We start from the raw sequence: 68,702 nt of genomic DNA on the forward strand, positions 1-68,702 counted from the left end.
TCTTAAAAGTGAGATGTGTGTGTGCGCGCGCGCGCGCGCGCAAGCGCTCCGGTGTGGAGGGGAGGTACTGCGGATTGAACCTTGGGGCATTCCACCTCCACGCTACACCCCTAGCCTTTTTTTTTTTTTTTTTAAACAAAGTCTTGCCAGGTTTCTGAAAGACTTGCTCGCTATGTTGCCAAGGCTTCCTCAAGCCTGCGATCCTTCTGTCTCAGCTTCCCAAATACTGAGATAACAGGCGTGTGCGTCACCAAACCCGGCTAAAAATGAGCTTTCGATGAGAAAATACACCCGAGAAAGTGAGGGTGTCTGTATATTTGATTGTGCAATCTCTCTTTTAGGATCCAATCTCTTTGTTAAAAAAAAAAAAAAAAAAAAGCAAAACCAAAAGAAACCCATACAGTCTCAATGTATTGGTTCTACCCAGCTGCTCATAGTTCCTAGATAGGGGCTTTGGAAGGTCCCTTGAAAAAAGCAAAAACCTTTCTAATTCTGGTGAGGTGATTCTTGTGTTTCCTTACAGACATGGCTACTACCAGCGGTACAGGGCACGTGCCGCTGCCCAGAGCCGATGCCATCCGTTCCCGTCTCATTGATACCTTCTCTCTCATCGAGCATTTGCAAGGCTTGAGCCAAGCTGTGCCACGGCATACTCTCCGGGAGATACTTGGTCAGCAGCCCATTTTTTCATTACACTAAATTGCACTAAAGGTTCCGGTCCACATCCTCCTGACTAGGAAGCAGAGAGAAAAGTATACGAGTGGAAAATTCCGCAAACATTGGGCTGGTTGCTCATTTGGAAGTTATACCAAACTTGATAAGTAATCAAGGGTTTTGTAAATAAAACTCATTGAATTCAGGAAGTAGAGGCTCTGACACTCCCTCTTAAAGCTACTAGCCTTTGGCTAGCTAGGGAAAGTTTCCACCAAAGACACTTAAAACTTTGAAGGTAGAATCTGCTGCTTTTACTTGTGGGCATGGTCAGTGTTGATTATAAGCAATGCATTAATTTTCACCTCAAACTAACAAGATTCATAATTGCTGTAAGAAGCAGCTTCAAGGCAAGCCCTTGTATTAGGAGACCCATTTTCTAATCAGCATCCTTGCCCCAAATCGGATTTTTTGTGTGTGTGTATGTGTGTGTGTGCTGCTGGGAAAATCGAACCCAGGGGCATTCTACCTCTGAGCTACACCCCCAGCTCTATTTTATTCTTTATTTTGAAACAGGGTCTCACTGAGTTGCAAAGGGCCTAAGTAGCTGAGGCTGTCCACGAACTGCGATCCTCCAGTCTCGGCCTCCCAAATGCTGGCCAAATCTGATTTTCTTTGTATTTGTCCACTATCCCTCCCCCCACCCTTTCTCTTCCAGATGAAGTCTTGGCCATACTCAGGCTGGCCTTGAACTTCAAGACCTCAGACTCTGCCTGCACCTCCCACTATTCTTTAATTTTTTGTTGCAGATCCTTCACAAATGAAGAAAGTTTTAACAGGAGATCAGCACCAGCTAGTGCGCTTCTCCATAAAGCCTCGGCATCTAGGATCAATTACACACGCCCAGCGAATGCTGAACAGGCTTCGTGTGCGCTGCAGCAAGAAGCCACCGCTTTCCTTGTGGGCTGGATGGGTCCTTGAATGTATCCTTTCAAGTCTTTTTATTCATTTATTATTTATTTATTTATTTATTTATTTATTTATTTATGGTGCTGGGGATTGAGCCAAGGGGCATTCTACCTCTGAGCTACACCCCCAGCTAGATTTTATATCATTTATTTATTTACTTATTTTATTTTTTGTGGGTCTGGGGATGGAACCCAGGGGCATTCTACCTCCGAGCTACACCCCTGCCCTATTTTTTATTATTTATTTTGAAACCGGGTCTCACTGAGTTGCAAAAGGCCTCACTAAGTAGCTGAGGCTGGCTGCGAACCACGATCCTCCTGTCTCAGCCTCCCAAGTGCTAGAGTTTCAACTGGCTTTTTATTCTTATTGTGAAACAAGGTCTCACTAAGTTGCAAAGGGCCTCACTAAGTAGCTGAGGCTGGCCATGAACCTGCCATCCTCTGTCTCAGCCTCCCAAGTACTGGGATTACAAGCGTGCACCACCAGACCTGGCTCATATTTTTATTTTGAAACAGGATCTCGCTAAATTGTGTGGGGCCTCACTAAGTAGCTGAGGCTGGCCATGAACCTGTGATCCTGGGATTACTAGTGTGCGGCCGCTATACCTGGCTTCAAGTCTGTCGTCTTTATCCATGACTATTTATCATCTGCCCAGTGACTTATTTTTTCTTCCCGTATTCCATTTTCGTCACATCTTATTGCATGGGGATGGTGCCAGGGATTGAATTCACATCTTCATGCTACAGTTTATGTTCTTGCCTTTAGTATTTCAGCTGCATAAAAAAGTCAGAACTCCACTCTGTATGTTTCCTTAAGAGAAAACAGGTCCTCTCTTCGTAAATTTCATCATCTCCCTCATCTTTTTGAATACATTTGTACTGATGGTTGAAATTGGTGAGGACTGATACTGAATGAAAGAGGAAGTGGGTAGGCGGGTGGGAGATGTTTCTACCTACCTACCCCCCCCCCCTCTCTACTGGGGTTGGAACCCAGGAGCATTGTACCTCTGAGTTACACACCCAGCCCTACTTTTCAGTCTTTTTAGTTTTTTGAAACAGGTCTCACTGAATTGTAAAGAGCTTCACTAAAAGTAGCTGAGGCTTTTCCTAAACCGCCATCCTCCAGTCTCAGCCTCCCGAATGCATTAAAAGTGTGTGTCACCACGCCCAGCTTTCTCTTTTTTTTTTTTTTTTTTTTTTTTTTTGTGTGTGTGTGTGTGTGTGTGTATGTGTTACTGGAAATTGAATCCAGGGGCATTCTACCTCTAAGTTAAACCCCAAACCCTATTTTGTTCTGTATTTGGAAACAAGGTCTCACTAAGTTGCTGAGGCTGTGATCCTCATGTCTCAGCCTCCCAGTACTGGAATTATAAATGCAAGCCACCACACCAGGCTGGTGTTTCTATTTTAAGTTTACCATTATATGTGTGTGTGGTGGAGGATACTGGGGATTGAACCTAGGGGTATTCTACCTACAAGCTATACCCCACGCCCTTTAAAATTTTTTTGTTGTTGTTTTGAAACAGTCTCATTAGGTTCCTGAAAGTTTCACTATGATTACTGAAGTTGGTTTTGAACCAGCTATTTATTTATTTATTATTATTATTTATTATTATTATTTTTTTTTGCAGTACTGAGGATGGAACCCAGCGGCATTCTACCTCCTAGGGACACCCCCAGCCCTATTTTTTTATTCTTTATTTTGAAACAAGGTCTCTCATAACAGTTGTGCATTGCCATGCCCAGCTTGTTTTATGTCTTTAAAGATTATTTGAAAGCCAGGTGTGGTGGTGCACACTTGTAATCCCAGCATTTGGAAGGCTGAGACAGGAGGATCCTGGTTCAAGGACAGCCTCAGCTACTTGGTGAGGCTCTTTGCAACTCAGTGAGACCCTGTTTCAAAATAAAGAATAAAAAATAGGGCTGGGGGTGTAGCTCGGAGGTCGAATGCCCCTGAGTTCCATCCCCAGTACCACAAAAAATAAAATAAAACAATCAGTGACAGCCTCAGTAACTTAGCAAAGCTCTCCATAATTTAGAGACTCTGTTTCAAAATAAAAAAATTGGAGCTGGGCATGGTGGCTCACACTGAAAATTCCAGTACTTGGGAGGCTGAGTCAGGAGGATTGCAGGTTCAGGCCAGTCTCAGCTACTTAGTGAGGCCCTCTACAACTTAGACTCTTTTTCAAAATAAAGAATAAAACTAGAGCTGGGGGTGTAGCTTAGAGGTAAAATGCTCCTGGGTTCTGGTACACCAAAATAAATAGGTAGGTTAAAAAAATATAGAGCTGGGCGTGGTGGCGCACACTTGTAATCCCTATACTTGGGAGGCTGGCCACGAACTCAGATCCTCCTGTCTCAGACGTTTAAATGCTGGGATTACAAGCATGCACCACCATGCCCAGCTCCCGGCTTTTATTCTTTATTTTGAAACCGGGTCTCACTAAATTCCAGAGGGCCTCACTGGCCATGAACCCAGATCCTCCTGTCTTAGCCTTTTAATTACAAGTGTATGCCATTATGCCTTGCTAAACATTATTCTACCTCTGAGCTATACCCCGAACCCTATTTTCTTATTTTTTATTTTGAAACATGGTATCCCTAAGTTTCTGGGGCCTCACTAGCCTCTGAGATTGGATGTGAATCACAGATGCTCCTGTCTCAGCCTCTCAAATATGGGGATTACAAGTGTACACCACTATGCTAGGCTTATATTAATAATTATTTGTAAGCCAGGTGTGGTGGCACATAGCTGTAATCCTAGTATTTGGGAGGCTGATACGGAAGAATCATGGGTTGAAGGTCACCGTTAGTGATTTAGTGAGGTTCTCAGCAACTTAGAGAGACCTTGTTTCTAAATAAAAAAATAAAATAGGGCTGAAGGTATATCTCAGAGGTAAAATGACCCTGGGCTCAATTCCTGGTATCACATATACACAAAAATTTGTGGTGGTGCACACTTGTAATCCCAGCATTCAGGATGCTGAGACAGGAGGATCGTGGTTTGCAGACAGCCTCAGCTACTTAGTGAGTCCCTCTGCAACTCAGTGAGACCCTGTTTCAAAAATAAAGAATAAGCCAGGCATGGTGGCACAGGCTTGTAACCCCAGCGCTTGGGAGTCTGAGACAGGAGGATTATATAGGTTTGAAGCCAGCTTCGGCTACTTAGTGAGGCTCTCAGCAACTTAGTGAGACCCCGTTTCCAAATAAAATGTAAAAATAGGTCTGAGAATATACCCCAGAGGTAGAAAAGCCCCTAGGTTCCACCCCAAGTACTTAAATAAATAAATAAATTAAATTAAATAAAGAGTAAGCTGGGCATGGTGGTGCATGCTTATAATCCCAGTGCTTGGGAGGCTGAGACAGGAGGATTGCACAGGTTGGAAGCCAGCCTCAGCTACTTAGTGAGGCTCTCAGTAACTTAGTGAGACCCCGTTTCCAAATAAAATGTAAAAATAGGTCTGAGAATATACCCCAGAGGTAGAAAAGCCCCTAGGTTCCACCCCAAGTACTTAAATAAATAAATAAATTAAATTAAATAAAGAGTAAGCTGGGCATGGTGGTGCATGCTTATAATCCCAGTGCTTGGGAGGCTGAGACAGGAGGATTGCACAGGTTGGAAGCCAGCCTCAGCTACTTAGTGAGGCTCTCAGTAACTTAGTGAGGCCCTGTTTCCAAATACAGTACAAAGTAGGTCTGGGAATATAACCCAGAGGTAGAAAAGCCCCTGGGTTCCACCCCCAATACCGCAAAAAAAAAAAAAAATAGGGCTGGGGGTGTAGCTCGGAGGTAGAATGCCCTTGGGTCCTGTCCCTAGTACCGCAAAAGAAAAAAAGGAGCAATTTTCAATTATTTTAGTTTCACTATTTAGCAAGAGATTTGTTTTGCTTTTAAAGAAAGTATACAGCTGGGTATGGCGGCACAAGCCTGTAATCCCTGTGCTTGGGAGGCTGAGACAGGACGATCCACGTTTCAAGATCAGTCCCAGCAATTTAGCGAGACCCTTAGCAACTTACCAGGACTGTACTTCAGAATAAAAAATAAACGAGGGCTGGAGGTATAGCTCAAAGGTAGAATGTCTCTGAGTTCAACCTCAGTACCTCCTCCCCCCCGGAACAAAAGTATATTTGTCTTCAAATGATTTTTTTTTTGGTGGTACTGCAGATAGAACCCAGAGGTATTATATCTCCCATCTACACCCCTAGCCCTTTTTTATTTTTTGCTTTGAAACAGGGTCTTGTTAGGTTGCTAAAAGTCTAGCTGAGTTGCTGATGCTAGTCTTGAACCTGTAATCCTCCTGTTGTAGCCTCCCAAGTACTGAGGTTGCAGGCATGCACCGCATGCTTGGCCTTTGTGTGTGTGTGTATAGTACTAGTGATTGAACCCAGGGGCAATCTACCTCCTAACTCTACCCCAGGCCTAGTGTTTTGTTCTTTATTTTGAAACAGGTTCTCACTAAGTTTCAGAGGGCCTCATTAAGTAGTTGAAGGTGACAGCAAATCTGCGACCCTCCTGTCTCAGCCTCCCAAGAACTGGGATTACAAGCGTGTGCCACCACGCTCAGCTTATTTATTTATTTATTTGTTTGTTTTAAAGCAGAGTCTTGCTAGGTTTCTAAGAGTCTCACTACTTGCTGAGGCCGTCCTCAAACCTGTGATCCTCCTGCCTCACCCTCCCAAGTACTTGGATCAAAGGTGTGTGCCACCACACCTGGCATTAACATTGTTTCTCCTTTAGCTTTTAGGTCTATTTTGATCTCAGTGGGGTTTTTTCGTAGAGTATAACATACGTCCATTAAATGTATAAAAGTGATGCAAAGCCGAGCATAGTGGGCACGCTTGTCATCCCAGCACTCGGGAGGCTGAGACCGGAGGATTGCGGTTCGCCGACAGCCTCAGCTCCTTAGTAAGGCCCTCTGCAACTCAGTGAGACCTTGTTTCAAAATAAAGACTAAAATATAGGGCTAGAGTGTAGGTTGGAGGTCAAATGCCCCTGGCTTCCATCCCCAGACCTGCAGAGTAAATAAATAAATAAATATTTTAAAATGGTGAAAGGTTTTTAAAGATAAAGACAATGAATTGAGGAAGAGCAATTAGCAAATAATAGCAGGTTCTAGAGAGAAAGTATTGTATTAAATTTGCTTTGCAGAACAAAGTCAATTTTTGTCAGAGGAGGAGAAATAAAGCTAACAAGTAAAGGACCAACTGATTTCATATTATAACTGAATTTGCCCCATAAGTCTGGCTTCTTGTTTCTGTAGCCCTCATAAAGTTCTTTTCCTACCTTTTCATTCTTGTGTGTGTGTGTGTGTGTGTGTGTGTGTGTGCGTGTGTGTGTGATACTGGGGATGGAACCTAGGGGCATTCTACCTCCAAGCTACACCCTAGCCCTATTTTATTTTCATTTTGAAACAAGGTCTCTCTAGGTTGATGAGAGTCCCACTACTTGCTGAGACTGTCTTCGAACCTATGATCTTCCTGCTTCAGCCTCCCAAGTACTATAATTACAAGCACGCACCACCACGCCTAGCTTACGTTTCATTTTAGTCTCGAAACCCAATTGCTTTCTTGTGAACTTTGAGACTGATCTAACAGCAATGATGGGTAGAGTTACGAACCTCCTTAGTTGCTGTGTGACCCCAGAGTGGGCAGAAAGTGACTTGCAGCTGTTAGACACATTAGTATTAACAGAAGATGAGTTGTGGCTGTTCTTCACGGTCAGTTCCATCCTCTCCTGTATTTCACAGGTTGAAGCAACAGTATTAAGAGGAGAAACTTGCTGGGCGTGGTGGCGCACGCCTGTAATCCTAGTACTTGGGAGGCTGAGACAGGAGGATCGCAGGTTCACGGCCAGCCTCAGCAACTTAATGAGACCCTGTTTCAAAATAAAAAACAAAAAGGAACCTGGCCACAGTGGTGCACACCTGAATCCTAGTACTTGAGAGACTAAGAAAGGAGGGTAGAGGCTCAAGGGCAGTTTCGGCAACTTAGCAAGACTGTTTTATATAAAAAGGGCTGGGAGTATACCTCGAAGGTAGAATGCTCCTGGGTTCAATTCCCAGCCCCCCCCCCCATAAGAGAAACTCAAAGTCGAGTGGAATCGTAGCGGACACAGGTGTGCCGTATAATGAGCATTCTCCATCACTAAGCTGGACCTCAATTTGTGTTCCTCTTCTGTTTTACCCTTACAGAATTGCTGGACTCCACAAATTCCAGTCTGTTTATAGTGAAGCTGATTTTGGAAGTGGCAGATTGGTTTATCCTGTTTATTTTCGTCTTGGAGATCCTTCTTATGTGGCTGTCCAGCTTTTTTCTTTTCTGGAAGAATGCCTGGAATGTTTTTGACTTTCTTGTTACCTTATTGGTAAGGATAGGTATCCCAATGATTAGTTAATGGAATGAGGAATATGCCTAGGTGAATCAAAATAACCAGAGAACAGAATGAAACACATAGAAATTTACCTCATTTCCTTTTTTGATTTTCCCCCCTAAAACTAAAAGTTAATAATTGCAGAATTGTTTGTATTAGGATCAAAGTATAATCTAACCACAGCATCAGTCCTAACAATAACACCTGCCATTTACTAAGTACTTACACAAAGTGCCAGGCTCACGCCAGGTGTGGTGAGACACACCTGTAATCCCAGTACTTGGGAGGCTGAGACTGGAGGATCGCAGGTTTGTGGCCAGCCTCTGCAGCTTGATGAGACCCCATTTCAAAATAAGAGATGAAATAGAAGCCGGGCATGGTGGTGCATGCTTATAATCCCTGCGCTTGGGAGGCGGAGACAGGAGGATCGCGCAGGTTTGAAGCCAGCCGCACTGGTTTAAGAGACCCTGTTTCCAAATAAAAAAAGGATAAAAATGGGTCTGGGAGTGTAGCCCAGAGGTAGAAGGGTTTCCAGGAACCCCAGTACCACCAAAAAAAAAAAAAAAAAAAAAAAGAGATGAAACAGGGTTGGGGTGTAGCTCAGAGGTTAAATGTACCCGCGTTCAATCCCCAGTACCACAAACCAAAACAAAACAAAGTGCCACACACTGTTTTCATGTTTTACATAGATTATCTCATTTTTGCTCCTAAACGCCTCAGTGAGATAAGCACTAATATTTATCCATGTATTTATTTGTTTATTTATTTTTTGGTGGTACTGGGGTTCCTGGAAGCCCTTCTACCTCTAGGCTACACTCCCAGACCTATTTTTTACATTTTTATTTGGAAACAGGGTCTCCTAAGCCAGCGCGCGCGGCTGGCTTCGAACCTGCGTGATCCTCCTGTCTCTGCCTCCCAAGCGCGGGGATTACAAGCGTGCGCCACCACGCCCGGCTATTTATTTATTTTGATACTAGAGATTGAACCAGGGGCATTCTACCTCTGAGCTACACCCCAGCCCTTTTTATTTTTATTCTGAAAGAGAGTCTCACTAAGTTGCTGAGACTGGTGTTGAACCTGCAATCCTTCTGTCTCAGCCTCCCAAGTACTAGAATTACAGGCATGATCCCCCACACCCTACTTTATCCCATTTATTTATTTGCGGGTCTGGGGATGGAACCCAGGGGCATTCGAGCTCCGAGCTACAGCCCCTGCCCTGTTTTTTATTCTTTATTTTGAAACCAGGTCTCACTGAGTTGCAGAGGGCCTCACTGAGTAGCTGAGGCTGTCTGCGAACCTCGATCCTCTGGTCTCAGCCTCCCGAATGCTGGGTTTATAAGCATGCACCACTGCTACAGCATCTCGTGCAGGTCTTAAGCAAAAGCTCGACCAGGGGACTCGCAAAAGCCTAAGTCCCCTATGAGTATGAGCATCTCCTTGTTCAAAAAATTATTTTAAGATTATTTAAATTAATATGTATAATTAGAATTTTATGGATAAACATTATAAATAATGGGCAGTGGCATATGAAAGACTGAGTCAACAAAGATCTTTTTTTTTTTCCCCAAGGATAAAATTTGGGTCAACATATAAGATTAAGTTCAAGCTGACCTTGTGATACGAGGCAAAGCATACATTCTATGATTTATTAACTGTCTGGCACCCTGCCCTGAAGTCTGTTAAAGACTTTTTCTGTCCTTGAAGTTTTCTGCTTGCATGACTGTGGTTTTGTCTATCCTGCCAAAAAAGAAAAGTATAAAGATTGTAACAAATCCTAAATAAAGTGGGAGAAGCTTGCATCTGGTCTCCTGTGTCAGAGTCTTCCCTCATTCTCGACCCCCAACTCTTCTCTCACCAACAGACGACCCCCAACTCCTGCTAGGGCTGGACCCCTGCACACCACCACGCCCGGCTATGTATTTATTTATTTATTTATTTATAGTACTTGGGGATTGAACTCAGGGGCATTCTACCCCTGACCTACACCCCCACCCTCAGTCCTGTTTTATTTTATTTTTGATGCAGGATCTCACTAGGCTGATGGGTCTCAGTGCTTCCTGAGGCTGTCCTCAAATCTGTGATCCTCTTGTCTCAGGCTCCCATGTACTGGTATTAAAAATACATGCCACCTTCTATCTTTTTTTTTTTAATAACTAAAAGAGTTGAGTGCCGAGTTTAATTTAGTGCGGAAAGGCTGAACAGGAAACGACACCCCCCCACCCCGGGAATGCTATTCAAGGGACAATGGCCGGGGAGCTGTGCCGAGGCTGGGTGAGGAGGGAGCCACTGTGTGCTGTCGGGTGTATCTGATGCGTCCTCTCTTCCCCACAGTCTGTCCTTCCTGAAATTGTGGCGTTGGGCGGGGTAGCACACCAGGCTGTGTGGCTCCGGCTGCTGAGGATCTGCCGGGTCCTGAGGTCTCTCAAACTCTTCAAACGGTTTCCTCAAATCCGAGTTATTATTTTGGCCCTGGCCAGGGCCCTCAAGGTGAGTGACTGTTGCAGCTAAAGTGGGTGGGGGAGGTGAATAAGCATGGAGATTCATGGTTACGGTGGAACAGGAGGTCCTGTGAGTGGTGGAGTGGGCTGGGGTAGGCTGCGGGGGGGGGGGGGGGACGGCTGCTGGTGGAGGCCGGCCTCGCCTGCCCGCCTCTGACTTGAGATCATGGTCCTAGAGCATGACCTTCCTCCTGATGCTGCTGCTCATCTTCTTCTACATCTTTGCCATGACTGGGATCTACTTCTTTAAGGAGTACACGCGTTCCACCCGCCAGGACCTGCAGTTCAACATGTTCTTCTCGTAGGCGGGGCTGGGGACGCCTGGGCCAGGGGAGAGGAGAATTTGGGGTTGATACTGGAAAGGTCATCCAAAGGATGGCGATACAGAAAGAATAGTATGTTTTGAGAAATTGGAATGGAACACAATTAAAAATTAGGGCAGAGGGTGTAGCTTGGAGGTAGAATGCTCCTGGGTTCCACCCCCAGACTCGCAAAAAAACAAGTCAGAATAGTCCAGTCTCTGAGGCTGGGTCTTTGCCTCTGGCCGCTCACACCCCTTTTCTTCAGGGACATGATGAATTCCTTAGTGACGGTGTTCATCCTCTTCACCTTGGATCACTGGTATGCGCTGCTTCAGGATGTCTGGAAGGTGCCCAAAGTCAGCCACGTCTTCAGCAGTATCTATGTCATCCTTTGGTTACTGCTCGGCTCCATTATCTTCCGAAATATCATAGTAGCCATGATGGGTGAGTATAAAGGAGAGGCCACTTGCTGGGAGGAGGGGTTGCAAAGAAGCTTTAAGATGGGACTGGTGGCGCATGGGGAGAGAGAACGCATCGCAGCAGGAAAGCTTGGATCCTGGACTGGAATTTCTTCTCATCTCTCCCGACTTGAGCCCTTTCCCTAGTCTCCGCTGTCCTCTAAGTCCTGATGGCCCTTTGGGGCAGTTACCAACTTCCAGAATATCCGGAACGAGCTGAGCGAAGAGATGACGCATCTGGAGGTTCAGCAAAAAGCTGACATATTCAGGCAGCATATTATCCAGAGGTCTGCTTCCCATTGTGTGAACCCAACTATGTTTCTGTCTCACTTCATCCTGTTTTCACTCCTTGGCATGGACCTGACTTTCCCCCTTAGGAGACTATTTGTCCCCAGAGTTAAGAATTCCCTAGCTCAGTCGGGCATAATGGTGCACACTTGTAATCCAGCATTCTGGAGGCTAAGACCGAAGGATCGCGGTTCACGGACAGCCTCAGCTACTTAGTGAGGCCCTCTGCAACCCAGTGAGCCCCTGTTTCAAAATAAAGAATCAAAAAGAGGGCAGGGGGTGTAGCTCGAAGGTAGAATGTTCCTGGGTTCCATCCGCAGTACTGCAAAAAAAAATATATATATATATGTATATATATAATTCCCTAGTTCTAGTAGAGCGTCTGATTCTTTAGTCACTGTGAGGGTTCCCCTGTTCTTTTTATCCCTTTGCCACAAGTTTTTATTCCCATTTTTTAAATTAATGGCCTGAATTCTTTTTCTTTTCTCTTACTGCACTTCTGTTTAAGTATAGATTTCTTCACGGCTTTTGCTTATTTTGTTTTGTTTTGTAGGAAGCGTGGCCTGTCCGGTGATGCCCTGAGGTCAAGCCTGAGCAAAATTATGGATGACAGGTCAGGAGGGTGCATGTGAACTGGGATGAAAACATCAAGGAAGACAGGGTGGGGGATCAAAGATCAAAACTGACTTGAGAGAGAACCCACTCACTCAGTAACTGTAATGATTAGTTCAGTGGCGGCCCCCAAAATTATATGCCCATATCCTCATTCTCCAGATCCTTGAGAGTGTGGTTTTATTTGGAAAGAGGGTCTTTGCAGATATGATTAAGGATCTTGAGATGTGATCATTCTGGATTATTCAGGTGGCCCTAAATTCAGTGACAAGAGTCCTTCCTTATAAGAAACAGAAGCCCGGCGTGGTGGTGCACACTAGTAATCCCAGCATTCGGGAGGCTGAGACAGGAGGATCGTGCAGGTTTGAAGCCAGCCTCAGCTACTTAGTGAGGCCCTCTGCAACTCAGTGAGACCCTGTTTCAAAATAAAGAATAAAAAATAGGGCTGGGGGTTTAGCTTGGAGGTAGAATGCCCCAGTACCAAAAAAAAAAAAAACAACAAACCCCCCCACACACATACACAAACAAACAACCCCCCCCTCCAAAAAAAAAAACCCAGAGGACACTTGGACAGAGGTGATGTGAAGCTGGAGATGGAGACTGGAGTGATGCAGCCATAAGCAGGAAGCTGCGGAAGCGCAGCAGTGCCGGACGGAGGATGCCTCTCGGTCCACTCCCCAGTACCAAAAAAGAGTAACACGTGAGCAAAGACTCGCAGGAGGCGAGCAGGTCTGCAGTGGCTGTCGATGGGCAGTGTTGGAGGCTGAGGGCCAGCTGGTGCAAAGGCCCTGAGGTGGAGCATGTCTGCTGTGCTTGGGGGACAGCAAGGAAGCCAGTGTGACGAGCAGAGTGAGCAGGGAGAGGGACCGAGGTGAGGTCACAAGATAATGGGACGGGACTTGAATGCAGGGATGTGAGCAGTCCCTGGAGGAACTTGGACTTCCATTTGGAGGGATGTGGGGAGCAGGGCAGAGGAGCCACACCAAGTGACCTACATTTCAGAGTCCCTCTGTCACTGTGTTGTGACAGACTAAAGGGAAGGAGCAGAGAGAACAGCCACGCGTGGCACTGCTCTCCAGGAAAGAGATGATGATGTCTCAGAGCAGGGCTGGACCAGTGAATTAGCAAGAAAAGTGTGTGTGTGTGTGTGTGTGTGTGTGTGTGTGTGTGTGTGTTTCACTGGGGATGGAACCGAGGACATTCTACCTCTAAGCTACACCCCTGCCCGATTTTATATTTATTTATTTATTTATTCATTTATTTATTTATTTATTTATTTATTTATTTATTTGTGGTACTGGGGTTCCTGGAAGCCCTTCTACCTCTGGGCTACACTCCCAGACCTATTTTTACATTTTTATTTGGAAACAGGGTCTCCTAAGCCAGTGCGCACGGCTGGCTTCGAACCTGAGCGATCCCACTGTCTCTGCCTCCCAAGTGCAGGGATTACAAGCGTGCGCCACCATGCCCAGCTTTTATTTTTATTTTGAAACAGGGTCTTGCTAGGTTGACGAGAGTCTCACTACTTGCTGAGACTGTCCTCAAACCTGTGATCTGTCTGTCTTGGCCTCCCAAGTACTGGGATTATAAGTGTGCACCACCACGCTCAGCTAAGAAAAACATTTCAAAGGCAGAACCAACAGGATTTTGTGTGTGTGTGTGTGTAGTACTAGGGATGGAACCCAGGGGCTTTCTACCTCTGGGCTACACCCCCAGACCTATTTTTAAATACTTTATTTGGAAACAGAGTCTCACTAAGTTGCTGAGAGCCTCACTACGTAGCTGAGGCTGGCTTTGAACCTGTGCGATCCTCCTGTCTCAGCCTCCCAAGTGCTGGGATTACAAGCGTGCGCCACCATGCCTGAGTCTTCCCACAGGATTTCCTGATGAACTAGATCTGAGAAGGAAGAAAGGGTTGAGAATGATGCCATAGGAATGACTGAGATTGGAAATGTCAAAGCTTAGAATTTGGGAGTAGTGTGGATTTTGTAGCCTGAAGTCCCAGCTTTTAGGGGATGGCCAAGGACGGGACCAGAATGACGAGTAATCTAGTGATAGCTCATGAATGTATTTGAAGTAATAAAATATCTCACTTCACATGCAGAAATGCCAGTCAACAGAGGGAATCTTCATACTTGGAAGGTTCTGAAGAAGAGCAAGAGTCCACTGCTGGGGAAGAGGAAGAGGAAGAGGAAGAGGAAGAGGAGACATCTCCATTAGAAACAAAAGAATCCCCGCTCAAGACAGAGGAGCGCCCAGCTTCTCCCTCTGCCTCCTCGACCGCCTCCACCTCTTCCGCAGAATCCAAATATTTGGATACTACTGGTGAGCAGAAGGGTTTCTCCTCTTAAAGTGAGGCTCCTGTTTTCTACGAGACATTTCCATCTTAAAAGGAACTTTCCTACTGTCTCTATATTCCATCTCCTCCACCAGTCTGGTTTTCTGACCTTAATTCATTTCTTTGTACTTCTTAATTTTCTCCGTGATTCTCTTTTACTTTGGATAAGTGCGGCTCACGGTGACAAGCGGCCTTTTAGTGATGTACCTTTACCCGCCCAAGTTTTCTCCATCTCCTGCTTTCTAGCCACAGCATGGGATTTATCAGCTCTTCCCCAACGTCCAGCAACCTAGACATATTTCTAAGGAGCGTTCCTCCCTACAGATAAATTGGACTGGGAGACTCTTATACACCAGAATCTAGCCGGGCTGATGGAGATGGACCCGGATGACCGCGTGGTGTGGCCCAGAGATTCCCTCTTCCGTTATTTCGAGTTGCTAGAAAAGCTTCAGTATAACCTAGAGGAGCGTAAGATGTTGCAGCAGTTCGCAGGTACGGCGTTGGGGAGTCCTTGCGTGTAGTATGAATGACTGGGAGGACAGGGAAGGTGCCCCCTATCTTAGCGCCTCAGTCCCTCAGTTTCTTCCTTGTGCCTATAAAAGGAAAATTCTTGCTTTGCTATGTCACATTCTGGGTATGTATCCTAATTGTCTCTAATTTACAGAGAACCTAGATAATTCTGTTTGTCCAGCAGGGGACGCCCATATCCTGTGAGGTTTGAGAGCTTGTTTCCCAAGAGTCCAATTCCCGTTGCTGGGAATTAATACAAAGTGGGCTTTGCTGGTTTGAACAGCTCACTCTCTTCTCTATACATTCTTTCTCCTTGGAGGTCATCTTATAAAGTGAGCTCAGGCTCACTTCCGAAAACTATGAGGATTAGAGCAAAAAGCCCAGATGGACCCACTGCCATGGTCCCAAAAGAAGTGTTATGAAATAGACTTTTCCTGCCGGGCATGGTGGTGCAGGCTTGTAATCCCAGCATTCAGGAGGCTGAGACAGGAGGATTGGAGTTCGAGGACAGCCTCAGCTACTTAGTGAGGCCCTCTGCAACTCAGTGAGACCCTGTTTCAAAACATAAAGAATAAAAGAAAGGGCTGGAAGTGTTGCTTGGAGGTAGAATGTCTCTGGGTTCAACCATCCCCTGTACTGCAAAAAATAAAAACTTATAAACTTTTCCTCTCAAGCCCTTGCGTCAGTCTAGGTGGAGAGAAATACATGACTTAAATAGCAGAGTTTGATATAAGCTGAGAACTACCTTCTCAGAATTGTTTTCCTGTACTTCACCACTTAGAGATTAATTTGAATTAATGAGATTTCCCTCTGAAATTAAAAAACACACACACAAGGAAGAGTTAGGGACAGGGTGTTTTGGTTTTTTACAATTTAGTGTGGATTAGTGTCATCTCTGTCTTCCTTAAACCTTATGAGAAATGAGAATCAACCTAATGTGAAAATAAAAACTCCTCTCTTAAATTAGAGGTGTGTGTGTGTGTGCGTGCATGCATGTGTGTGTGTGCGTGCATGTGTGTGTGCGTGCGTGCGTGCGTGTGTGCATGCGTGCGCGCGTGTGCGTGCGTGTGCGTGTGTGTGCGTGCGTGCGTGCGTGTGTGTGTGTGTGCGTGTGTTGGGCAAGGAGGGCAACAAGAGGAATTCATAACAGGGAACAAGGAGTTCAAGGTGGGCCATTCAGGCCAGGCTCCACCCACACCGTTGCCTGGAGTTGACCTTGCTCTTCCCAGCCTTCCTCAGCCCCGCCTTCCCACTAGATCTCTGGAGAGAACAGAACGGAAAGGAGAAGGCACAAGGGGGCTTCTTTAATCTTAATTGATTTATCTGTGGCAAAGACAACACAGATTCTTATGGCTTAAAGATTAGTCAAGATTTCTGTGGGAACCTAGAGCTCAGAAAAGCCAGGTCTTCACTAAATATGTCTATGTTCTGAGCGCCCCAGCCTCACATCTGTTTCTTTACAGTGCAAGCACTGATGAGCTTTGAAGACAAGTAAAGCCCTTGACGGATGGCTTCAATATCTTTGGGCCCAGCAAAGGAGGATGAAGCGGATAGTTGGATATAGAGAATTAAAAATATAAATGTCTAATAAATATTACTGATAAATACTGCTGTGGAGTAAGTTAACTAATTGTGGCTTTAAGACGGGGAGGAGATTGAAAGGCGAAAGCTTAGGTAAAAATTTAGTTCAGGCCGGGCGTGGTGGCACACACTTGTCATCCCCGCGGTTGGGAGGCTGAGACAGGAGGATCACACAGGTTCGAAGCCAGCCTCGGCTACTGAGTGAGGCTCTCAGCAACTTAGTGAGACCCTGTTTCCAAATAAAGTATGAAATAGGTCTGGGAGTATATCCTGGAGGTAGAAGAGCCCCTGGGTTCTACCCTCAGGACCACAAAAAAAAAAAAAAAAAAAAAAAGATTCCAATACTGGTTGGGCATTTGTTCAAGGCCGACACAATTTTTGTTATTGGTTCTTATATTCTATAAAGTTGCTACATACAACTGAGTTAGCGAATACTGAACCATTGCTCCCAGGGGAAACTCAGGAGTGGTTCTTGTGAGCCTCACCACATTTTCACCAAATGATCATAAATAACCTTATTTTTTCTGTATTTCTGTTTAAAGACAATTCATTTAAGCTAGGTGTGGTGGCGCACGCTTGTAATTCCCGCGCTTGGGAGGCTGAGACGGGAGGATCGCGCAGGTTCAAAGCCAGCCTCAGCTACTTAGTGAGGCCCTCTGCAACTCAGTGAGACCCTATTTCCAAAAAAAGTATAAAATAGATCTAGGAGTGTGGCCTGGAGGTAGAAAGCCCTGGGTCCCACCCCCAGTACCACAAAAAAAGACACTTCATTAAATATATGATGTTGATTTATCGACACTGAATTTGCGGCTGCCAGCCCTACAGTTCGTGTGTATATGAAGCTTATCTAACACACGCTCCCTGTGAGGCACATGGCAGCCTTCTTGCACTTAGCATAGCACACAACACTCCAGCACTACACTTGAGGACCCTTTAAAACAGCTACGTCACCAAGAAAAAGCACAAAAATGTAAAAAAATTAAAAGAGTGGCAATTAATAAGCTGCAAAAAGACCCTGCTTTATAGCGGAAAAGCTGAAGCAAGAAGACAGCACTGTCTCGCTCGGCTTCCCTTGGGGTGTGCCTGGACGTGTGTGAGAGATGTCAAGAGCGCGGCCAGTGTTGGTTTGAGGGTTACAAATAAACTTAATGGCTAAGCAAATTCACTGCTGCAGGACTCACAGGGGTGGGTCGGCGAGCAGTGCCGTGCGCCAGAGCTTCAGGCTCCTTTCTGTGACGCTGCCATCACAACATGCAATTTTGAGGTTGCCTCAACAGGGAGGAGATTTATAGAGGACGCTCTGCCAGCACTTAAATTCTTTGCTCAGCCACAACCCATTGGATGGAACTAAGCGCCTGGGCTTCTCTAACTACACGGGATCTGGATACTGTGGGGACCACTTAGGTATCGAGTAAGCCATAAAATCCAGTTACAAAAGGCAAACTAACAGGCAGAGAAATAATCATACCTTACAAAGGAGGCAGCGCGGAGCCTGCGGGCGCGGAGCCTGCGGGTGGTTTTGGAAGGAGGATGTTTTCAGAGTTCTCAGCTCCTTTGGCCTTCTCAGTATATTCATCCCAATTGCCAGGAGTATTCCAATTGTTAAGAGCTGGGTGTGGTGGTGCACGCTTGTAATCCCAGTACCTGGGAGGCTGAGACGGGAGGACCACAGGTTCAAGGATAGCCTCAGTAATTTTTTTTTCCCAGGTACTGGGGATGGAAACCAGGGGCATTCTACCTTCAAGCTACACCCACAGCCCTATATTTTAATATGTATGTATGTATGTATGTATGTATGTATTTGTTTGTTTTTGGTGGTACTGGAGTTCCTGGAAGCCCTTCTACCTCTGGGCTACACTCCCAGACCTATTTTTTATATTTTTATTTGGAAACAGGGTCTCTTAAGTCAGCACGGCTGGCTTCCTCCTATCTCTGCCTATCAAGCACAGGGATGACAAGCGTGCGCCACCACGCCCGGCTGTCTCTATTTTGAAACAGGGTTTCACTGAGTTGCAGAGGGCCTCACTAAGTAGCTGAGGCTGTCCACAAACCACCATCCTCCTGTCCCAGCCTCCCGAATGCTGGAATTACAAGGGTGCGCCACCACGCCCGGCTTGTAAGAGGGATTTAGACATTTGCAGATTTGGGTATTCTCGGGGTCTCACAATAGCAAGGCATGCCTGTAATTGTTCTAAGGGTCTCACCCAAGACCCTACCTGTGAGTAATAATGCCTCGGTTAATTAAGACTCTTTTCATCTCACATAAAAGAATTAATCTTGGGCTACTCTAAGAGTAATAGTAACTTTTTTTTTTTTTTTTTTTTGGTGGTACTGGGATGGAACCCAGGGGCCTTCTACACCCAGGCTACACTCCCAGACCTATTCTATATTTTTTATTTGGAAACAGGGTCTCTTAAGCCAGTGGATGCTGGCTTCGAACCTGCGTGATCCTCATGTCTCAGCCTCTCAAGCACGGGGATTACAAGCGTGCGCCACCACGCCTGGCAGTAATAGCAACATTTAATGGATGTTTATTCTGTGCCAGTGCCTGGCACATGACAGGTGTTTAATCTTTGTTGAATAAATGTCAGACATTGCATTAAGGACTCTTCCTTTCTTTTTTTCTGGTGGCGCTAGGGATTTGAACTAATGGCACTCTATCACTGAGCTGTACCCCAACCCTTTTAAAAATAATTTTTAGAGCCGGGCGTGGTGGCACACGCTTGCAATCCCAGCATTTGGGAGGCTGAGACTGGAGGATCACAGTTTGCAGACAGCCTCAGCTGCTTAGTGAGGTGCTCCGCAACATAGCCAGACCCTGTTTCAATATAAGAATAAAAAAATAGGGCAGAGGGTGTAGCTCAGAGGTTGAATGCCTCTGGGTCCCATCCCTAGACCTGCAAAAAAAATTTTTTTAATAATTTTTTTTTGGTGGTACTGGGGTTCCTGGAAGCCCTTCTACCTCCGGGCTACACTCCCAGACCTATTTTTACATTTTTATTTAGAAACAGGGTCTCCTAAGCCAGCGCGCGGCTGGCTTCGAACCTGCGCGATCCTCCTGTCTCTGCCTCCCAAGTGCAGGGATTATAAGTATGCGCCACCACGCCCGGCTAAAAAAATAATTTTTAAAGCCGGGTGTGGTAGAACATGCCTGTAATCACAGTACTTGGGAGGCAGAGACAGGAGGATCGCGCAGGTTCGAGGGTTCTAGATATTCACAAATTGAATATAGCCTCAGAAAGTAGTGAGACGCAGCAAGGCACGGTGGCGCACGCTTGTATTCCCAGAGCTTGGGAGGCTGAGACAGGAGGATCGCACAGGTTCAAAGCCAGCCTCAGCTACTTAGTGAGGCTCTCAGCAGCTTATGAGACACTGTTTCTAAATAAAATATAAAAAATAGGTCTGGGGGAGTATAGCCCAGAAGTAGAAAGCCCCTGGGTTCCATCCCCAGTACCACACACACACAAAGAAAGTAATGACTCATGGACTTAGCAAGATCCTGTTTCAAAATAAAAATAAAATAGGGCTGAGGGTGTAACTTGAAGGTAGAATGCCCCTGGCTTCAATCCCCAGTGCTATAAAATATTTATTTTTTATTTTGAAACAGGATCGTGCTAAGTTGTCAAGATTAGTCTCAAAGTTGGATCATCTTGCCTCAGCCTTCCTGTACTGGAATCTGCGGCATGTGCCGCCACGCCAGCTCCGTCCTCCTCTCTCTTTCTTTCCTTTCGTCCCTCTTTTTTATTTTTACTCTTTCTTTCTTTCTTTCTCTCTCTCTTTCTTTCTTTCTCCTTCCCTCCTTCTTTCCTTTTCCCTTCTTTTTCTCCTTTTCTGCTAGGAATGGAATCTAGGGCCTCATGAATGCTAAGCAGATACCCTCCCATTGACCTACACCCCAGTCCTTGCACCAAATATTTGCGTGTGTGTGTGTGTGTGTGTGTGTGTGTGTGTGTGTGTGTTACTGAGGATTGAACCTAGAGGCATTCTACCTTCGAGCTACACCCCAGCTCAGTTTTATTTCATATTTGGAAACAGGGTCTCGCTAGGTTGTTAAGAGTCTCACTACTTGCTAAGGCTGTCCTTGAACCTACAATCCTTCTGTCTCAGTCTCCTACATACAGGGATTACAAGTGGGCACGGCCACACCCAGCTCTACCAAATAAATAAGTGCATTTTCTAATTTAATCCTTTCACAACTCTATACTAACAATTTTCTCCTCTTTCCTTCCTCCTTCCCTTCCAAAGTCTTGGGACATATAACTAATAAATGTTGGAATTAGAATTTGGAAAAAAGAGGAGAACTTACTATAAGCGGGTTGTAATAGATCCAAGGGCATAAATTCAGGTGAATTTCTGGATGAGCTGGAACTAGGAAGCCTTTGGTAACCCAGGTTATCTTTTTCCTCTGATTCTCTTCTCTACATGTCAGACTAGATGTGGTACCTCCCCCCACCCCCACTGTGGTGCTAGGGATTGAACCCAGGGGCATTCTACCTCCGAGCCACACCCCCAGCCCTCTTTTATTTTTTTTATTAGGAAATAGGGTCTCGACAAGTTGCTGACACCCTCACTAAATTGCTGAGGCTCGCTTTAACCTACGATCCTCCTGCCTAAGCCCTTAAGTACTGGGATTACAGTCATGCACCACCAAAACCAGCTTAGACGTGGTACATGGGAAAATATTGGCAAAATTATGCAATAGTTCACTTCACTGGTCCCACCTTTTGATTGATTATGGAAAATCCCAGTATTATCCAACTCTTTTGGTGGTCTGGACCAAATCATTCTATTTCTTTAGACCTCAATTTTTTTTGTAGTACTGGGGTTCAAACCCAGGGGCTTTCTACCTCCAAGCTTATCCCCTAAGCCCTATTTTATTCTTTATTTTTAAACAGGGCCTCACCAAGTTGCAGAGGGCCTCACAAGTTGCTGAGGCTGGCTTTAAATCTGCGATTCTGCTGGGCGTGGTGGCGCACGCTTGTAATCCCAGCATTTGGGAGGCTGAGACCGGAGGATCAAGGTTCGCGGACAGCCTCAGCTACTTAGTGAGGCCCTTCACAACTCAGTGAGACCCTGTTTCAAAATAAAAAATTGGGCAGGGGTTGTAGCTCGGAGGTCAAATGCCTCTGGGTTCCAGCCCCAGCCCCACAAAAACAAAAACAAAAAAAACCTGCGATCCTCCTGTCTCAGCCTCCCAAGTCCTGGGATTACAAGCATGCACCTCAATCTTAGTGTGTGTGTGTGTGTGTGTGTGTGTGTGTGTGTGTGTGTGTGTGTGTATTTTTTTTTTTTTTGTTTTGCAGGTCTGGGGATGGAACCCAGGGGCATTTGACCTCCGAGCTACAGCCCCTGCCCTATTTTTTAGTCTTTATTTGGAAACAGGGTCTCACTGAGTTGCAGAGGGCCTCACTAAGTAGCTGAGGCTGTCCACGAACCACGATCCTCGGGTCTCAGCCTCCCAAATGCTGGGATTACAAGCGTGCGCCACCACGCCCGGCTTATTGTCTATAAAATAAGAAGTATTTACTAGAAAATTCTTTATGTCCCTTTTACCTCTAGAATCCTGTGATCCTCAGTGAATGTTCTAGGGCAGACAATGAAATGGAATGTGTGGGGTGGAAGGAGAGATTGGGGAGGAGTTCTAAGAAAAGAGGCGCAGAAAAAAGACGTGGGTGGAGCCTCAGTGTCAATTACTGTTTAGTGCTGCAATAAGTAAAGGCTTTAGGAAAGATGGAAAAGACTTCTAACCCTGACCACACCAGGTTATTTAGAATGGGATCCTTCTAATCTATGGGCAATTCTGTATGTACTGGGAATAGCTTCTGTTTTGTTTGTTTGTTTTTTAATGGTACTGAGGATGAAACTCAGGGGCATTCTACTTCTGAGTTATACCTCCTCCTATTTTATTTTTGTTTTGAAACAGTCTCACAAAGTTGCCGAGGTTGACCTCAAACCTGCAATCCTCCTGTCTCAGCCTCCCAAGAACTGGGATTAAGAATTCATGCCACCGGAGCCGGGTGTGGTGGTGCACGCTTGTAATCCCAGGGCTTGGGAGGCTGAGACAGGAGGATCGCAAAGGTTCAAAGCCAGCCTCAGCTACTTAGTGAGGCTCTCAGTAACTTAGTGAGACTCTGTTTCCAAATAAAGTATAAAATCAGTCTGGGAGTGTAGCCTGGAGGTAGAAAAGCCCCTGGGTTCCATCTCCAGTACCATAAAAAAAAATTTCATTCCTGTCTCAGCCTCCCAAGCACGGGGATTACAAGTGTGCGCCACCATGTCCGGTGAGATATTGCAGTTTTTATATTCATTCACTATTGAAGAACACCTTATTTACTTGTTTACTTCCAAATTTTGGGAATTATGAATAAAGCTGCTTTAAAAAAATTTCATGCCACCATTCCCAGTTTGACATTTTTAGTTTTTTTTTGTTGTTGTTTTTGTTTTTTTTTGCAGTTCTGAGAATTTAACCAAGAGGCAGTCTACCTCCAAGCTACACCCTAGCCCTATCCTTCCCTCCCTTCCTTCCTTCCTTCCTTCCTTCCTCTCTCTCTTTTTTCTTTCTTTCTTTCTTGTTTGCGGGTCTGGGGATGGAACCCAGAGGCATTTGACCTCCAAGCTACACCCCTAGCCCTACCTTTTATTCTTCATTTTTGAAACAGGGTCTCACTAAGTTGCAGAGGGCCTAAGTAGTTGAGGCTGGTTGTGAACCTGTGATCCTCCGGTCTCAGCCTCCCAAGTCCTGGGATTACAAGTGTGCGCCACCACGCCCGGCAACATTTTGGGGTTCTAGATAGTGAATCTAAATCAGCTCTCATCTGCACCTCTGTCTTCATTTCTCTTTCTTGACACCTAGCTGCCCATTTCCATTTTCTTGGGTTCCCTCTCTTCCTCTGTTTCCTCTCTTATAATCTTAGTACTGGGAGGCTGAGAAGGAGGATCACAGGTTCTAGGATAGTCTCAGCAACCTAGTGAGACCCTGTTTCCAAATAAGAAAATAGTTCCTCTGGGAGTGTAACTCAGAGGTAGAAGGCTCTGGATTCAATCCCCAGGACCCCTTTGGCCCCCCAAATCCTCCTTGCTGGCTTCTTAGGCTCTTTTCTTTCTCACAGTTTTCTACCGATCCCAGACTCCATCCCCATCCTTGGTGTCTGCCTACTTGCCCTCACACGCGGGCTCCTAGCTCAAGCTGTCCCCTGGGTCCCTCAAGGCCCCCAGGGATCCCCTATCACTGGTCTCTCACAGAAGCACGCCCTCCTCCAGAGCTGAAGGATCAGGTATTCGGTGGCTCAGGTGACAGCGCTGGTGTCAGGTTACAGATACTGTTTCTTGAAAGACCACACTACAGTGTCAGTGCGTCCCAGGGCCGCCTGCAGCGCTCTGCCCTGGCCTGGCTGTCCCGCACAAGAGGCGAGAATAACCAGTGCTCACCTCGAGGACCAGCGCGCACCTGGAAACATGGCTCTGAGCCTCTGGCTGCTGCTGCTGCTGGTGCTGCTGGCCTGCCCAGGTGAGAGAAGCCGTGAACAGGCTGGGGCTGAAGGGGAGCGCCCGGAGAAGTTACCTAAGAATGTGGCAGCTAACCCGTTAGATAAGAGCTGCGGGACAAGAGAGAGGGGGCAGAGACTGGTGCCGATGACAGGCTCAGCCCGCTGCCCCCTCGCCTCATCCTCAGCTCCAGGTAGGGGGTGGTGTGCTCTGGGGCCCGGCTGGCTGGCTTTGGGCACTGGGTGCTTTAGTGACTGCTGGCTTCTCTCTTTACAGTGACTCTGGCCCCCCCTGGGACTCTGTCGCTGCAGCCTGGTCTTTCCCTCCTCAAGTCATTCCTCTCCACTCTGGACCAGACACCCCAGAATTCCCTGAGCCATCTGCAGTTCTCTGCATTCCTGGCCAATGTTTCCTCGTCCTTTGAGCTGGGGAGAGTGGGGGAGGGGCCTGTGGGAGAGCCCCCACCTCTGCAGCCCCCCGCTCTCCGGCTCCACGATTTTCTAGTGACGCTGAGAGGCAGCCCGGACTGGGAGCCGATGCTGGGGCTGCTGGGGGATGTCCTGGCCCTGTTGGGACAGGAGCAGACTCCTCGGGACTTCCTGGCGCACCAGGCAGGTGTGCTGGGTGGGCTTGTGGAGGTGCTGCTGGGAGCCTTCGTTCCGGGGGGGCCCCCTGCTCCTACCAGGCCCCCCTGCTCCCGTGACGGGCCCTCCGACTGCATCCTGGCTGCTGATTGGTTGCCTTCCCTGCTGCTCTTGCTAGAGGGCACGCGCTGGCAGGCCCTGGTGCAGGTGCAGCCCGCGGTGGAGCCCACCAATGCCACGGGTCCCGATGGGAGGGAGCCAGCCCCTCACTTCCTGCAGGGTCTGTTGGGCTTGCTTACCCTGCCAGGGGAGCTGGGCTCCGAGGAGGCTCTCTGGGGTGGTCTGCTACGCACAGTGGGGGCCCCCCTCTACGCTGCCTTCCAGGAGGGGCTGCTCCGTGTCACTCACTCCCTGCAGGATGAGGTCTTTTCCATGATGGGACAGCCAGAGCCTGATGCCCATGGGCAGTGCCGGGGAGGTGAGTGCCACCAGGGCGGGGCGGGATGCCCAGGCAGCAAGGGTAAGATGCCGTAGTTCCCTTCCTGGCTTTTCTCTCCTAGGCAACATTCAACAGCTGCTCCTTTGGTGAGTAACAAGAGCTCAGCCCTGAGGGGTGGGGCCTGAGAAATCCGGAGGAGGAGGGCTGACAATCAGTCTTCAGAGACGGGGGTGGGGGGAAGCCGAGGGGAGCAGCGAGGCAGGGGGTTTGGAGGGTGACTCTCTGGGTTGGTGTCCTGGCTCTGCCTCTTCCTAGCCAGGTGACTTTGGGCACATTACATACGCTTTCCATGTCTCTGGCTCTCCATTTGTAAAACAAGGGAGCACATAAGTTGATGCTGTATGTGTAAACTGCTTAGAACAGTACCTGACACATAGTGCTTACTAAATGTTAGCTATAAGAGAAGAGGCAGAGCCGGGCGTGGTGATCCCAGCGTTTGGGAGGCTGAGACAGGAGGATCGTGGTTCTCGGACAGCCTCAGCTGCTTAGTGAGGCCCTTTGAAACCCAGTGAGACCCTGTTTCAAAATAAAGACTAAGAAATAGCGCTGGGGTGTAGCTTGAAGGTAGAATGCCCCTGGGTTCCGTCCCCAGACCTGCAAAAAAAAAAAAAAAAAAAAAAAAAAAGACTAGGAGCCGGGCGTGGCGGCGCATTCTTCAGAGGCTGAGACAGGAGGATCGCAGAGGTTTGAAGCCAGCCTCAGCCTTAGTGAGGCTCTCAGCAACTTAGTGAGACCCTGTTTCCACATAAAGGATAAAATAGGTCTGGGAGTGTAGCCCGGAGGTAGAAAAGTCCCTGGGTTCCACCCCCAGTACCACCAAAAAACAAACAACAACAAAAAGACTAAGAATAGGGCTATGGGTGGAGCTCCAAGGTATGATGCCCTGGGCCCCATCCCCTGTACAAAAAAAAAAAAAAAGAAAGAAAGACGCAGTAGGCAAAACCAAAAACAAGAAGGCCGGGCCCCTCCACCCCCTCCCTAATCCTGCACCGCACGTCAGAGCACCGCTAGGCAGATTCGGTTGCCCTGCCCGGCTGATCTCCTGATAAGAGGCCAACCAAGAGTTGCATTTAAGCTACCTAAAACCAGATGAAAAAAGGAAAAAGGAGGGGCTGGGCTGACGAGGGTTCCTCTCCATTCCTAGGTGAGGCCGCGCCTCGGGAGCGTGGCTCTCCCGTCCCCCACCCCAGCGTTTAGACAGTACTGTCTAAAGAACACCTGTGCTTGCCACGCCCCCTGCAGGGCTCTGGGCCAGGGTCAGAATCCCCGGCTGGAAGAGCCCTGAACTGACCAGACCCTGCCTGCTCCTCCCTCTGCACCCAGGGGCCTCCGGCACAACCTCTCCTGGGACGTCCAGGCGCTGGGCTTCCTGTCTGCATCGCCACCCCCACCCCCTGCCCTCCTCCGCTGCCTGAGCGCGGGGGTGCCTCTGCCCAGGACTTCCCAGTCCTCTGCCCACGTGAGCCCTCGCCAGCGGAGAGCCATCTCTGTGGAAGCCCTCTGCGAGAACCACTCGGGCCCGGCACCACCCTATAGCATTTCCAACTTCTCCATCCACTTGCTCTGCCAACATGCCAGGCCTGCCACTCCGCAGCCCCCTCCCAGCACCGCTGCCATCTGCCAGACAGCCGTGTGGTATGCAGTGTCCTGGGCACCCGGCGCCCAAGGCTGGCTCCAGGCCTGCCACGACCAGTTTCCTGATCAGTTTCTGGACGCGATCTGTACCAACTTCTCCTTTTCAGCCCTGTCTGGCCCCAACCGCCGTCTGGTAAAGGGGCTTTGCGCCGGCCTGCTCCCGCCCCCCACCAGCTGCCCCGAAGGCCTGCCCCCGGTGCCCCTCACCCCAGAGGTCTTCTGGGGTTGCTTCTTGGAGAATGAGACTCTGTGGGCCGAGCAGCTGTGTGCGGAGGCAAGTCTGCAGGCTGTGCCCCCCAGCAACCAGGCTTGGGTTCAGCATGTGTGCCGGGGCCCCACCCCGGATGCCACTGCCTTTCCACCCTGCCGCAGTGGACCCTGTGGGGAACGGTGCCCCGATGGGGGCAGCTTCCTGCTGATGGTCTGTGCCAACGACACCATGTATGAGGCTCTGGTGCCCTTCTGGCCGTGGCTCGCAGGCCAGTGCAGGATAAGCCGTGGGGGGAACGACACATGCTTTCTAGAAGGGCTGCTGGGCCCCCTTCTGCCTGCTCTGCCACCTCTGGGGCCATCCCCGCTCTGCCTGGCCCCTGGCCCCTTCCTGCTTGGCATGCTATCCCAGTTGCCACGCTGCCAGTCGTCTGTGCCAGCCCTTGCTCACCCCACACGTCTGCACTATCTCCTGCGCCTGCTGACCTTCCTTCTGGGTCCAGGGGCTGGAGGGACTGAAGCCCAGGGGATGCTGGGTCAGGCCCTGCTGCTCTCCAGTCTCCCAGACAACTGCTCCTTCTGGGATGCCTTCCGCCCAGAGGGTCGGCGCAGCGTGCTGCGAACAGTCGGCGAGTACCTGGCTCAGGAACAGCCGACCCCGCCTGACTTCAATCCCGCCAGCGGCCTCGGCTCCCCCGGTATGAACAAGCTGGAGCTGCTGTCCTGCTTCAGTGTGAGTCAGCAACCGGGAAATAGCTTCTGGAAGAAGGGAGGGACTTCCAGGGGGATTCTTCTGCCCGTGAGAGGCAGCAACCTCATTATTCCTTCTCATTCTTCGACTGTCCCCCTTTCTGCTCCAGAGAGGAAAGGGATCAAGATAGAGGGTTCCGATGCTCTCCCTAGCAAGCTCCCTAGATCTGGGGGCTGAAGGCATACAGGAAGGTAAAGCAGAATGAGGAAGATCAGGGGGGCTATGCATCAGAAAACTTTGGTTAGGTTCACCGATGCCACAAATGAGTCGATAATTAGCTGGGTGTGGTGGTATACACTTGTAATCCCAGCATTTGGGAGGCTAAGAGCAGAGGATCACGGTTTGTGGGCAGCCTCAGCTACTTAGCGAGGCCCTTTGCAACTCAGTGAGAACCTGTTTAAAAAATAAAAAGACTAAAAAATAGGGCTGGGAGTGTAGCTTGGAGGTAGAATGCCCCTGGGTTTCATCCCCATTACCACACACACACACACACACACACACACAGTCAATAATTTAGTTCAGTTTTTCTGGGCTTCAGTGTCTTCTTTGAAAAGAGGCTTAAATATATTAAATATTGTAATTTATTCATTGACTGTTATGTGCACGGCCCTTTGCTAGAGTCTGTTTGTTAGATAAAGATTCCTTACTCCAATTTAGGGCTCCCTTCTTTAAGTCCTGGGTTCAGTGAAATGAAATTAACTAGACTCATAGAAATTTGGTTCAGATCTACATGTATTTGTTGAGCTAACTATGTATGTACCTGGCATGAGACAGGATACAGGTGAAGTTAAAGATGGGACCAGACCTAAAAGGAGCTTAATCTTTGAAGGGGCACACATAGCTTCAGATGAAGGCTCGGCATCCCCCAAGTTGTGTTGGAGTGTCTGGGGAAGCTGCGGGAGGTCAGAGGAGACATCTCTCTTGGTATCTTGTCTTTCTCCCCACCAGCCTGTACTATGGGATCTTCTCCAGAGAGAGAAAAGCATTTGGGCCCTACGGATTCTAGTGCAGGTAACAGGTGCAGGGCACATGGGTGGACTGGGTGACAGCCATTGCCGAGGCCCCTGCCTAGGGACCACCTCTCCCACCATGACCTTCTGTTCCCAGGCATATTTGCACATGCCCCCGGAAAATCTCCAGCAGCTGATGCTTTCGGCAGAGATGGAGGCTGCCCAGGGCTTCCTGACACTCATGCATCGTTCCTGGGCCCAGCTGAAGGTTGGCAGAGAGGGAGAGGGGAGCAATGGTGGAGGGGAACACAGGAATCAAGGTTGCCTGGAACCTGGCATTCAGAGGCTCGCCTTAGTGGAGGAAGGAATTCCAGAGAGCAGATGGCATGGATACTGAGCATCCCCAGAACCAGCTTCATTCCTGTGCTCCCCAGGTACCACCATCCGAGGAGCAGGCTGTGGGGCGCCTGACAGCCCTGCTGCTGCAGCGGTACCCACGCCTCACGTCCCAGCTCTTCATTGATCTGTCACCACTCATCCCCTTCTTGGCGGTCTCTGACCTCATGCGCTTCCCACCATCCCTGTTGGCCAATGAGAGTGTGTAAGCATCCCTTGCTCCTGCTCCTGCTAGGGGTGGGCCAGCCCCACCCATCTAGAGCTGCCCCTTCTCAAAATTCTATTAAGCCAGGGAGCCAAGATACCTGAGAAGCACAACTTAGAAGAAGAAAGGTTAAGCTGGGTGTGGTGCACACGCTTGTAATCCCAGCATGTGGGAGGCTGAGACCAGAGGATCACGGTTCTCAGACAGCCTCAGCTACTTAGTGAGGCCCTCTGCAACTCAGTGAGACCCGGTTTCAAAATAAATAATAAAAATTAGGGCAGGGGGTGTAGCTCAGAGGTAGAATGCCCCTGAGTTCCATCCCCAGACCCGCAAAAAAAAAAAAAGAAGAAGAAAGGTTTATTGGCTCAGGATACTGGAGGTGTCAAAGGCTTCAATCCATGGATGATCAGCTCCAAGAGGAAATGGATCAGAGGCAGAGCTTTAGGGCATGGTAGAGGAGGGAAAGCTGCTCTCACCTCATGGCAGCCAGGAGGGAGGGGGAGACAGACAGACAGACAGACACTAGCGAACATCACAATCCCCCGGCCCCAAGTGGTTACCTCCTATAGCGCCTAACCTGGCTGCACAGCCTAACACATGAGCTTCCCTGGCAGACACCTTATATCCAAACCATAACAGGGACAATAATTTGGAATAGGCAAAGGGTTAAGAGCTGGTATTCTCCCCAGGCTGGCTGCCATCCGGGATCACAGCCAAGGAATGAGGCCCGAACAGAAGGAGGCCCTTGCAAAGCGACTTCTGGCTCCTGAACTGTTTGGGGAAGTGCCGGCCTGGCCCCAGGAGCTGCTGTGGGCGGTGCTGCCCCTGCTCCCCCACCTCCCTCTGGAGAACTTCCTGCAGCTCAGCCCTCATCAGGTATGAGACTAATGTGCTTCGCTTGGCTGGCCTGGTGTGATGGTGGCCTGGTTCTCAGCGGGCCCCTCTAGCAAGGGTCCTAGAGTAACCTCAACACGAGCTGACCCTCCCGTCTCAGATCCAGGCCCTGGAGGACAGCTGGCCAGCTGCAGGCCTTGGGCCAGGGCATGCCCGACATGTACTGCGCAGCCTGGTGAACCAGAGTGTGGAGGACGGTGAGGAGCAGGTGCGCAGGTGAGTGGCTGTGGGACCAGCGTCCAGGGCCCGTGCGGGAGAGGGAGGTATGGCTGCCATGGTGGGTCAGTGTCCTAGCAAGGAAGCAGGGAAGAGGCCACGGCTCCAGGCGGTGTAGGGCTCCAGGAGAGAGGCCTGTATATGGTGCCCGCGCCTCCTCGTTCAGGGGTTGGTGTCTATTCCACATTCTCACAACGCCCCTGCCTTAGTCCCTGCCTGTGGCCATGGGAAGGCTGGCTTCATGTCCCCCTCAGGCTTGGGTCCCTCGCCTGTTTCCTGACCCCGGAGGAGCTGCAGAGCATGGTGCCCTTGAGTGATCCAATGGGGCCCGTAGAACGAGGGCTTCTGGAATGTGCAGCCAATGGGACCCTCAGCCCAGAAGGACGGGTGAGCCCCTCGACATAGGCTTCCAAGGCTTCTCCTGGGACCCTGCGGGTGACTTGCCCACTGTCAGCCACGCTCAAGCACAGTGGTGTGTTTAGGGTGCCCAGACCAGATAGGGTAGGGCCAGGAAGAAGCAGAGTAAGCGTGGAGGTGGTGGCACCCTTTGAGACCTTCAACCTGATCTACTCTGGTCCCATCCCTGGTTCCAAGTCCTAGCCCGTGCCCTGGGGAATTCAGATGTGGGATCAGAGTGGGGGTCCAAGGTTCATCTGTCTTTTTCTCCTTTGGTCCCAGGTGGCTTATGAACTTCTGGGGGTGCTGCGCTCATCTGGAGGAACCGTGCTAAGCCCCCCGGAGCTGCGAGTCTGGGCCCCTCTCTTCCCGCAGCTGGGCCTCCGCTTCCTGCAGGAGCTGTCAGAGCCCCAGCTGAGGGCCATGCTCCCTGCCTTACAGGGCGCCAGTGTCACCCCTGCCCAGGTGGGCCTGCCTTAACCCCTGCTATCCATCCCCCAAAGCCCTGTAATCAAGAGAGTCACATGGAGGTGTGCCGCCAGCCCCTCCATCCCTGGGTGAGCCCTGGAGGTGAGCCCTACCCCAGGGAAGCCCCCTCACTCACCGTCCTCATGTTCAGAAGGCCCCTAAGTCGGGGTGGCACTGGGGGTGTTGGAGGGCACCCCGGGGACCGTCCAGCACTAGGCTGCTTTGACCCTAGGGCTGTTGCTTCCTGTTCCACCCTGTCACAGGCCTCCCTGCTGCTCACCCGGCTCCTCCCGAGGCACGATGTGAGTAGGGGCACCCTCTCCAGCAGCCTGGAGGCCCGGGCCCCCTCCCTGGCCCCGCACCTCCCCTGTCGGCCCGCCGCACGCTGGGTTGTGATTATGGTCCCCCACGCCTGCCCCGCTGCTCAGGCCTCTGTCTCTCTTGCCCCTCAAGCTGTCCCTGGAGGAGCTGTGCTCCTTACACCCTCTGCTGCCAGGCCTTGGCCCCCAGACACTGCAGGCCATCCCTAGGCGAGTCCTTGTCGGGGCCTGTGCCTGCCTGGGCCCTGAACTGTCTCGCCTGTCAGCCTGCCAGACCGCAGCGCTGCTGCAGACCTTCCGGGTATGAGCGCACAGGAAGGGCGAGAACATCAGGGAGCTGGTGCTGGTGGGAGGAGTCCTGCAGCCAGGGAAGGCCCCATTCACTTACACGGGGGCACGCGTGCACACACACACATACATACACAGTACCACTACCAATTTTCACACAGGTGAAAGATGGTGTTAAAACTATGGGTACAACAGGCACCGGCGCAGCTGTGTGTATCCCTGGGCAGGTACGTGTGAACTCTCCTTTCCGTGTGCTAGCACAATCTCATCTTGCCAGTGCTGCCCTGCCCTGCACACTTACCCTGCAGTGGCCCTGGAAGGTTAGCTTAGCTCTGTGCCCACCCAGATGTTAGCAGCTCTCGCCAGATCCAGGTGCAAGACAGCATGGTCTACACTGTCCTATAACGTCAAGACCAGAGGGCCTGAGAATTCTCCCCAGCCAACCTCTCCACGGTTCAAAGAAGCTAAGGGACAAGCCAGGCATGGTGGCGCACACACGTAATTCCAGTACTTGGGAGGCTGACACACCAGCATTGCAGGTTCAAAGACAGCCTCAGCAAGTAGTGAGACTCTCGTCAACCTACTGAGACCCTGTCCTCAGAATAAAAACAGCTGGGCATGGTGGCGCATGCTTGTAATCCCAGCATTTGGGAGGCTGAGACGGAGGATTGTGGTTTGTGGACAGCCTCAGCTACTTAGTGAGGCCCTTTGCAACGTAGTGAGACTCTGATTCAAAATAAAGAATAAAAAATAGGACTGGGGGTGTAGCTCGGAGGTACAATGCCCCTGTGTTCCATACCCAGTACTAAAAAAAAAAAAAAAAAAATAGGGCTGAGAGTATAGCACAGAGGTAGAATTTCCTGGGTTAAATCCCCAGCACTACAACACAACAACAACAACAACAACAACAACAACAACAACAAAAGAAGAAGTTGTTAAGGGCTCATCAGATGCCTGACTACAAGCGCTTGACCAGTGTCCTCCGGTGGGAGGCCCCTTAGGTGTTCATTGCTGCAGTGGCAAGTGCCCCTCCACCCCCTTCCTAGTCCCTCTCTGTGCCCGGGGCCCCTGCTCGGAGGGCTCGGTGCAGACCCTCTCACCTACTGTACCCCTCACACCGGCAGCCCGCCCCCACCACCTGGCCAGACTGCCTGCTTCCCCTGCTCCCATTAAAGCTGCTGCAGCTGGACACTGCAGCTCTTCTGGCAAACCGAAGGCGCTACCGGGAGCTGCCCTGGTCTGAGCAGCAGGTAATCTTCTCATTTTTGTCCTCTCTCAATCCCTCTCTCAATCTCTTCTACTTTCTTTACCCTATTCTGTAGGATCCATTATAATCTCTCCTCTTCTCCTTTTTATTCTTTGCCTCTCTCCCTCCTCCTCCTCTTCCTTCTCCTCCTTCCTTCCCACTCCCCCCTCTCTCTGAAATGAGTAGACATTTGGGAGAGTGGGGACTGATGGGGCTCATAGGATGGAGATGATGGAGAGGCGGGACTGAGTCCAGCACATCTTACGTCCTTGGGACAGCATCTCTGCTGGGAAGCGGCTCTTCTTTCTTTTTCTTACAGGCTCAGTTTCTCTGGAAGAAGATGCAGGTGCCCGCTAACTTGACCCTCAGGAATCTACAGTGAGTCACTTGTGTTGAGTGGTTAGTTTAATTCAACTAACTTTTTTTTGGGGGGGGCGGTTGCTGGGGATCGAGCCCGGGACCTTGTGCATGCTAGGCCAGCATTCTACCACTGAGCTACATCCTCAGCCGCCAACTAATATTTCTTTAGCGCTTACCGTGTTCCGGGTACCATATGATGTACAGGCTGGGTATCAGGGATGATGAGGCACGGTCCCAGCCTCATCAGCACTCTCCTGGCTCCTCTCCCCTTTCCCTTCTGCCCTTCCTTCCACTCTGCCATTCCTATCTTGAGGAGAGTTACGGAACTCAGAAGAGCTGGGCTCAGGCCCTGTCACCTACTTCTGTTCTCGGGCAAGTCATTTAACCTCTCTAACCTTGGTTTCTCTTTTAGAGAATGAGAATTAAAAATGGTACTTACCTCATGGGAGTGATTGTGAAGACTAGGTGAAATAAAGCATAGAAGGTCTTAACACAGTGCCTGGCCCACTGGAAACTCCCAAAATATATTTGCTGTTATTAGTTTAATTCACGTTGACTTCAGAGTCATTGGCCAAAAATAAGCAGGAATAAGTAGATATCACTTTACCTGTAGCCACAGTAAAAGAACAAGGGGTTTCAGATCCTGAAGTCATGGCTCTAGTCTCAGCCACGCTTCCAGTAGATTGGTTTGGAGATCATCACTTGACCTCTGTAAACCTAATCTTGATTTTCTTCTCTGCTAGACAGTGAGGATGTTATGCGAAGTCAGTGAGAACACCTGTGGACACACATTTCTCCACCTGTACATGACCATAAGTGAACGTCTGTCTGTGCCCAGAGCACAGACAAAAGGAGCAGACAGGCTGCAGCATGTGTTACAGCCTCTGCCCACTCGCACACCCACAGGGCTCTGGGCAACCTGGCAGGGGGCATGTCCTGCGAGTTTCTGCAGCAGATCGGCTCGATGGCAGACTTCCTTGAAGTGGTGCACATGCTCTACCAACTGCCCACTGGGGTTCGAGGGAGCCTGGTGAGAGGGGCACTTGGCCTTAGCGGGAGCAGGGAGGTTGGAAGCCTGGGTGCCCGGCTCTGTACTGATCCTGCTTCCCCACCCTGTCCCACAGAGGGCCTGCACCTGGGCGGAGCTGCAGCGGAGGATGGCCATGCCCGAGCCGGAGCTGACCACCCTGGGGCCGGAACTGAGTGGGCTGGACACCAGGCTACTCCTCGACTTACCGTAAGTGCGACGGCAGGAGATACCGGTGCTGAGAAAGGCCCCGTGGGGTTGGAGGGCTGCCCCTGGGAATGCCCCACGAGGCAATTTTTCATCTGGCGGGCGCCTGGCATTATTTGTAGCCCAAAGCAGAGGATTCTTTTCAAAGTTGCTCTGTGTAGTGATGAAATCCCAGAATGTGGCTTCCACATGAGAGGAACAACGCTGTTTTAACCTGCTATGTACTCCTAAAGTAACCTGGGCCACATTCATAGAGGTAGAGTATCTGAAATGAGGGAGACGGTGACCCAGTTCTGCAGACTACAATCTCCAGAGGATTGGAGTCTGCCGAGTGCACTGTTTTCTTTATATTCTGAAAAGTTAAGAAAGAGAAAATATATGAAAAATGCCTTCAAATCCCTGAAAGGCGATCAAGTACAAAGTATATGGGCATATTTCTGAACGGTTCTATGGGGAAAAGACTAAGATTAATGAATTAAAATTAGGTGTCTAGCCGGGTGTGTTGGCATGTGACTATAATCCCAGCACTTGGGAGGCTGATAGAGGAGGATCACAGGTTTGAGGCCAGCCTCAGCAACCTAGCCAGATCCTCAGCAACTTAACCTGTTTCAAAATAAGAAATAAAAAAGATCTGGGGGTATAGCTCAGAGGCAGAATGCTCCTGGTTCAACCCCTCATACCACACACACACACACATGCACACAAAATATTCTTCTCTTCCCATTTTTACTCCATTGCTATCTGCACCAGAAGTCAGCGAGCGAGAGAGCGAGGGCGAGAGAGAGAGAGAGAGAGAGAGAGAGAGAGAGAGAGAGAGAGAGAGAGCAGGCTGAGCCTGCAGGCTTCCTGGGGAAGTGATGAGGGCAGAAGCAGGTGACTCCGTCCTTACTCTTTTATAGGACTTTCCATAGATTTTTGGCTCTTAAACAACTTGAACTATTTCCAGAACTGGCAACCCTGTACAGAGCACAAGATGCCGTGTGTGTGTGTGTGTGTGTGTGTGTGTGTGTGTGTGTGTAAAGGGGATTGAAAATGGGGGCATTCTACCACCAAGCTACATGCCCAGCCCGTTCTGTTTGAAATAAGGTCTTGCTAGGCTGCTGAGATGCTCACTAAGTTGCCGAGGCTGGTCTCAAACCTGTGATCTCCCTGTCTCAGTCTGAGAATTACAGATGTAGGCTTAGGATGTCACTGCTGATTTCTGGGCAAAAGGGCTTTATTTATTTTGGTGTTACTAGGGGTGGAACCCAGGGGCTTTCTACCTCCGGGCTACACTCCCAGACCTATTTTATAATTTATTTGGAAACAGGGTCTCATTAAGTAGCTGAGAGCCTCACTAAGTAGCTGAGGCTGGCTTTGAACCTGTGTGATCCTGCTGTCTCAGCCTCCCAAGCTCAGGGATTACAAGCGTGTGCCACCACGCCCAGCTAATTTTGTTTTTTGTGAATTTCATTCAAATTTGCTTACAACTATCAGTTCTCTGAGATGATTTAGAATCCCAAGAGTCTGGATGAGGTGAAAGATCCTGGACCATAAACCAGAAAAACCAATATCCTCATTTATGAAAAAGGGATGAAAAAAAATTGTTAGTGATACTTAACAACTGGGGATTTGGCGGCCATTAGGGCAGGTAGGATTGTCTGGGGTTTTTTTAGGAAGACTAGAACTATGTCACTCCTTCTTGTTCTCTCCCTTCAAGCAAATGGTGGCAATTGGCTCAGGACCGTTCAGTATCAGCTCCTGTCCCTGTCCAGGGTCACAGGGCTTGGTCTCTGTTACATCTCATCTGGGAAGTGCAGGGCTCTCTGGTCCCCTCTCAACTTGGCTCCGTCCCCACTGAGTGCCCCTGTGTCCAACTGCTGTGACAGGACCCAGCTGATGGACAGGCTGACCAGTGAGTCCATGATGTTGGTGGTGGAGCTCGTACAAAGCGCTCCAGAGGAGCTGCTGGCACTGACCCCACCCCGCCGGGCAGCCCTGGCAGAGAGGGCCCTGCAAAGCCTGGTAAGAACCCCTGCCGGCTCAGAGCCTCTACCCTGGGCGACGCTCGCCCCTCAGACAGTGCACCCCATCTTCTATGCTCAGCCTTCCCCGCTTGCAGCCAAACACCTCCCTATCGACAAGGCCCATGCCCTAGATCTGCCCATGGATCCTGTTCCTGGATGACATGCTTCCTGTTTCTTGTCTACACCTCTCAGAGTCCAAGAAATTCCTTGCTGCTATCTGGGCTCATTCACTGTTTAAGAAAGTGAACAAGCCGGGCGTGGGGGCGCACACATGTAATCCCAGCATTAGGGAGGCTGAGACAGGAGGATTGCAGTTCTCAGCCAGCCTCAGCTACTTAGTGAGACCCTTTGCAACTCAGTGAGACCCTGTATCAAAATAAAGAATAAAAAGTAGGGCTGGGTGGGGGTGTAGCTTGGAGGTAGAATGCCCCTGGTTCCATCCTCAGTACTGCAAAAAAAAAAAAAAAAAAATGAAAGAGAGAGAGAGAGACAGACAGACAGACAGACAGACAGACAAAGGCAGTGAGCATTATAGGGTGCTAAGTTGGGAGAAGGAGGGAGAGAGGGCTAAAGTGCTTGGGTCTTGATCTGAGCCTGGGACTCTGAGTCAGAGGGCTGTTATCCAAGGCCTGATGCTCTTCTGCAGGCTCCAAAGGAGACCCCGATCTCAGAGCAAGTGCTGGAGACACTGGGCCCCCTGGTTGGATTCTTGGGCTTGGAGAGCACGCGGCGGATCCCCCTGCCGATCCTGCTGTCCCATCTCAATCAGCTGCAGGGCTTCTGCCTAGGGGAGACATTTGCCACAGAGCTGGGGAGGCTGCTATTGCTGGAGCCTGTTCTTGGGTATGCACCTTTGAGAGCTTCTGATTCTAACTTATCCTCCTGCCCCTTAACCAGTGGCAGCCCATCCGCTTACCTGAGGTCCCGGAGCCCTGCGTCCTTCCAGTCCTGGCGTGCCCTCCTTGCAGTTGCCTCCACTCCCCAGCCCACTGTCTTCCTTCTGTCCCCCAGGAAACCAGAGTTGTGGAGCCAGGATGAAGTAGAGCAGGCTGGACGCCTGATTTTCACTCTGTCTACTGAGGCTATTTCTTTGATTCCCAGGGTGAGGTGAAGGAACGGGACGGGGTAGACTGGCGCCGGGTTGGGGACCTCAGGCCAGGAGGATGAGTGCAGCCCAGACCTGGGGGAGGCACTAGCCAGAGGAGGGCTTGGGGATGGGTGCTGCAGTGGCTGACCCTGGCCAGTCAGGTCTCCCCATCCTCCCTTTACCTTACCACACAGGAGGCCTTGGGCCCAGAGACCCTGGAGCGGCTTCTAGACAAACAGCACAGCTGGGAGCAGAGCAGAGCCGGACAGCTCTGCGGGGGCCCACGGCTTGCGTCCAAGAAAGCAGCCCTGGTCGCTGGGCTTGTGCGGCCGGCGGCCGGGGGGCTCCCAGGTGAAGCTACCCAAATGCTCGTTAGTCCAGCAGGGGTAGAATCAGACAGTGTAGTCAAAGGCCTGTGGGTGTAGCTCAGTGGCAGAGCACTTGCCTAGCCTGCACAGGACCCTGGGTTTGACCCCCAGTACTGCAAAATAAATAAAGTCTAGGCTATGGGTATGCTGAGCCCTCTGAGCAGATTTGCAAACCTTCTGTTCTCTGAATTTTGGTGATCTATAGAGCAAAAGGATTAGAGAAACCGGGCATAGCATACACCTGTAATCCCAGTACTTGGGAGGCTGAGACAGGAGGATCACAGGCTGGAGGGCAGCAACCTAAGGAGACTGATTCAAAATAAAGATAAAATAGGGCTGGGGTGTAACTTGGGGGTAGAGTGCCCTCGGGTCCAATCTCTAGTACAAATAAATAAATAAATAAATAAATAAATAAATAAAGCTGGGCGTGGTGGTGCACACTTGTAATCTCAGCATTTGTGAGGCTGAGACAGGAGGATCGGAGTTCGTGGCCAGCCTCAGCTACTTAGTGAGGCTTTTCACAACTCAGTGAGACCCTGTTTCAAAATAAAAAACAGGGCTAGGGAGGGTAGCTTAGAGGTAGAATGCCCCTGAGTTCCATCCCCAGTGCCGCAAAAATAAATAAATGAATGAGTAAATAAATGGCTGGAGGTATAGCTCAGAGGTAGAATGCCCTGCAGGTCATTCCCCAGTACCACACACACGCACACGCACGTGCGCGTGCGTGCGCGCGCGCACACACACACACACACACACACACAGAGTCATTGAGAGGGAGGATCTTGAGGGTCTCTTCTCCTTCAAGGGCTCTATAATTCGGGGAGTCTCCCAGTCACCTGGTTTTTAGCCCAGGCTCCATTTATCCTTTCCTGTATCAGCTCACTCAGCTCCGTGTTGGCTAAGTGTGGAGCTGCTGGGCAGATCCCTAGAGTAAAAGGGATTGTTTGGGGCTAGAGACCTGGGTTCTAATTTAGCTCTGCCATTAAATACCTGAGCAGCCTCCTCAGTAATCCAGCTATGTATGCAGTCGGGGCCTGTCCTCTTCAATTGCTTCTTGTTCTTATCCCCTCTAGAGTCCTGTGAATCTCCTCTGTGATCAGCCCTTGACCCGTGCTGCCCATACTACCCCATCCCCCAAAGGCTGGGAGGCTCATTCCACCTATAGGTATCTCTCTGGGTACATTTTAATACGACACTCACCCCCTCCCTTGCCTTCCCCCCTTCAGAGCCTGTACCGAATTGTGCAGACATACGGGGGACCTTCCCAGCAGCCTGGTCTGCTACGCAGATCGCAGAGATGGAACTCTCAGACTTCGAGGACTGCCTGGCACTATTTGCGGGGGACCCAGGTCTGGCGCCTGAGGAACTACGAGCTGCCATGGACAAGGCAAAGCAGGTTAGGGCTGGGGGCTCGAGGAAGTTGGCTGTGAGACAGGAGAAAATGAAGAGTTGGGTGAGAGGCAGGGACATCGGAGCTGAAATGCCTTTGGAGGGTATGGATCACAGGGAGGAGATAAGAGGGAATCGATATTAAGAAAAGAGCTAGTGCAGGCGACAGAGGGACAGGAGCAGTGGTTTCCAGGTTTCATTGTGCATCAACATCATCTGGGGAGGAGGATTTTAAAATATTAGTCCTGGGGTCCCACGAGACTAAGAACCCCTGAGGAGGGCCTGGGCACGTGTATTTTAACAGACACCTCAGGGAGTCTGGTGCACACGGAAGTTTAGAACTGGCCAGGCATGGTGGCATATGCTGGTAATCCCAGTACCTGGGAGGCTGAGACAGGAGGATTGCAGTACGCAGACAGCCTCAGCCACTTAGTGAGGCCCTCTGTAACTTAGTTGAGACCGTTTCAAAATCGAGAATAAAAAATTAAGCTGGGGGTGTAGTTTGGAGGTAGAATACCGCCGGGTTCAATCCCCAGGACTGCAAAACACCCAGAAAAAGAAAGTTAAGAATTCATGGACTATGCAGGGCGTGGTGGCTCATGTTTATAATCCCAGCATTTGGGACGCTGAGGCAGGAACTCAGTGAGACTCTGTTTCAAAATAAAGGATACAAAAAATAGGGGCTGGGGTTGTACCTCGGAGTGGGTTTCATCCCCTGTACCGCAAAAAAAAAAAAAAATTAATGGGCCAGAGTTTGCTCCTTCCTACTGAGAGCCCCCCACCCTTAATCAGAGGAACTATGACCCAACACCCTCATTCTGCAGTTGAGGAAAATGAAGGAGGGCAAGCGATTTGCTCAGGGTTGCACTGCGAGGTCAGAGGCAAGACTAAGCCCCCGCGTTTTGAAGTCTCGTCCTGTGTCTTTTCATTGGTGTTGTTCCTCTTTTCTTCCTAGCTGTGGGGTCCCCCCCGGGGACTCCGTCCAGAGCAAATTCTGCAGCTGGGCAGGCTCTTGGCCGGTCTAGGAGAGCGGGAACTGCAAGAGCTGAGCCTGGTGGACTGGGGAGTGCTGAGTGCCCTGGGGCAGGTTGATGGCTGGAACACGGTCCAGGTAACAGCCGCTCTCCTTGCCCAGGCCTCCGCCTCTCAGATCCAGACCTCTGTCTTTTCCTGTGACCTTCCCCAGCTTAGCCATTCTAGCTTTTCTTAGTAGCCCATGCTGGTGACAGTAGGGACCCTGTTTATTCACTGTAAGGCCCTGGACACATTGTATTCTCCATCTCTTTTTTTGGGGGGCACCCTATTTGCTTATTCTTTTTTTGGGGGGTGGGTGTCAGTAATCTTCCTTCTGGCTATTGGATCTTCTGATCTTAATAAAAAGATGCCAGGCGTGGTGGGGCAGGCTTGTAAACACTGCGCTTGGGAGGCAGAGACAGGAGGATCATGCAGGTTCGAAGCCAGTCTCTTAGTGAGACCTTGTTTCCAAATAAACTATAAATTAGGTCTGGGAGTAGGAGTGTAGAAAGCCCCTGTGTTCCATTCCCAACACACACACACACACACACACACACACACACACACACACACACACACAGTTCAGTAGCACCTACCACTTTCCTAAGCACTTCCCCACCATTAATTCATCAATCCCCCACTCTCTCCTCTCGTGTGCCCCCCGCCCCAGCTCCGGATGGTGGTGTCCAGCTTCCTGCGGCAGAGTGGTCGGCACATGAGCCACCTGGACTTCACTCACCTCACGGCGCTGGGCCACACGCTCTGCGGGCTGCGGCCGGAGGAGCTGCAGCACATCAGCAGCTGGGAGTTTAGGTTGCGTGTGGAGGCCGTGATGTGGTGCAGAGGGGCTCCCTGCACGAGGGTGGTCCCACGAGGAAGTGAGCCCACCGGAAGCCATCGCGGCCCCATCTCTGTGCCCAGACTCTCCCCAAAGCTGAATTCCCTTCCTCCCCATCCTCCACAGCCAAGCAGCTCTCTTCCTGGGTAAACTGCATCTCCAGTGCTCCGAGGAGCAGCTAGAGGTCCTGGCACACCTCCTCGTGCTGCCTGGTGGCTTTGGTCCAGTCAGTAACTGGGGGCCCGAGATCTTTACTGAGATCGGCACCATAGCAGGTGGGCTGCTGGTTGCCAGAGCTGGGCTTCCCCATGGGTGGGCCGGTGGAGGGCTGCCCTGGGCTTCTTAAGTGTTTAGGCAGGTAAGGGGCTCAGGCAATCTGGGAGTAGTTGGAGACGTTGTCTGTGACATTGCGATCCTGCTTCCTTCAACAGCCGGGATCCCAGACCTCGCGCTTTCGGCACTGCTGCAAGGACAGATCCAGGGCCTGACCCCTCTGGCCATTTCCGTCATCCCTCCCCAGAAATTTGCTGTAAGTTTTGGTGAACTGGGGTGTGGGTGACAAGAAGAGGACAGGGGCCCAAGGGGAGCTGTGCGGGGTACCGACTGCCGCCCCGATTCTAGGTGGTGTTCAGCCCCGCACAGCTATCGAGTCTCACCAGCGCTCAAGCGGTATCAGTCACCCCCGAGCAAATGGCCTTTCTGAGTCCTGAGCAGCGACACGCGGTGGCACGGGCCCAGCACGAGGGGAAGGAGAACCCAGTACAGCAGGGTGAGTTTCTGGCTGCACTGGCTGATCCAGACGGAAGCCCCAACTTGGTGCTGTCTGTGTGCCTTTACTAGTGCCCAGGAGCTCCCTGGAGCAGAGGGGTCTACAAGTCGAGTGTTTCCAAGTGTTGGTGCCTCCTCTGGGGAAGCAGAGTTGTGATATTCCTCCATTCCTTATCTCATTTTAGGGCGAAGCTCAGCCTGGGGCCTCCGAGCCGGGTCACAACCCTTCTGGGCCCTGGTATTGACCCTTGGCTTTGCTGGCCGCCTGCTGTGAGCCTGTCTCTCCAGTGGAACGTGATTTGTGGGAGAGAAACCTGACGTCAGAGTGAATAAAGTGGGAATGGGAGTGATGAGGGAATGTGGATAAAATGCTAATGTTTCCACCCACTGAGAAGCAGTGTTCCCGGCCTGCCTTATCTGGAGTCTCTCCATCATTAAAACCACTTGCTTCTTTTCACTTCCTGGAGGCTGCCCCCTCCTCACCCCAAGAGAAACAACACAGACAGCTGAAGGAGCAAGGGCCTTTACTGGGATGGGGCAGGGAGGGGGCAGATGTGGGGCGAGGAGATGGGTCACCATGAAGTGGCAGACGTCCTGGGGATCCTGAGCCATCTGCCACGGTGGGGAGTTAATGTTTGTTGTGGATGAGAGGCGCAGGGATGCGGATGTCCTGGCCTCTCTCCAGGCGCCGTTCGCAATCAATCAAGTAGTTGACTCCATCGATGACCAGCTGCACCAGCTCCACCTGGAGGACGCTGATCCTTGACCTCTGCCCCTCAGTCGTGCTGACGCACTTGCCTGCCTCCCCACTCGGCCCTAGTTCGCTTGGGATTCTATTACATCCCTGAGGCTCACACACCGTCCTTGTCCTTCACCTCTCCTCACCCCCATCCGCAGGATCTCACCTCTGACTTGCCCAGTCGATCCAAGTTCGAGATGTCAAAGACATTGCCTGTGGCAGCAGTGTCGACTCCTCCGGTGCCACGCTTCTGGAGTCTCAGGTTCTCCAGGATCTTTGGGAAGCGGCTGTCCTGGGGGGGAGGCGGGGTCAGTAGAGGCAGAGTCTGGTCCTACCTGCTCAGAGCTCTTTACCCACACTATGTCTGGCTCCTTTCAACACGCCCAACCCCTCACCCTCACCCCACCCCATTCACTGACACCCCCACCCAAACCCCACAGCTCCTTTACTTTGCTTAGCAGGGGCAGTTTGATGTGCACCCCTGCCCGGAGTCCAGTGCCCAGGTTAGAGGGACAGGTCAAGATGTATCCCAAACGCTCATTCCACATGAACTCCCAGCCACGCTCCTGGATCAACCGCTCCACCTGTGTCCACAAAGCTTGTTAGTGAAAAACCAGGGATGTGCGGGCCCTCCCGTGGCAACTCTAGAAATGTATTTATTTATTGTGCTGGAGATTGAACTCAGAGGCATTCTACCTCTGAACTACACCCCCAGCCCCCCCTTTTTTTTTATTGAAACAGGATTTCAGCAAATTGCTGAGGGTATCACTAAGTTGCTGAGGATGGCCTTGAAGCTACACTCCTCCTGTCTCAGCCTCCCAAGTACTGGGATTGTAGGCGTGCACCATTGCACCCAGCTTTGAGATATATATAGGGGTTCTTTTTTTGGTGCTGGGGATTGAACCCAAGGGCATTCTACCTCTGAGCTACACCCCCAGCCCTAATTTTTTTCTTTTTCTTTTGGTACTGAGGGTGGAACCCAGGGGCTTTTCTACCTCTGGGCTATACTCCCAGACCTATTTTATACTTTATTTGGAAACAGAGTCTCACTAAGTTGTGGAGGGCCTAAGTAGCTGAGGCTGTCTGAGAACCGCGATTCTCCAGTCTCAGCCTCCCAAGTACCGGGATTACAACTGTGCGCCATGACACACACTTGAGATATATTTAGAAGAAACTTGACTGTGAATGATACTAGTTTTTTTTTTAATTTTTTATGAAAACCGTCGTCATTGTCATCATGCATGCAAGGTAATTTTGGTATTGCAAAGTTATAATGCATTTATTATGCCTAATGATAAGATTATGGAAAAATATCTTGTATGTGGAAGGAAAGAAATTCGAGGGAGTGATGCATTAAGGACAATCTAGGGAAATGAGCGGAGGTGGTAAAAACAAGAAACGATTGCTTATTCAGTAAATTCTACACCGATTGATAGAAATGAGGGAGAAAGGTTTGCAATAGAAGAGGCATAAGCGCTTTCTGCTAGCAGTGGAGGGAGTACCTGTGAGAAAGCAGAGACGCGTGTGAAGAGAAGAGCCAGAGGCCCAAGGGTGTGTGTGTGTGTGTGTGTGTGTGTGTATGTGTGAGGGTGGGGGAGGGTAGGAAGGGTGTGCTTGTTTCACTTAACATGTGGGATCTGCTGGAGTGGCACGAACACGACTACCCAACATGAGCAATGGGGCCCCATGGTTCTTCAGAAGAACCATGGCCCGGGGGGAATTCTTACATGCCGAACCCTTCCCCTAAGAATAAAAATGCAGTCGGACGTGGTGGCGCGTGTCCGTAACCCCAGTACTTGGAAGGCTGAGGCAGGAGCTTTGCAGGTTTGAGATCAGCCTCAGCAGCTCAGCAAGGCTCTCGGCAGTTTAGCAAGCCCTTGTTTCCAAAATGAAAGCAATAAAATAACACAAATAAAATAGGGCTGGGGTGCAGCTGGGAGGCAGCATGTCCCTAGGTTCAATTCCCAGCACCAGAAAAAAGAAATAGAAATACAACCAGCAATTACTGAGCACTTATTTTGGACCAGTTATTTTATCCGCATTATTTTATTTAATGTCTCGCAACAACCTAAATTGTAGGAAGTCTTACGACCTCACTTTTACAGATAAGGAAACTGAGGCAAAGCATTTAAAGAGTACTTCCCTATCTACTACTCACAGTCAAACTACGTTACCTGTTAAAAATAACGTATGTCCCAGCCTGAATCTACAAAGGGAGTTCTCTTTCTTTGCAACTCCAAAATAGAACTGTGTACACGAGATTATGCCGTAAGAATGGGTTCAGGGCAGTTTCTGATGTGGACTGCGGAGATACGGCCCGTACAGGAGTGCAGGTTGAATTCAGCTCCACCTAGAGCCTCGCATTCCGGAACTCATCTGCCACCTTCCTAATCTCCCTCCCACTCTCAGCGTAAAGCCTCGACAGACCACTTGAGCACAAATAAGGAAATCTAGACTTAAGGCCCGCTTTGGCTGAGCTGGGGAATGACGTTAGAATCATGAACACACGAATCTCTCAACTCCTCAATCCATCCAGGCTGGACCGTGGAATTGTCCTCATTGCACACCTGCCATCCCGTGCAGTAATTCCTCCTTTGCCTTGTCTGCAACTGCTTTATTTACTTCCTACGTTCTTGACATTCTTTCCGTCTTCCTATCCTTGGAGCCACCACATGGCCTGGTTGTCCCAGGACAGTTCTGGTTTATGCCTATTGCCCTGGCGTGACAAATGGTGACCCTTTCTCTTTACTATCAGAAACACCCTATTATTGGTTGACAAATATGACAGTCCATCCACCTCTGCTGCTCTTTGGTGTCCTTATATTCTCCCGCCCCGCCTCCCCGTGCATCCTTCTCCCACCTCCTTGAGGCCCCGGCAGAATCTTTCAAATACTCTCTTCATGTTACCACCCTTCTCCATGGAGATGACACGCGTGTGGTCCTCCTCGTTCACCCAGATCAGGAAGCTCTTCTCATTGTTGTGCCTGAGGGCGGGGTAGAGGGATCACATGGTGGAGGGGAATGGTTTTTTTTGTAGGCACAAAAGAGGACAAAAGAGGTAAAGAACAGCCTCCTACCAAATTCCACGAGCATCGGGCCAGTCTCGAGCCATTCCAGCTGCGGTGAGCAGCGGGGACACAGGCTTATCAAATAGAAAGTGGTCCTGGGGAGAAGAGAACAGCCTGGGTTAAGAATGGGGGAAGAATCCTCCCGACAGAATGGGCCTCTGGCCCGGCCTGGCCTCCCCTCCTGCTCTTCTAACCACCTGCTCCCCACCCTTCCCCCAGCCCCCCCTCAAGGACCCTCACATCAATCAGCTGCTGCTGCTCAGCCTCCGTCATCTCGCTGAGCCTGTAGTAGCGTCCCGCCAGGTCGCCCTTCAGGCCGCTCAGTGCATCCACCACCACGCGCTCCACCTCTCTCCGCTCTGCCCGGGTGCAGGCTGGAGGCAGACTGAGTCCCCGGATGCTTCGGCCAGTCCTGACTCGTGAGGACAATACGTACCTCTCATCAAAGTAGCCAGAACGGATCTGAGGGGTTAGAGAAATGACTGTAAGTCCCAGGAACCCTGTGGGTAGAAGTGAGGTGAAGGAGAGATCGCAGGGATTAGAGGACTCTTCAAGCATTCCTCCAGCATAGTTTGGAGGGAGGGGCTCCTTGGGCAAGCACTGCTGCAGAAGCCTCCAGCCGTGGGGTATTATCATTTAAATCCACCTCACCCTTGCAGGGCGTGGTGGCGCACACCTGTAATCCCAGTACTTGGGAGGCTGAGACAAAAGAATCTGGGTTTGTGGCCAGCCTCAGCTACTTAGTGAGCCATTCCAGCTGCCGGGAGCAGCGGGGACACAGGCTTATCAAATAGAAAGTGGTCCTGGGGAGAAAACAGCAGGGTTAGCGAGACCCTGCTTCAAAAAAAAAAAAAAATAGGGCTGGGGGTGTAGTTGAGGTAGAATGTCCCTGGGTTCCATCCCCAGTAGCACAAGAAAAAAAAATACAGAAAAAAATAAAATCCACCTCATCCTCTCCACATCTGCTATTCCTTAAGATAGGATTCTTTTCCTGCCTCAAGATTAAAAGCTCAGCAGTAAAATGCCAGGCATGGTGGCGCACGCTTGTAATCCCAGCCTTTGGGAGGCTGAGACCAGAGGATCACGGATCGTGGACAGCCTCAGCTACTTTGTGAGGCCCTCCGCAACTCAGTGCGACCCGGTTTCAAAATATAGAATAAAAAATAGGGCAGGGGGTGTAGCTCGGATGTCGAATGCCCCTGGGTTCCACCCCAGACACCCCCCCCCCACAAAACCCCAAAATAACTTCAGCAGTATAATGCCCACGAGTGAGTAAACACTCAAGGTGGAGACTCCCAAGAAGAGCTTCTCGCACCAGGCGGCGCAGATGGGAAGCGGCGGCTTGGCCCACCTTGGTGGCGTCCAGGTCAGTAGTGTGCTTCATGGTTCGGGGGTCATATCCGTTGTGTCGCTCTTGGATCACGGGGTCAAACAGGTCAGCAAATATCTGCAGGGAGGTAAGAGGAGCGGTGGTTAGAGGGGAAAATCTCACCCTGCTGATTTCACTGGGTTAGAAAACTTGAGTATGTTTGGTCCAGTCTTGAGGGAAGTGAGGGATCTTTAAGGGAAAGGAGGTGGGGTCACTGGGAAGATGACTTGGGTTGCCAGGGAGACTCTGGGGCCCCCTACCTCATAGGTCTCCTCATCTCCAGCCACCATGCCCACAGTCTTGATGAAGGGGTGGCCAGGGTTGTCCACGCCAGTCTGGATGCACTGATCTAGCGTCCATCCAGTGGGTGTGGTCTTGTCGCAGAGCCGGGCATAGACTGCTGGGGTCAGGTGACTGGCCATGCAGTTGTTGTGCTTTCGGAGGTCTGGGTACTCAGCGCTGGGGAGGGGGTACCCAGTAACCATGAGGCCCAGGGACCTACACCTAGGGCTGTCCGCAGGGGGCTGTCCAGTTAACCATGGCTGGCTCTGCTCCGTGGCTCCGCGGGAGAAGGGGGAATTAGAGGTAGGCTAAGCCTTGATAATCCCTTTAGGGACTTTCAGGGTCTCTTCTCTCCCAGCAGCTCTAGCTGCCTGGGTGGCTGGTTGGCTCAATTTCCTCAGATCTGCGGTTCTTTCTTCCCATGAAAACAACGTTAGAGATGGGGGAGGGGAAAGGCCAAGGCAGAGAATTCAGGAAAATGGGGGAGAACAGCAAGAACAGGAGACGGAGAATGAGAAGAATAGTTCCTGGTCTTTGGATCAGGGGTTTGGACAATGGATGCAACCAGAATTCGTAGGGCCGGAGCTGGTCTTGGCGGCAGGGCCCGCGGGTTACAGGTCCCCGCAAATGCGCTGGCTTTATGGGTTTGGCCCCACTCCCACCCCACCGAGGCCGCCACACCGTGCAGCCCCCGGCTCCAAGGCCTTCGTCATCATAGTGCTCCCGGGTGGCCCGGGTCCTCCCCCTGCCCCCGCCTGGGTTCCCATCACCTGCCCCCTCCCGGCAGGCGCGCAGGCTCCGGTACCTCGGGGGATACAGCCTCCGCCGTTCGCTGGCGGCGCGCACCGGTTCTGGCCGGAGCAGAAGCCCAGCAGCTAGGGACCCAGCCCCGGCCAAGGCCAGGAGCCGGAGTCCCGGGCGGGCGGACCGCAGGCGGGAGAAGGGACCAGCCATGGCTTGGGGGTCCGGTACTGGGTCCCGAAGCAGGAGCTGGAGCAAGACAGGAGCAGGGATGGAGCGGGAGGCCACGGGCCGACCAGGGCCGGAGCTGGTGGGAGGATGAAGCCAACCCGGGGTCGAGGCGGTGTGCGGGGCCGGAGCCGGCGGGCGCCCCCGGGCTGCAGGCAGGCGCAGGGAGCTGGGGCGGGCGGCGGGCGGAGCCGCGGAGCCGCAGTGTGGGGTGGGGCTGCCCAGGCCCCGCCCCCGCGGCCGCGGCTAGGTGAGCGGGAGGGTGGGCAGCGCCCGCCAGGTGCCAGGGACGCGGGGTCGCGCCCCGCGGGGCAGGCCCACCCGGGGAGGCGGCGGCCCGGGTTTCAGCACCACCCCGAGGACAGCACCAGGGGCCGGCGGAAAGCGAGCGCCTGCCCGGGCCCTGGCCTTCTGTGGGTGTGCAGGGTGGCTCTGCCAGCCGCCCCTGGGCTCTCGGGCGGCCCCGGCCACCTCTCCATCTCCCCGGAGGAGGCGGCCGCGAGAAGGCCGTGGAATAAACTCGCAGACCAGAGGGGGCCGCAGGGCAAGCGAGGGCCCGAGGGGGACAGCAGAAAGACACCGGGCTCAAGGTGACCTTTTCCTGAGAACCAGGAAGAGGACCGAGGCTCCTCCCAGGCATACCTGTGCGCTCCTAGGAGGATGACACAGGGCTCCCCGAGAGGAATCCAGGAGACATAACTCTTCCCCCGTCTTTGATGCACCCCCCACTCTGCAGCTCTCCGCTCTCCCCCGCCTCTCCTCCTCAGGGACCCCACCCCGCCCTCCCCCACCCCGCTCCCCATTCCCCACTTCACCCTCGAGGCTTTGTTCCCTCTTCTCCAGGCTCAGACCTGCTTGCTGCTCACAGGGCCCCTCTGAGCAGGTTGTGCGAGCCTGCTCACCTGTGGGTTGCGCTGGGGGTGGGGTGGGGTCGCGCAGGGAATTGCTGGCTTTCTCTTCCTGCTCTCCCTTCGCTTTCCTCTGTGGCTCCCAGTTCCTGGATTGGAGGGGCTTTTAAAGAGAGGAGGGTGTGGTGAGATGACTGGGTGTGGAAAGGAACAGGCCGGCGCAGGCCTCCAGCCGCCACCGGGCTTCCCCTCTTGGCTGCCTAAAGCTGTTAATCCAGAGTGTAAGGGGCAGGGTGTTCAAGGGCACGAGGTCATCAGGGGATCTCTGCCTTCTTCTTGGTCTGCTCTCCTCCCCTCTTTCCTCATAAAAGAACCCCTCAGATTTGAAAAGGCTTAGCTCCTGCAGGTCCAAGTGTGACTGGGTTTGGGGTGTAGCTCAGTGGTAGAGTGCTTGCCTACCATGAGGCCCTGGGTTCAGTATCCAGTACTGCAGAAAAAGTAAAGAAAAGAGGAGGAGTGGACTTGGGCATGACCTGACTTTTGTCCTGGCAAGAAGGAGGATGAATGCTGGGGCTGAAATAGGGATGTGGGGCTTCTGTGTGGTCAGTTAAGGTGGAGAAGAAGCTGAGCCCTGGGGGCACACGCCTGCAATCCCAGTACTGGGAGGCTGAGACAGGAGAGTAGGTTCAAGACCAGTGACAGCAGCCTAGATGCTGTTGCAAAATAAAAGGGCTGAGAATGTAGCTTACAGGTAGAATGCCCCTAGGTTCAATCCTCAGTAAAAGAAGGAAAGAAAGAAAGAAAGAAAAAAGATGGAATAGACATATTGGCATTCGTCCCATCCCTCCCATCCCTCGACTCTTCTAGTATACTCACAACAAAATAAGGCCCTTGGAAATCTGAAGAGATCATTTCAGAATGCCCTCCGCTCATTCCCTTTATTCCCTCCAGGTGCTCTTTTTTTTTTTTTTTTCCACCTTTCTTGTTTGTAGGAATCATTAGAAGACAGTCACCTTCTTTTGGGTCGGTTGCTTAGCTCCTTCTGGTAAAATGGCAATTATCAGAGAACAGGCCAGGTTTTGCACTTGCAGTTTGGTTACTCTTGGAGACAGAAAATGTTACCTGTGCTGAGGGTGCCCATTACCTTGGTTAAGGAGTAGCTGTGCATAAGTAGCTTTAATTACTTGGAATGATGTATATTTATTCAGATAAGAGAGGGAGACAATCTTCCATGGCAGTAGGTTGTTATTTGACTGAGAGGCTGTTAAGGAGGAGAGATTACAGAAGGAGAAATATGGCAGCCAGAGGAGTAGAAAACACACTCGAGGTTGGAGAGTAGCTGCCCAAATCTGAATAACAGCCTCACTTAGAAGACACATGTCTATGTGTATTTGTTCTTGGTGAGCCTCTGATAGGCATACAATGTATACCGCTCATCAGAAATTATCCTACAGCGCGTGGAAAAAGTCAGTACATATGTGTTTGATCTAATAATTATTTCCAATAGTATTTAATATTTGATGGCACTTTACAATCACAAAGATTGTATTTTATATGCATTTTGTATGTATTTTATATCTATTATTTTTATTTATATGTATATGTATTTTATTTATATGTATTTTATATGTATTATTTATATGTATTTTATGTGTATTATTTATATTATTTATATGTATTTTATATGTATTATTTCATTGAATTGAACTGGATCTTTCCAATGTCTGACTAGGAACAGAGTATGTTTTTCAGGGGGATTACAGAAGTTAAATGCCTGGAAGATGCTGTAATGACTTGTTTGAAGGTTTGGAGTGGTGGAGGAGATATGAGCCTGAACTAGGAAGGCACTTATTCTTTTTAGAGCCAGTCTTTAAAATCATCTCTCTCCACTCAGGAAGATTTGAGGGTCAGTACCACGAGGCTCCTCACTGAAGAAGTGGCAAGATACCTAAGACTGCAGAGAGAAGAAACAAGGAACTGAGAATTGTCCTGAGCAGGGAAACCCAAGCGAAGATGCAAGGATAATAGTAATAACAATACAAACATATACAAACACCTTCACATAGTCAGTATCCTATAAATTGGGGTTTTGATCCATAAGAAAAATGGAGGCTTGGGGAAGTTGTGACTTTCCCAAAGCTATCATCATTGAAAGGTAAGGCCAAGATCCAGCTTTGCGGGTTCTAAGCTCAGAGGGTAGAGAAAAAGCAGGGTGTTGACGCAGGAATCAACGACGTGGCCTGGTGTCTTTCTGTTATCCCAGCTACTTGGGAGGCTGCGGCAGAAGGATCGCAAGTTAGAAGCCAGCCTCAGCCATTAAGATGACCCTGTCTCAAAATAATAATAAAAATAAATTAAAAGGGCAGGGGATAGAGGTTAGTGGTAAAGCCCTCCTGGGTTCAATCCCCAGTCCCACCCACCTCACCCTAAAAAGGAAAGAAATATCTTTGTATTTGCTCTTAACTTTTTTATTTTCTTCTTTGTTTTGGTCTTCAGTCCCCCTGTCACTCCTCTTTAGTCTTACATTTTCAGCCTGTTGTTTCTTGGGTCTCTACGTATTATCATACTCCGTTTTGTCTTACAAAACAAGAAGCCTGGTTCTGCCTTCAAGGAGGCGCAATGACACAATCTCGCTTCTTCCTTTTGGTTCTCTCTTCCCGCACCCTCTTCTTTTCCCCGGAACGTCCCTGGTGTAGACCAAGCATCTTGGATTGTGGCGACGCAGTCCGAAATTACCTAGGTAGAGAAGCATCAGGTTGCATTCACTCCCACAGCCACTAGGGGCCGCCCTCCTCCGCGCACAGGCGCCGGCCAACGCAGCCTGACTGTTGCCGGTGCGCGCCCTCCGCTGATTGGTGGCGCCGCAAAGAAGTCGCGCTGTGATTGGGCCGCTGTCAGGTGTCGCTACGAGCAGGTTTGGCTGCGCGCGCGGAGGGAGGCGGGTGAGTGCGGGCCGGGGGCGGTGGGGGAGTGGCTGGGGCTGGGGGCGGTATCGGAGGGGTGGGCTCGGCGGAGTGGGCTCGGGCCGGGCCGAGGGCCGGGGTTAGCGGGGGCTGGGGGCCGCTCGGGAAGGAGGCCCAGGGGCGAGGCCTCCGTGCCCGCCGAGGGAGAGTGAGGCGGGGGCGGCGGAGGCTGCGAGGCGGGGTGGGGGGCGGTGCTGGCGACCCCGAGCTGGGTGAGCGCGGGCGGAGAGGGGTGAGCGAGGGAAGGTGGGCGTGCGGGGGTCGCACCGAGGAGGGGTCCTGCGTACCTGGAAGTAGAGTGACCAGGGAGGGGAGCGAGTGGCGCGGACGGGGAGAGGGCGCCGGGGGCCCTGCAGGGGAGGCCCCCGAGGAATGGGCTGCGGAGAGGAGGTGAGGCTCGGGGAGGGGCGGTGAAGGAAAGAACGGGGCTCGGGCGGCCCCGTGGGCACCACTGGCTGCAGTGGAAAGGTTCCCAAGGACTGCCTAGTGCTGGGGATTGAGTGGGCTCGGTGACCGGTGGGGAGGGGGCGGCAGATCGTGTGGGAATGATTAGGGGACCATCGAAGAGTCACAATAGCCGGTTGGGAAGAAGGCAGTGTGGGCGCGCTGATACTGAGACCAGGGCAGCAGATGGGGTGAGGAGTACGTGTGGGGACTCAGTTGCATTAAGAAGGAAGTCGGTCCAGCGGCGGAGGTGAGAAGGACAGAGCACTGGTGTCTGCCTTTTTCTCTACCTCTGATGGAGCCCTCCATCAAGTAAGATGACTTAGGAAGTCAGAGGACTGTGCAAAGAAGCCCTAAATTCTAAGGAATGAAGGAATGACACAGTTTACCCTGCCTTCTACCCCTCTCCAGGTCAGATTAACATAGACGTTCCTGAGAAAATTGCCCACTGGCCCCTTCTTCCTGCTCACCTTACTTACCCTTCCCCCTCCCTCCCTTCCTCCTTCCTTTTCATACTGATTCAGGCTATAGTAAGTCTGCCCTTTAGCCCAGTGTAGAGTCTAAAGTTTTCTTTTGCAACACACTTTGGGGGAAAGGATGAAGGGAAAAGAGCCTGGAAACAGGGAAGTGGTTTTGGGAACACCGCGCGAAATCCCAGCTTCTCCCAGAGGCGCTTCCAAATAAATCCTAGCTATTTCTGTCAGGCTTCTATTTTTGCTTGGTTAGCTGAATTTGGACCTTTCATCTCTCTTCATCTAGTTTTTTTTTTTTTTTTTTTTTTTTTTGGCGTACTGAGTATGAAACCCAGGAGCATTCTACTTCTGAGCTACACCCCCAGCCCTATTTTTAATTCTTTATTTTGAAACAGGGTCTCACTGAATTGCAAAGGGCCTCACTAAGTAGCAGAGGAACCGCGATTTTCCTGTCTCAGCCTCCCAAGTACTGGGATACAAGCCTGCGCCACCACTCTCTGCTTCAGCCAATATTTTGAACAGACTCTTCTTCCCTATTCAATGACAATTCCTCATTACAGAGTTGCAATAGAATTTCAAGACAATACATTCAGTAAAAACAAAGAAAATTAGGAAGTACTTATTACAAGAAATGGCAAAGGCTTTGAAATCTTAGACATGAGAGAACACCCCTGCTTCAGAGAAGGGATTGTAACCAAATTCTAATTGCTTATGCTATATAGAAACCTTGGGAATACAAGTCATGGAAATTGGGTCAGGTCACTAAAAAGGAGTTCAAAGAAATCGCCTGTTACTCAGGAGAGGGAGTGCGTACAGGAGACCTGCAGGACACAACTGGAACTGTGAAGTGTAAGAATGTCCTGCATGTGGTGGTTGAGCAATTGAGGTAGCAGATGATGAGCCTAGAAAGGTCAAGGTCTATGTAAAGGTCATCTGTAACTTTCTGCTCAAAGCTGTAAACCCCAGTTGTAATGGCAGATTAAAAAAAAAAAAAAAAACGACAGGGATTAAGAGAAGGCAATTGCTGGAACCTATTTAAAAGTCTATAAGGCTAAGTTAATTCATTTACTTTAGGAGTTTGTGGCTTTCGTTAGAGTGGTCAGTTAGTGTTTTTGAGACCTTTTAGAGACTATGGAAAATTGCTGATGTGTGACTCAATTTTATTTTTGGGAAATGATAATGGATGTTTATATCCCTTATAATTTGCTATTAGCAAATGTTAGCCTTCTGTGTGTTTCAAATTTTTTTTTAAAAAACATTATAGGTAAGATTGTGAAATGCTACGTGAATCTTTTCCACTTCTGTTTTTTCTCCTCAAAGATAACTACTCAGCTAAGGGCTGGGGGGTTGGCACATGCCTGGATCCAAGCACTTAGGAGACTGAGACAGGAGGATTACAGGTTCAAAAGCAACATCAGCAGTATAGAGAGACTCTGTTTCTAAATAAAAAATAAAATAGGGCTGGGGTGTAGCTCAGTAGCTCAGAGGTCAAATGGGCCTGGGCTCAATCACCAGCAACACACACACATGTAACTACTGAAGCATGCTTGTAATCCCAGTATTTGAGAACCTGAAACAGGAGGATCACAAACTCTAGGCCAGTTTGGCAATTTAGTGAGACCTTGTTTCAAAAATAAAAAGGACCAGGACTGTAGCTCAGTGGCAGAATGCCCTCCCCTTTCCATCTTGAGTAACACAGGCACACACATGCACGAACACACACACACACACGTAACAGCTCTTAATGCATTTTTCCAAGTCCATGCTTTTATATTTCTACTAATTATACTTGCATTCATAAACAATATTGTTCACTTATGTAAGTAGAATTGTACTGCAATCATATCTCTACAGTTTACAGTTGAAAACTATTTGTTACATATTTGTTACTGGTTTTTTGTATTGGAGTTTGAACCCAGAACTTCATGCATTCATGCTAGGCAAGTGGTCTATCACTGAGCTACAGCTTCATTTTTTTTTTTTTATATATTAGAGATTGAACCCAGAGGCCTTCTACCTCCAAGCTATATCCCCAGCTCTTTATTTTTTGTTTTGAAACAGGGTCTCACTAAATTGCTAAGGGACCTTACTAATTGCTGAGGCTGATCTTAAACCTAAAGTCCTCCTATTGCAGCCTCCCAAGTATTGGAATTGCAGGCATGCACCACAGCACCTGGCTCCTCAGCCTTTTTTAAGAATGTACTTAGTTGCCAAAACTGGCTTCAAACTTGTGATCCTCAACCTCCCGAGTTCTGATCCATGGTGTGTGTGTGTGTACATGCATGTGTGTGTGTGTTACTAAGAATCAAATCCAGGGGCATTCTATCTCTAAGCTATATCCTCAATGTATTTTTGAAATTTGAAAAAGAGTCTCACTAAATTGCTGAGAGCCTTGCTAAGTTGCTGAGGCTGGTCTTGAACCTGCAATCTTCCATCTCAGCCTCCAATTGCTGGGATTAAAGGTGTGCGCCACTGCACCTGGCTTCTATTTTCTTTCTTTCTTTCTTTCTTTCTTTCTTTCTTTCTTTCTTTCTTTCTTTCTTTCTTTCTTTCTTTCTTCCTAATTGGGAATCAAATCCAGGGGCATTCTACCTCCAAGCTACATGCCTAGCCCTTTTTATTTATTTTTAAACAGATTCTTACTAGGTTTCTGAGAGTCTCGCTAATTTGCTGAGCCTGATACTGAACCTGCAGTCCTCCTGTCTCAGCCCCCTCCCCCACCAAGTACTGGGATTACAGATGTGCACCACCACACATGGCTTGATTCACTTTTTAAATAATTATTTTCTTTCTTTCTTTCTTTCTTTCTTTCTTTCTTTCTTTCTTTCTTTCTTTCTTTCTTTCTTTTTTTCAGTACTGGGATTGAACCAGGGGCATTCTACCTCCAAGCCCTATTTATTTTGAAACAGAGTCTCACTACGTTGCAGAGGGCCTTACTAAGTAACAAGCTGACAGTGAACCTGTAATCCTCCTGTCTCAGCCTTACAAATACTGGGATTACAGGAGTGCACCACCACGCCCAGGGTCATTTCTATTTAGTGAATTGTATGTATGTATGTATGTATGTATGTATGTATTTATTTATTTATTTATTTTGGTGGTACTGGGGTTTCTCGAAGCCCTTCTACCTCCGGGCTACACTCCCAGACCTACTTTTATATTTTATTTGGAAACAGGGTCTCTTAAGCCAGCATGGCTGGCTCCGAACCTGCGCGATCCTCCTGTCTCCGCCTCCCAAGCGCGGGGATTACAAGCGTGCGCCACCACGCCCGGCTATACTTATTTATTCTTTTACTTATGGCATCTAAATTGTTTTATTTTTCTCATTAGTAACAGGTTAAGAAGGTTAGGAACAGCTGACATGGTGGTGAACACTTGTCATCCCAGGAAGACTAGGAGACAGGAGAATTGCAGGTTGAGACCAGCCTCAGCAACTTAGTGAGGCCCTCCGCAACTAAGAGAGACCCTTTTTGAAAATAAAAGAATAAAATAGGGCTGAGAGTGTAGTTTGTAGTAGACTGCCCCTGGGTTCCATCCGCAATACCACACACACGCACACACACACACACACACACACACACACACACACACATGAAGAACATCCTTGCACATGTCCCGGTGCAGGGGAATTTCTCCATAGCAGGACTTCCCAGCTTGGTACCACTCACATTTGGGGCTGGATAAGTGTTTGTTGTGGGGGGATAGCACACACGCATTAGAATGTTTAGCAGCACCCCTGCCCTCTCCTTGCTAGGTGCCAATAGCACCTTTTCAATTATGATAACCAAAAGTATCTCCTGCCAAATGTCCCCCGTGTAGCCAAATCACAACTGGTTGAGAACTCTGGGTGTATGTCTGCAGAAGTGGAAGTGCCAGCATGTTCTGATGGAAGGCTTCAGGTATTCTTATATGGCTTTGGGCAGGATTGTTTTCCATTGCAGCTCTAGAGAGCAGTGAGGGTTCAGCGTGAGGATGGATTGGAGACTGATGTGAGGATTCTCTGGACTTGGACATCTTTCTTGTAAGGTGGAGTGGGTGAAGGAGACAGGGGACATAAGAGATCTTTTGTGTGTGTGGTACTGGGGATGGAACCCAGGGGAGTTCTTCCTCTGAGCTACATCCCCAGCCCTATTTTATTCTTTATTTTATTTTTGTGGTATTGGGGATTGAACCCAGGGGTATTCTACCTCCAAGCTACATCCCCAGCCCTGGTTTTATTTTTTAACTCTTTATTCTGAAACAGGATCTCACTAAATTGCAGAGGGCCTCACTAAGTAGCTGTGGCTGGCTGCACATCTGCCATCCTCCTGTCTCAGCCTCCCAAGTGTTGGGATTACAAGTATGTACCACCACACCCGGCTTTTATTCTTTATTTTGAATCAGAGCCTCACTAAATTGTAGAGGGCCTCAGTTGCTGAGGCTGGCTGCAGTCTTGCAGTCTTCCTGTCTCAGCCTCCTAAGTACTAGGATTACAGACATGTGCCATCACACCCACCCAGCATAGGGGTCTCAACGTTCTAATATGCTTAGAATGGAGGATGCCTCAACAAGTGTGGTTTGAATTCATCCTTGTTAGGCCTGAGGATGGAGTTTAAGGACAAAAGCAGCTGAGTTGTCTTATTCCTCTGCTCTTGAGTTAAATCCCTGACTTTAGTACAACTTAGGGATCTGGTGAAGGGCTAGGAACATTGTGGAAGGAATCCAGAGTTTGAATGTCACCTTAACCTTCTCTTCTGGTAGAATCAGCAGCAGCCTTCCGTGAAGAACTGCCTTTCCCATTTGCTGCCTGGAGTTCACATTATTTCCTGCTGGCAGACTCAGGGACATGCCAGCACTGTGAGTCTTTAATCTCCTGATCCTCTTACCAGGTTCTTTGTTGGGGGGGTTGACCAGGGAAGAAAAGGGAGACCTTGCTTTTCTTTTATGGCTTTTGAGTCACTTCAAGTCAAAGTCCATCGCCTCCGCATTTGACCCTCTCTTCTTCCCGTAGCTTTGTCTCCTGCTCGCCCTTGCACCATGCAGTTCTCTCTTATTTTCTAGTCCCCACTCCTGCTCCCCCGCTGCTCGGGGCTTGGGCCCTGGACTGATGGGGTGCCTCCCCTGCAGAGCGGGATGAGTGGGTGTTCCGGTGGGGATGTGGTCGCTGACGGCCAGTGAGGACAACAACACCACGGCCCACTTCTTCCTTGGAGCTGGAGATGAGGGGCTGGGATCCCGTGGACTAGGCATGAGGACAGAAGAGAGTGACAGCGAGCTCCTTGAGGACGAGGAGGATGAAGTGGTAAGACCAGGGAAGATGCCGCGTTCGCCTTGGGGCCCCTGTCAGGGAGAGCCGAGTTCATTGGATGAGGTCTCTGTCCTTTTCGAATGCCGAGACTCCTGAGATGGTTGATGGCCCGTCTTTGACTCCTCTGCTCCCTTGCCCGGGTCCTGTTGTCTCCATGTTCTGCAGCTCTTCTGCTTGAGCATACATTTTCTATAGTGGAAAGGCAGTGGGAATCCCTAGATGTGTCCCAACCTAGACCACAGTTAGCAGGTGCCCTTTACCCCATGAGTCTAAAGGCCCCAAGGAGGTTAGGCCGGTGACAGGGTCAGCGAGGCTGGGATCGGAGCCTGCCTTGAGGCAAGGTTGGTGCTGGGGCCTCCGAGGCCGGGATCGGAGCCAGGCGTTAGGCCGGTGCGGGGGCCAGCGAAGCCAGAATCAGGGCCTCCCATGAGGCAAGGCCGGTGCTGGAGCCAGCGAGGTCAGGATCAGAGTCCTCTGGGTGGCCAGGCCGCTACTGGGGCCGTCAAGAGTGGGATCGGTACTTGCAACGTGGCATGCACAGAGAAATAGCACAGAAAATAAAATCCAGATGCTTCCCCTAATTAGCAATAACTAGGAGGAAAGGGGCAACAGGAGGAGGTTGAGTTATAGAAAGGGCCCTATAGCGAAGCAATAAAGGTGACCAATCAGAGGGGATGGGATGGGGGAGGATGGAGCCTCTTTAAAACTCAGGAGGTAGAGCCGGGCGTGGTGGCGCACGCTTGTAATCCTCGCGCTTGGGAGGCTGAGACAGGAGGATCGCGCAGGTTCGAAGTCAGCCGCGCGCGCTGGCTTAGGAGACCCTGTTTCCAAATAAAAATGTAAAAATAGGTCTGGGAGTGTAGCCCAGAAGTAGAAGGGCTTCCAGGAACCCCAGTACCCCCCCCCAAAAAAAAAAAAAAAACAAATTAAAACTCAGGAGGTAGCCGGGCGTGGTGGCGCACGCTTGTAGTCCCCGCGCTTGGGAGGCAGAGACAGGAGGATCGCGCAGGTTCGAAGCCAGCTGCGCGCGCTGGCTTAGGAGACCCTGTTTCCAAATTTAAAAAAAAAAGTAAAAATAGGTCTGGGAGTGTAGCCCGGAGGTAGAAGGGCTTCCAGGAACCCCAGTACCACCAAAAAATAAATTAAAAATAAATAAATAAAATAAAAAAATAAAACTCAGGAGGTACGTAAACAAATGTATCAAAGATAATCACCAAACAAGCATGGGATAGAGGGAGGGAATGGGATGGGGATTGGATGAGGGCTAATTGGATGATGTGTGCTTGTATATCCTCTGAAGTCTTGTATTCCAATGTGATGTATGATTACAATGCACCAATAAATAAATAAATAAATAAATGCCCCAAGGAAATTGTCCTGAGGAAGTGAGGTGGTGTTCCTTGTGGGGGTGATACAGGTGGGAAGTTCCCAAGTTCCTAATCTCACTTCCTCTGTAGCCTCCTGAACCTCAGATCATCGTTGGCATTTGTGCCATGACCAAGAAATCAAAATCCAAGCCGATGACCCAAATCCTAGAGCGACTCTGCCGATTCGACTACCTGACTGTCATCATCCTGGGAGAGGACGTGATCCTCAACGAGCCTGTGGAGAACTGGCCATCCTGCCACTGCCTCATCTCTTTCCACTCCAAAGGTTGGGGTCTGGATAGGAAAACAGGAGGGAATGGTGGTGGGAAAGTTGGGTTGGGAATGAGGTTCTTAATGTCTTATTTAGTCAAGAGGCCGTCAGCTCCTCCCAACACACTAGATAAAAGTGCAGAGGGGTTTGTGTTCCCTGTTTCTCTTGGGAGTTGCTGGGTGTAGTTTAAAGTCCATTCTCAACCCTCTAAGGCGTTTAAGATCTCTACAGAATTGGATCTCTAGAAGGACCCTAGATTTAATGCACTATTTTTTCTGATGGATGTCCCAGCCTGGGAAGCTGAGTAAAAGGCTACGTGGTGGGTTGGTTGGGAAAGGAGCTCAACGGCATCTCTCAGCTGTAACATGTTTCTGTCTCTCTCGCTGTTTTCTCACCCTCTTTCGCCTTCTTTCTTTGGTCTTTCTGTTTCCTCTCTCCATCCCAGGCTTTCCTCTGGACAAAGCTGTTGCTTACTCCAAGCTTCGAAACCCCTTTCTTATCAATGACCTGGCCATGCAGTATTACATTCAAGATAGGTATAGCTTTCTGTGGCTCAGTGGGATGGGTGACCCTGAGATCATGCCCTTTTAGGGAACTACCCGGGGAGGGGCAGAATCAAACAAATATGCTTAATTTTTATACCATACTCTGTGGAGTTCTGTGCCCTGGTGTCTTCCAGTCCCTGTGAAAATGAAATCCCCAGCTTCTCCCCCTAGTTACCCCCTCCCTGTCCCATCTAACTTATTTGGGGGTGACAGGAGAGAGGTGTATCGGATCCTGCAAGAGGAGGGCATTGATCTGCCTCGATACGCTGTGCTCAACCGTGACCCTGCCTGTCCTGAGGGTGAGTACCTGGCCTTGCTCTGCTTCCCACAACGTGGCCCAGTGTCCATACTCTAGACAGCTCCTATATGCCACCCGAGTGGGGCTTTGGTTACTGGGTTATGGGTAGGGTGAGAGTCATGGATGTTTGGACAGAGCCTTGGACCTGTTGTATAGATATTACCATAGCTATTACATATTTATATAGATAAATGTTACATATTTAGCTATTACTATACCTATTACCAAGAGATGGTTATAAAATCTGAAGGTAATTTAAGATTAAAACTCCAGGGAAGCCAGGGATGGTGCTCATGCTTATAATCCCAGTACTTGGGAGGCTGAGACAGGAGGATTGCAGTTCTGAGGACAGCCTCAGCAACTTAGTGAGACCCTGTTTCAGAATAAAAAAAAAAATAGAAGCTGGGTGTGGTGGTGCACACTTGTAATCCCTGTACTTGGGAGGCTGAGACAGGAGGATTGCACAGGTTCAAAGTCAGCCTCAGCCACTTAGTGAGGCTCTCAGCAACTTAGTGAGACCCTGTTTCCAAATAAAGTATAAAATAGGTCTGGGAGTATAGCCCGGAGGTAGAAAAGCCCCTGGGTTCCACACTTAGTAACACACACACACACACACACACACACACACACACACACACAAAATAAATAAATAAAAATTTAAAAAGGGCTGGGAATGTAGCTCTGAGGTAGAATTCCCTTGGGTTTCATTCTTAGTACTACCAAAAAAAAAAAAAAAAAAAAAAAGACTCCAGGGAAATGGGAGTTGGAAATTGGAAATATTCTGCAACCTTAGACCACACCCCGCCTTTCAGAGTGCAGCCTGGTAGAAGGTGAGGATCAGGTAGAGGTCAATGGAGCTGTCTTCCCTAAGCCCTTTGTGGAGAAGCCGGTGAGTGCAGAGGACCACAACGTCTACATCTACTACCCCAGCTCTGCTGGGGGGGGGAGCCAGCGCCTCTTCCGAAAGGTAGGGGAGACCTTTGTGCACTGGGAGCCAGGGAGGTGAAGGGAAGGGATGAGTTTGTGGAGAAGGGAGCTGAAGGATTTGAGGACAAGGTAGAGGATTGAGGCGACATTGTTTCTTCTTCTTGTTTTTTCTTTTCCTTCTGAAGATTGGCAGCCGAAGCAGTGTTTACTCTCCTGAGAGCAGTGTCCGCAAGACTGGGTCATACATCTACGAGGAGTTCATGCCAACAGATGGCACGGATGTCAAGGTTATGGTGGATACAGGGACTTAATACGCTTCGGATGTGTGGGTGTGGGTGGGCGCTGGGCATCTCGACGCACACCTGCAACCCCTGTGCTTGGGAGGCTGAGACAGAAGGATCGCAGGTTTGTGGCGAGCCGCACTACTTAGTGACTCTCAGCGACTTAGCAAGACCCTGTTTCAAAATAAAAAACCAGCCAGAGGCTGTAACTCAGGGTAGAATGCCCCTAGGTTCAATCCCCAGTACAAAAAAAGATGAAGTAATAGTACTGGTGTCTCATGGAGAAACCTTCCTAATGATCCTACAGTGGTGCTCATAACAAACGCCGTCCTCCTCCTTTTCGATGCTCAGGTTGGCTGGCTTTGGTCTGGGGCTGGCCTGGCTTCTGCTCTGAAGCTGGCCCACAGCCTCGCTTGTGTTGTCTTCTCGTGTGCAGGGTGAGCTGTGGGCGTGATCAGTGGTGCTATGTACCTGCAGGTGTACACAGTGGGGCCAGATTATGCCCATGCCGAAGCTAGAAAATCTCCAGCTTTGGATGGGAAGGTTGAACGAGACAGTGAGGGGAAAGAGGTGCGGTATCCAGTGATGCTGACCGCCATGGAAAAGCTGGTGGCCAGGAAGGTCTGCGTAGCTTTTAAGGTAGGGGAAGTCTGGGGGGGGGTATGTAGGGAAGCAGAGACGGGAGTCTGGGGAGAAAGGGCCACTCTTTGCTCTCATCTTGTCTCTTTCCCTGCAGCAAACAGTGTGTGGCTTTGACCTTCTTCGTGCCAATGGTCACTCCTTTGTGTGTGATGTCAATGGTTTCAGTTTTGTCAAGAACTCAATGAAATACTATGATGACTGTGCCAAGATTCTGGGGTAAGAGACATGGTGGTCTGGGCTGAGGAGAATGGGCTTGGAGAAGACGGATAGAAAGCATTTGCTTTATTTTAAATATAAAATATTTAAGTAGCTGAGGCTGTCCACGAACCACGATCCTCCTGTCTCAGCCTCCCAAATGCTGGGATTACGAGTTTGTGCCCACACCCGGCACTCAACTGTCCTGCCAGCTTATTTCTTAGCCTAGGAGGTACTTGGCCAGCACCACCATACTCATGGATGCTCACCATACTTATCAGTTCTCTATCTGTATGTGTGTGGTACTGGGGACTGAACTCTGAAACATTCGCCTCCCAGATACACACTCCCAGCCCTGTTTTTTTTATTTTGAAACAGGGTCTCACTAAGTTCCGGAGGGCCTTGCTAGGTTGCTGAGGTTGGCCACGATGCAATTCTCTCATCTCAGCCTCCCAAGCACACAATGGCAAGCGCCATTATGCCTGGCTGTGTGATCACTTTTAAAATAAATATAGTTTATTTACACATGGCAGAAAAAGCAATCTGTTGTCTAAAACTGTTAACAGGAATCATCTCTGAAGAGTATAGCACTGGGAAGGCAAAGGGGCTGAGAAGCTCTTTCTCTTTTTTCTTTTTTCTTTCAAATCATTTTTATAGGCAAGTATAGTGGTGCACACCTGTAATCCCAGTCCTTGGGAGGTTGAGACAGAAGGATCACAGATTCAAGGACAGCCTTAGCAGTAGTGAGACTTTTAACAACCTACTGAGACCTTGTTTTCAAATAAGAAATAAAATCAGGCTGGGGGTGTAGCTTGAAGGTAGAATTGGTCTGGTTTCGATCCCCAGTACCATACCAAAAAAAAAATCCTTTTTTTTTTTTTTGGTGGTACTGGGGTTCCTGGAAGCCCTTCTACCTCCGGGCTACACTCCCAGACCTATTTTTACATTTTTATTTGGAAACAGCGTCTCCTAAGCCAGCGCGCGCGGCTGGCTTTGAACCTGCACGATTCTTCTGTCTCTGCCTCCCAAGTGCGGGGATTACAAGCGTGCACCACCACACCCGGCCTCATTTTTTAAATATTTAAAATAAGTTGGGTGTGATGGCGCACGCTTATAATCCCAGCATTTGGGAGGCTGAGACAGGAGGATCGCGGTTCTTGGACAGCCTCAGCTACTTAGTGAGGCCCTCTGCAACTCAGTGAGACCCTATTTCAAAATAATGAATAAAAAGTAGGGCAGGGAGGGGTTAGGCCGGTGATGGGGCCAGTGGCTGGCATCAGAGCCTTCCATGAGGCAAGGCCACTACTGAGGCCTCCGAGGCCGGGATCGGAGCCTGCTGAAGGGTTAGGCCGGTGCCAAAGCCAGCAAGGCTGGGATCAGAGCCTGCCGTGAGGCAAGGCCGGTGCTAGGGCCTCTGAGGCCCAACCCCTCCCAGAGGAGTCTGTCGAGGGGCTTAGGCCAGTGCCAGGGTCAGTGAGGCTGGGACAGGGCCTATCTCGAGGCTAGGCCGCTACTGGGGCCTCCGAGGCCGGGATCAGAGCCAGCTGAGGGGTTAGGCTGGTGTGGGGGCCAGCAAGACAAAAATCGAGGCCTCCCATGAGGCAAGGCCGCTGCTTGAGCCAGCGAGGTCTGGATCAGTTCACCGGGTAGCCAGGCCACTACTGGGGCCATCAAGAGTGGGATCGGTACTTGCAACGCGGCATGCACAGAGAAATATCGCAGAAAATAAAAACCAGATGCTTCTCCTAATCAGCAATAACTAGGAGGAAAGGGGCAACAGGAAGTGGTCGAGCTATAGAAAGGGCCCTATAGTGAAGCAACTAAGGTGACCAATCAGAGGGTATGGAATAGGGGAGGATGGAGCCTCTTTAAAATGCAGGAGGTACATAAACAAATGTATCAAAGTTAATCACCAAACAAGCATGGTATGGAGGGAGGGGGAGGGAATGGGATGGGGGCTGGATGAGGGTTAATTGGAGGATGTGTGCTTGTATATCCTCTCAAGTCTTGTACTCCAATGTGATATATGATTACAATGCACCAATAAAAATAAATTAAAAAATTATAAACACTTAAAAAAAAAAGTAGGGCAGGGGGTGTAGCTCAGATGTCAAATACCCCTGGTTTCCATCCCCAATACCACACACACACACACACACACACACACACACAGAATATAGTTGAGAAAAAAAATAACGAGTATAGTTGAAGCAAGGCACAATGGTGCACAGCTGTGATCCTAGTGCTCAAACGGCTGGGACGCCTCAGCAGGTTAGCAACTCAGACCCTATTTCCTCCTCTTTTATTTGTTTTATTTTGTTTTATTTTATTTTATTTTTTATTTTATTTTATTTCAGTACTGGGGCCAGCCTCAGCTACTTAGTGAGATCCTATTTAAAAAAAAAAAAAAAAAAAAAAGATGGGCCTGGCATGGTGGCGCACACTTGTAATCCCCGCGCTTGGGAGGTGGAGAGAGGAGGATCACGCAGGTTCGAAGCCAGCCGCGCTGGCTTAAGAGACCCTGTTTCCAAATAAAAAAGTATAAAATAGGTCTGGGAGTGTAGCCCGGAGGTAGAAGGGCTTCCAGGAACCCCAGTACCACCACCACCAACAACAAAAAAGATGGGGGTGTAGCTCATTCTAGAATACCCCTGGTTCCAACTCCAGTACCAATGGGGAAAAAAAAAAAGAATATAGTTGAAGCCCTGTATACTCCTCGCGGGCTGAATCTCTCACAGCCAGATGGAAGCACAGTCCTTAGCCCGGTGCTTCCATGTCCTTGCGTTTGTTTGTGTTTCTGCCTCCCCTCTGGGGCTGCGAGCACTTCACATGGGCTTCACATGGGCGTGTCTTCTGCAGCTCAGCTCAGGGCACTCGGGCGGTCCTGGCTCTTCACTCTCACGAGGCCTTTTCCCGTGTCCCCTCTAGGAACACCATTATGCGTGAGCTGGCCCCGCAGTTCCAGATCCCGTGGTCCATTCCCACAGAGGCCGAGGATATCCCCATTGTTCCCACCACGTCTGGCACTATGTAAGCAAAAGTAAAAAATGTGAAGTATATACAGGGCATGGTGGTGCACACCCGTAATCCCAGCATTTATGAGACAGGAGGACTGCAGGTTCGAGGACAGCCTCAGCAAGTAGTGAGACTCTCATCAACCTAGTGAGACCCTGTTTCCACATAAGAAATAAAATCTACCCAGAGGTAGAAAGAAAGCCCCTGGGTTCCATCCCTATTACCACCATAAATACATAAATAAATTGATAAATAAATAAAAGAAATATGGAGTAACCTACTTAGGACAGTTGGGAGCCCAGTGTGGGAGCGCATTCTCATAATCTCGGCACTCGGGAGGCTGAGACAGGAGGATCACCGTTCACAGCAGCCTCAGCTACTTGGTGAGGTCCTCTGCAACTTAGTGAGACTCTGTTTCAAAATAAAGAATAAAAAATAGGGCTGGGAGTGTAGTTCAGAGGTAGAATGCCCCTGGGTTCCATCCCCAGTCCCGCAGACACACACAGAAGACACTTGGGGTTCCTTGAGCCAGACCAGTGGTTGTTCATAACCTGTACCAGCTAATTAGTAGAGCCTGGGCCTCTTCTAGGGAGTCGCCTCGCTCACCTGTACCTCTAATCTTGGCTCCCTGTTCGCGCGTTCCTTGGCGGTCAAGGACACGTGAGTCGGGAGGTGAGGCGGGGCGAGACTGAGGGTGGGAGGAGGCTCTGAGCACACGCCTGATTTTAGGATGGAACTCCGATGTGTCATTGCGATTATCCGGCACGGGGATCGCACCCCCAAGCAGAAGATGAAGATGGAGGTGACACACCCGAGGTAGGAAGGACGTCCTCCCGGACTCATGGCCGTGGGCGGGGGCAGCGCTCAGGAGCTTTTTCTCCCTCCCCCAGGTTTTTTACTCTATTTGAGAAACATGGTGGATACAAGACAGGGAAGTTGAAGCTCAAGCGACCTGAGCAGCTCCAGGTAAGCGGGGGCCTGGCCTGGGGCGCAGAGGGAGACGGAGGGTGCGGGACTGAGGCGGGTGGCCAGGGCTTGCCTCCCACGTGCACGTCCTGCCGTGTCCTCCAGGAGGTGCTGGACATCACCAGGCTGCTATTGGCTGAACTGGAGAAGGAGCCGAGCGGGGAGATCGAGGAGAAGACCGGAAAGCTGGAGCAGCTCAAATCCGTGTTGGAGATGTGAGACGGGGCAGCCGCGGGCCGCAGGGAGGGCCGGTGCTGGGCAGCGCTAAGCTGCGGCTTTGTCCTCCAGGTACGGCCACTTCTCGGGCATCAACCGGAAGGTGCAGCTGACCTACTACCCGCACGGAGTGAAAGCTTCGAATGAGGGGCAAGGTAAGACAGAGTTCTTTCCATTACCACTCGGTCTCGCCCTTGAATCTGAACTTGGCCTCTCTGAAATGACCTTTGTGTCCTCAGAAGACCTAATGTTTATCATAGACTCCCAAACTTACTGACTTCCGCTGCTGGAAGCTTCCAGAGCTTCCCCTGCTCCCAGCTGCACCTGAGGCTCCTCGCCTCCCTGGTTCATTCTGGCATCTCCCTTGAGGGGCAGCATGCTGGCCTTGTGTCCCTGTGATTTCCTGTCCTGCCTGCTTACTGCCACCTGCTTGCTCAGATCCACAGAGGCAGGCGCTTGCCCCGTCTCTGCTGCTGGTGCTCAAGTGGGGTGGAGAGCTGACCCCGGATGGCCGTGTTCAGGCCGAGGAGCTGGGGCGAGCCTTTCGCTGCATGTACCCTGGAGGACAGGGTAAGTGGGCTTGGCGTGAGTACCTAGTGCGTTGGGAGAAGCTGGTAAGAGAACAGCTGGGGAAGCGAAGGGCCAGCGGCAGTGCAGAAGTAGAGGGCAGGAGCGTTGTCTCCCCACGGGTCCTGATCAGTGTCCCGGCCCTCTCCCTTGCCCCAGGTGACTATGCTGGCTTCCCTGGCTGTGGGCTGCTTCGCCTTCATAGCACTTTTCGCCACGACCTCAAGATCTACGCGTCTGACGAGGGCCGAGTCCAGATGACCGCTGCGGCCTTTGCCAAGGTGCGTGGTGCAGCCTCCCACGGTGCTAGCCTGTTACAGAGAGAAGCAGAGGGTTGGAGAACGAGCTGGGAAACACCAGGGTGCTCATGCGCCATCTCAGGAAGTCTCTGCTTGTGTGGAGAGGATCTAGAAGGTTGGAGTAGGCCCTGACTGCCGCCCTAGCTCTTCAAGCCCTCTCTCGTTGATCTCTGGATAACCTAGGTCTGAGAGGACTGGTCTGCAAGAGGAAGTAACAGCTCCTGGGCTTCCCTTGCAGGGCCTCCTGGCTCTAGAAGGGGAGCTGACACCCATTCTGGTACAAATGGTGAAGAGTGCCAACATGAACGGGCTCCTGGACAGCGACGGCGATTCCCTGAGCAGCTGCCAGCACCGGGTGAAGGCTCGGCTGCACCACATCTTGCAGCAGGATGCGCCCTTTGGCCCCGAAGACTATGATCAGGTCGGCGCTCCCTCTGTGCCCCAGAGTCCTCGATCCCACACCCTAGAATTCTAGATAATTGCCAGCAA

At 50.2% G+C, this 68,702-nt stretch overlaps 4 protein-coding genes across 8 annotated transcripts in view; 3 read left to right on the forward strand and 1 right to left on the reverse strand.

The window, feature by feature from the left end:
* Positions 1 to 525: 525 nt before the first annotated feature.
* On the forward strand, positions 526 to 16,489 carry CATSPER2 (cation channel sperm associated 2; the record flags this gene model as incomplete). The annotated part of the gene is made up of 11 exons (XM_080707034.1): positions 526 to 670; positions 1,461 to 1,634; positions 2,446 to 2,514; positions 7,810 to 7,982; positions 10,320 to 10,475; positions 10,663 to 10,787; positions 11,054 to 11,232; positions 11,434 to 11,547; positions 14,289 to 14,471; positions 14,809 to 14,976; positions 16,458 to 16,489. The coding sequence occupies 11 exons, from the start codon at positions 526 to 528 to the stop codon at positions 16,487 to 16,489; spliced, it is 1,518 nt and encodes a 505-aa protein (XP_080563160.1).
* A 7,541-nt stretch (positions 16,490 to 24,030) lies between these two features.
* Positions 24,031 to 42,456, forward strand: STRC (stereocilin; the record flags this gene model as incomplete). The annotated part of the gene is made up of 29 exons (XM_080708267.1): positions 24,031 to 24,082; positions 24,337 to 25,122; positions 25,205 to 25,229; positions 26,467 to 27,721; positions 28,688 to 28,750; positions 28,847 to 28,957; positions 29,124 to 29,290; positions 29,980 to 30,166; positions 30,285 to 30,400; positions 30,655 to 30,787; positions 31,079 to 31,261; positions 31,528 to 31,566; positions 31,718 to 31,885; positions 32,034 to 32,099; positions 32,997 to 33,122; positions 33,438 to 33,496; positions 34,385 to 34,508; positions 34,603 to 34,715; positions 36,581 to 36,716; positions 37,365 to 37,561; positions 37,730 to 37,820; positions 38,000 to 38,156; positions 39,400 to 39,569; positions 40,518 to 40,673; positions 41,247 to 41,389; positions 41,541 to 41,689; positions 41,846 to 41,943; positions 42,036 to 42,183; positions 42,368 to 42,456. The coding sequence occupies 29 exons, from the start codon at positions 24,031 to 24,033 to the stop codon at positions 42,454 to 42,456; spliced, it is 5,307 nt and encodes a 1,768-aa protein (XP_080564393.1).
* A 354-nt stretch (positions 42,457 to 42,810) lies between these two features.
* CKMT1B (creatine kinase, mitochondrial 1B) lies at positions 42,811 to 48,594 on the reverse strand (the record flags this gene model as incomplete). Of its 4 annotated transcripts, none has more annotated exons than XM_080706820.1 (9): positions 42,811 to 42,927; positions 43,088 to 43,213; positions 43,371 to 43,505; positions 45,782 to 45,905; positions 45,999 to 46,084; positions 46,230 to 46,451; positions 47,341 to 47,436; positions 47,619 to 47,817; positions 48,446 to 48,594. In XM_080706820.1, 9 exons carry the CDS (start codon positions 48,592 to 48,594, stop codon positions 42,811 to 42,813), a joined length of 1,254 nt encoding a protein of 417 aa, XP_080562946.1. The 4 variants fall into 4 exon arrangements, with proteins under 4 accessions (XP_080562946.1, XP_080562945.1, XP_080562947.1 ...); XM_080706819.1 differs by having other exon boundaries at positions 47,619 to 47,904; XM_080706821.1 differs by lacking the exon at positions 47,341 to 47,436.
* Positions 48,595 to 58,471: 9,877 nt separating this feature from the next.
* The window catches only part of PPIP5K1 (diphosphoinositol pentakisphosphate kinase 1), a gene marked incomplete at both ends in the record, with an annotated part of 36,013 nt that continues 25,782 nt past the window's right edge, over positions 58,472 to 68,702 (forward strand). For both annotated transcript variants that reach the window (XM_080707974.1, XM_080707975.1), the window contains 16 exons: positions 58,472 to 58,618; positions 60,082 to 60,277; positions 60,708 to 60,798; positions 61,021 to 61,106; positions 61,918 to 62,072; positions 62,218 to 62,319; positions 62,791 to 62,952; positions 63,050 to 63,171; positions 66,079 to 66,180; positions 66,895 to 66,981; positions 67,056 to 67,131; positions 67,237 to 67,346; positions 67,420 to 67,502; positions 67,786 to 67,917; positions 68,074 to 68,195; positions 68,452 to 68,634. In XM_080707974.1, the coding sequence (XP_080564100.1) occupies positions 58,472 to 58,618; positions 60,082 to 60,277; positions 60,708 to 60,798; positions 61,021 to 61,106; positions 61,918 to 62,072; positions 62,218 to 62,319; positions 62,791 to 62,952; positions 63,050 to 63,171; positions 66,079 to 66,180; positions 66,895 to 66,981; positions 67,056 to 67,131; positions 67,237 to 67,346; positions 67,420 to 67,502; positions 67,786 to 67,917; positions 68,074 to 68,195; positions 68,452 to 68,634 (1,956 nt within the window). The remainder of the gene's footprint in view (positions 58,619 to 60,081; positions 60,278 to 60,707; positions 60,799 to 61,020; positions 61,107 to 61,917; positions 62,073 to 62,217; positions 62,320 to 62,790; positions 62,953 to 63,049; positions 63,172 to 66,078; positions 66,181 to 66,894; positions 66,982 to 67,055; positions 67,132 to 67,236; positions 67,347 to 67,419; positions 67,503 to 67,785; positions 67,918 to 68,073; positions 68,196 to 68,451; positions 68,635 to 68,702) is intronic.

This window comes from Muscardinus avellanarius (genome assembly GCF_963383645.1).
Source record: "Muscardinus avellanarius genome assembly, chromosome: 12".
Classification (NCBI taxonomy): domain Eukaryota; kingdom Metazoa; phylum Chordata; class Mammalia; order Rodentia; family Gliridae; genus Muscardinus; species Muscardinus avellanarius.